This window comes from Triticum urartu, chromosome 6A (genome assembly GCF_056163025.1).
Source record: "Triticum urartu cultivar PI428250 chromosome 6A, HENAU_Tu73, whole genome shotgun sequence".
Taxonomy (NCBI): Eukaryota; Viridiplantae; Streptophyta; class Magnoliopsida; order Poales; family Poaceae; genus Triticum; species Triticum urartu.
Genome location: NC_141878.1, coordinates 77539071 through 77611159, shown reverse-complemented (window position 1 = coordinate 77611159; position 72089 = coordinate 77539071). Strand labels below are relative to the sequence as shown.

Genomic DNA, 72089 nt, shown 5'->3' with positions numbered 1-72089 from the left:
TCCATGACAGATGTGAGTTTGTTAATTAATGGTTTATCTAAGGTGGTAACTTAAATACACATCTGGGTGGATTGAGGTACCTGGGTATTCCAGGATTGCCTGCTTTTCTTTATGCACCGCCACCCAGGTCCAAAGGGATCATGAGATTTTTCATACTAGAAACTTCCGTGTGCAGCCACAAGCTATTATGGGCTCTAGCATAGTTGATTAAGTCGTGCGAACTCTTACAGGGTAGACTAGCAGATGTAGGGGAAAGTAGGTGTAACGGTCTATCCATCGTAAGGTGCTAGTGCTTCTGAAAGACTATGTCTCGGTCATCCGTCTTCTCAAACACCATGTAGTGCGAGAAACCAAACGGAGGCGATCGAGTCTTGTGGGGAAAAGTGCGCAAACCTCTGCAGAGTGTATAAACTAATCATGGTTAGCCGTGTCCCCTGTTATGGACATCTTGAGTATCTAGTACTTGGATTATCATGTGAATCTCAACATGTTACTCTAAATTAATTTTGTTGGGTTTTGTTTAATGATGATGCTTAATTGGGATTGAGAATGCTGTCAACCATTCTCAATGTTTAACAACTACCATGATAGTTAAATAAAATGTATTCCTTTGTAGTAGGGAAAAATTGGCTGTATGAAAAACTGTAACCCTAGAGCTTTCCACCAGCCAAATATGTATATAGTATAGCTGTTTCATTCCATTACTCTCTATGTGTTATTTTGCCAGCATATTCCATGTGCTGACCTGTTTTGGGCTGCAATGTTAATGTTGCATACTTTTCAGACGACGATTAAGGAGTTTTTAGGTCGTGGTTCAATACTCAGTGATGCCGTTGGAGTTGATGGACTCACTTATCTTCCAAGCCTTCCGCTGTTATCGTTATTAGATGGCCTTAAGCCATACTTATTGTAATAAGTTCTCTATGGAGACACTCGATGTAATAAGTGTGTGATTGCTACTCTGTTATAAATCCTCCAAGTACTGTGTGGTGTCAGCATTACTGATCCAGGGATGACACCTGAGCACAGAGATCAGACTGTTTGAGGTCTGGTCGCTACAAAAGGTAAGGGGTAATGATCTTTCTTAGTAGCCTTATTTAATTTGCAGAAATCAATTACCATCCTATAACCTGTAATAATTCTTTGTGGAATCAATTCATCTTTATCATTAGGAACAACAGTAATACCTCCCTTCTTAGGGACACAATGAACAGGACTTACCCACTTACTATCAGCAACTGGATAAATTATACCTGCCTCCAGAAGATTTAGTATTTCTTTTCTTACCACTTTTTTCATTTTACGATTCAGACATCATTAAGGATCACGAACTGGTTTGGCATCTGCTTCCAAATTTATTTTATGTTGACATAGAGTGAGACTAATGCCCTTAAGATCATCAAGAGTATATCCAATAGCAGCATGGTGCTTCTTCAGAGTTTTCAATAATCTTTCTTCTTCATGCTCTGAAAGGTTAGCACTAATAATAATAGGATATATCTTTTTTTCATCAAGATAAGCATATTTAAGATTATTAGGCAATGGGTTAAGCTCAAACACGGGATCACCCTTAGGTGGAGGAGGATCCCCTAGGATTTCAACAGGCAAATTGTGTTTCAGCATAGGTTCCTGTTTAAAGAATACTTCATCTATTTCCCTTCTTTCATTCATAAACATATCATTCTCATGGTCTAGCAAATATTGTTCTAAAGGATCATTAAGGAGGTATGGCAATAGAAGCAAGACCAATAATTTCATCCTTACTAGGCAATTCTTCTTCACGGTGTTGTTTACTAAATTTAGAGAAATTAAACTCATGAGTCATATCATTCAAGCCAATAGTAACAACATTCTTTTCGCAGTCTATGTTGCATTAACAGTGTTCAAGAAGGGTCTACCAAATATAATGGGACAAAATCTATCTTGTGGGGAACTAAGAAAAAGAAAATCAGCAGGATATTTAGTTTTCCTGCACAAGACTTCAACATCTCTAACAATTCCCACTGCTGAAATAGTATCTCTATTAGCAAGTTTAATTGTGACATCAATATCTTCTAACTCAGCAGGTGCAATTTCATGCTTGATTTCTTTATACAAGTCATAAGGTATAACACTAGCACTAGCACCCATATCACATAAGCCATGATAACAATGATCTCCTATTTTAACAGGAATAATAGGCACGCCTACCACAGGTCTATGTTTATCTTTAGCACAAGGCTTAGCAATTCTAGCAGTTTCACCGCAGAACTGAATAACATGCCCATCAATATTATCAGACAAGAGCTCTTTAACAATAGCAACATTAGGTTCAACTTTAACTTGTTCAGGAGGTGTATATGTTTTAATATTGCTTTTACGAACCACAGTTGAAGCTTTAGCATGATCCTTTATCCTAACAAGGAAAGGTGGTGTCTCAACATAAGAAGTAGGAACAATAGGATCATTATAAGTGATAGTCTTTTCTTCAACTTTAATAGGTGCAGTTACTTTTACTTCTATGGGAGGATGATATTTAAACCACTTCTCCTTAGGGAGATCAACATAAGTAGCAAAAGATTCACAGAAAGAAGCTACTATCTCAGAATCAAGTCCATATTTAGTGCTAAACTTACGGAAAAATCGGTATCCATAAAAGATTTAACACAATCAAACTTGAGTGTCATACCTGACTCCTTACCATTGTCGAGGTCCCAATCTTCAGAGTTGCGTTTAATTCTATCCAGTAAATCCCATTTGAATTCAATAGTCTTCATCATAAAAGAGCCAGCACAAGAAGTATCGAGCATGGTGCGATTATTTTCAGAAAGCTGAGCATAAATTTTTTGAAGAATTGTTTCTCTTGGAAGCTCATGATTGGGGCATGAATATAACATTGATTTAAGCCTCCCCCAAGCTTGGGCGATGCTTTCTCCTTCACGAGGCGAAAAATTATATATATAATTGCGATCTGATAGATATGATCCAGTAGGAGGCTACGCACGAGTCCCTCGTACCTGCACAAAACAAATAAATCCTCACAACCAACACAAATAGGGGTTGTCGATTCCTATAAGGCCACTTACGAGAGTGAGATCTGATAGATATGATAAGATAATATTTTTGGTATTTTTATGATAAAGATGCAAAGTAAATAAAGGCAAAGTAAATAGCAAAGGAAATAACTAAGTAGTAGGAGATCAATATGATAAAGATAGACCCGGGGGCCATAGGTTTCACTAGTGGCTTCTCTCGAGAGCATAAGTATTCTACAGTGGGTGAACAAATTACTGTTGAGCAATTGACAAAATTGAGCATAGTTATGAGAATATCTAGGTATGATCATGTATATAGGCATCACGTCCGAGAGAAGTAGACTGACTCCTGCCTGCATCTACTACTATTACTCCACTCATCGACCGCTATCCAGCATGCATCTAGAGTATTAAGTTAAAAACAGAGTAACGCCTTAAGCAAGATGGCATGATGTAGAGGGATAGACTCATGCAATATGAAGAAACCCCATCTTGTTATCCTCGATGGCAACAATACAATACGTGCCTTGCTGCCCTTACTATCACCGGGAAAGGACACCGCAAGATTGAACCCAAAGCTAAGCACTTCTCCTATTGCAAGAAAGATCAATCTAGTAGGCCAAACCAAACTGATAATTCGAAGAGACTTGCAAAGATAACCAATCATACATAAAAGAATTCACAGAAGATTCAAATATCATTCATAGATAGACTTGATCATAAACCCACAATTCATCGGTCTCAACAAACACACCGCAAAAAGAAGATTACATCAAATAGATCCCCACAAGAGAGGGGGAGAACATTGTATTGAGATCCAAAAGGAGAGAAGAAGCCATCTAGCTACTAACTATGGACCCGTAGGTCTGAGGTAAACTACTCACACTTCATCGGAGGGGCTATGGTGTTGATGTAGAAGCCCTCCGTGATCGATGCCCCCTCCGGCGGAGCTCCAAAACAGGCCCCAAGATGGGATCTCGTGGATACAAAAAGTTACGGCGGTGGAATTAGGGTTTTGGCTCCGTTTCTGATCGTTTGGGGGTACGTGGATATATATAGGAGGAAGGAGTACGTCGGTGGAGCAATAGGGGGCCCACGAGGGTGGAGGGCACGCCCCCCTACCTCGTGGCCTCCTGTTTTATTTCTTGACGTAGGGTCCAAGTCTCCCTGGTCTTATTCGTTGAGAAAATCACGTTCCCGAAGGTTTCATTCCGTTTGGACTCCGTTTGATATTCCTTTTCTTCGAAACCCTAAAACAGGCAAAAAACAGCAATTCTGGGCTGGGCCTCCGGTTAATAGGTTAGTCCCAAAAATAATATAGAAGTGGATAATAAAGCCCAATAATGTCCAAAACAGTAGATAATATAGCATGGAGCAATCAAAAATTATAGAAACATTGGAGACATATCAAGCATCCCAAGCATCCCCAAGCTTAATTCCTGCTCGTCCTTGAGTAGGTAAATGATAAAAACAGAATTTTTGATGTTGTCGGAGTAAATAGCCATGGGTAGCCTAGCCGGCTTCCCCTGGCACTTCTGCAAAAACTACGAGCCAGCCCGGCTCTCAAGAATCCAAGACATAGGGCCGCCTTCCCCTAGCCGGCTACGATCTAGGCCGGCTTTCGGAAGGCGGTCCAACTTTAACCCTCATGAGAGGGCCGACTCCAAGAAGCCGGCTGTGAGAAGGCCGACTCCTTCGAGCCGGCTCCCCGCAAAGCAGTCAAGACCGTACCCACAAAGTTTGCACCCACCTAACGGCGGTACGACGGGGCGTGGCTACAAAAGAGCCTGCCACCCTCGAATCCCAGGGCACGCCTGGCACAGTGCGCCGTACGGGGTAGGCATGTCCCGTCCGGCGCAGCACTGTTGCCATGTTGACCCTGGCCTTACCCACGACGGGCCGCCAGCGCGGCCCACAGGCGGTGGGCCCCTTTGCGCAGAGAGACGGCCGAAGGCGGCCACGCTTCCAGCCAGCCGGCCCACGACGGAGCAGGCTCCCCGCAGCCGGCTCGCCGCCTCCCTCGATGGAGACGCCCCATTAAGGAGACAAGACGCGGTAAGGCTACAGCGATCGTCCGGCAGGCGGCGGCACTGTAGCCGCGCTTACCACGATGAAGCTCACGTCAACAAGATGAAGCCACAGTGACCAGCCGCTGACCAGGCCCGGGGCATTGGGGCCCGCTTGCTGACCAAGGAGCTGGCAGCCGGCGGGACCCACCAGTCGGCGGGCCCCAGCAGCCGGCGCAGGAGACGGCGAGCACAGTCACAGAAGGCTAGGCCCCGCGCCCAGCCGGATTACCATTGTACCCCCGGGGGGTAGGCCTATATAAACCCCCCGGAGCACCCATGCAAAGGGTTCGACCCCCTGCTAGTTCTAGACATCATACAAGGAGAAGAAGCAGGCTAGCCGTGCCCCTTCTTCCTCCTCCCCCCAAAAACAGCTCAAGGAGCGTCGTGTAGCTACTCGATTCATCTAGTGAGCATGCGGAGACCCCGCAGAGCAGCAGTAGGGGTGTTATCTCCTCGGAGAGCCCCGAAGCTGGGTAAGATTCGCCGGCGTGCATGTCTTCGCCTCATCCCGCTTCCAGGCACCGGCGATGTCTTACTGGTTCCCACAAAGATAAGCCACCCGTTGGCATATGTCGCACCTACCACCCGACATTTGGCGCCCACCGTGGGGCCAGGCGCACCGTCGTCCGGAGACCTGTTCTGGACGGGAACCCTCTTCCTCCCCAGCGAGCGTAGCCAGCCCAGCACGCCCGATGGCGCTTGCCACGATGCGCTGCAAGGCGTCACCAGCATCTGCGCGGCAAGCGGCCTCGCCGATCTCCCCGACGAGACCTTCATCCCCGACGAGCTCGCCTCCGATGCGGGCACTGACCGCCTCACCAACCTTCTCGGCCAGCTCCATGTCTCCAGCGAGCCCGCTGCGGACCTGGAGTCGGTTGGTTCCACCGACCCGATGCCTGTCAACTCCGACACGGCCTCCTACGACGCCTTCCCCACCAACGTCGCGATCTACAAAGACCCGCTTCCTCGAGCCGACGGCCACGATGTTGTCGCCGCCGAAGTGATGGTTGTCAGCCACGGCGGCCCGGCCGACGAGAGCGCCCGCGACGCCTCGCACGCGGCGCCCACGACTTGTCCACTCCTCTCCCGGCCGACGCCGACGACGAAGCCCTGGAAGCACGCCGCCTCGCCCTCCTCGCAGAGGGCCGGAGGCTGGCCTCCGTAAGATGCCTCACTGAGGCCTACCGGCGCGAGGCTGACCGCGCCGCCTTCGGCATGCCGGCCCCGGGCGGGCCAAGCCGGGCCGGCCTTGTCATGCAACGCGGCGCCGTCATCGCCGACACACTGGGAGTCGACTGCCCGGTCTATGCCACTCCGCTCGAAAACTTGCGTGCCGCCCAGGCGGCCGTAGACGAACTGGACGGCCTGGAGGCCGAAGACCTTCCCCACATGACCCGGCGCATCCAGCAGTTGATTGACGCTGCCACGCAGCGGCACAAAGCCGACGCTCGCGCGGAAAGCCTTCCCCCGCGCCGAGAGCACGGCGCGACGTCCCGGAAGCCGGCTACGAGCGATACCCGCGCGCGACGCGAGAAGGAGCCGGCTACCAGCCGCAGCCGGACCCGGATCTCCATCGAGCGGGACGCGGACGGTCATCCCCGAGCCATGGAGTGGCGGGGCGACCCGCCTCCGCCTCCGCCCCGTGGAGAGAGATATCCCGCCTCACCGCCGGTGGCGCACCCGACTCTCAACGGCCGGCTGGGCCGCCGCGAAGGAATCGGCGAGAACGACGCCCGTCATCGAATCAACCGCCTGGCGCGATCCCTGGCATTGGAAGAAGAAGACGATGTCGGCCCGCCTTGCTTTGGCCCCCGCATCCGCGACGAGCCCTTTCCCAAAGGGTTCTCGCTCCCAAGAGACACGCCCAAGTACAACGGCTCCGTGAAACCGGAAGATTGGTTGATCGACTACTCCACCGCAGTTAGCATCGCCAATGGCAATAGGCGCGTCGCCGTGAAGTACGTGCCCCTCATGCTGCAGGGCACGGCGCGGACTTGGCTCAACAGCCTCAAGCCGCGTAGCATCAACAGCTGGCTAGACTTCACAGAAGCCTTCATCCGCAACTTCACCAGCACCTACAAGCGGGCTCCCAAGCCCAGACAGCTCTCCTTGTGTGTGCAAGGCCCTGCCGAGTCCACTCGCGATTACCTCACGTGTTGGGCCGAGCTCCCCAACTCCTGTGAAGGGGTGCACGAGGTGCAAGCCATAGAATACTTCACAGCCGGATGCCGAGAAGGCACCCTCCTCAAGCACAAACTCCTCTGCGACGAGCCGGCTACCCTCGACGAGCTTCTGGACATAGCGGACAAGTACGCCACCGCCGACTCCTCGATGAAGACCGAGCTTCGGGTAGATGCGTCTGGAAAGGTTCTCAACCCGGCGCCCAAGACGCCGGCTGGAGAACCCGGCCGACACCCCAACTCGAACGACAACAAGCGCAAGGGCCCTGCGCCGCCTCCCGCTAGCCGGCAGGTGGCCACTGTCGAAGATGTGCCGCCTGAAGAACGACCGGCGCCCAAGAAGCCCAAGGGCAGCAGGCCGGCTTGGCAGCCCGCCTTCTCCTACGAGCAAACCCTCGACGCCCCTTGCAAGTTCCACAGTGGCGCGAAGCCGTCCAACCACACGACCCGGAAGTGCAACTGGCTCACCCGAATCTCTAAAGGCGAGGGGCTCTTGCCACCTCCGCCTACCGGCCCGCCGCCTCTGCCTCCGCCGCCTCCGGCCGCTCGGCCCGCAGTCGGGGCCGTGCATGGCGAGTTCCCTGATGAGCAAGCAACCTACATCGTCTTCACCAGCCAGCCCGAAGACCGGTGCAGCAGACGCCGAGAGCACCAGGAAGTCGGCGTGGTCGCTGCCAACCCCGCTGGACACATGCATTGGTCAGAAAAGCCCATCAGCTGGAGCCGGGCCGACCATCCGGAGGTGATGCCGTCTCCCGGCTCTTACGCTCTGGTCCTGGAAGCCACCCTTGCGACGGACAGACGCGCCGCCCGCTTCTCCCGTGTGTTGATAGACGGCGGCAGCAACATCAACATCCTGTATCATGACACCCTGGAGAAGCTGAACGTCAAGACAAAACAGCTCACGCCCACTCGGACAGTGTTCCACAGCATCGTACCCGGCCTGTCCTGCGCCCCCATTGGCAAAATCAAGATTGATGTACTTTTTGGGGACAAGGAGCATTTCCGCCGGGAAGCAATCTGGTTTGAAGTGGTGGACCTGGAGAGCCCTTACCATGCATTGCTGGGCCGACCTGCCTTGGCCAAATTCATGGCGGTTCCCCACTATGCATACCTCAAGATGAAGATACCAAGCACCAAAGGCGTCATCACCATAGCCGGTGACTACAAGAAGTCCTCCGAGTGCGCAGCGGCCAGCAGCCGGCTGGCCGAGTCCCTTGTGATCGCCGAAGAGAAGAAGATGCTGGACCGAGTCGTGGCCATAGCCGGAAAGCAGTCGGCCGTGTCCCCCGACCCCAAGGAGCATGATGCTCAAGGATCTTTCCAGCCGGCCAAGGAGACGAAGAAAATACCCCTTGACCCCCAGCATCCAGAGAGGTTTGCCGTCATCGGGGCAAACCTGAACAGCAAATAGGAAGGCGAGCTCGCCGATTTCCTCCGTGAGAATCGGGACAGCTTTGCGTGGTCCCCCAAGGACATGCCGGGTGTTCCGAGGATATTCGCCGAGCACAAACTACATGTTCAAGAAGACGCAAGGTCAGTCAGACAGCCCCTCCGCCGACTGTCGGAGGAGAAACGCAGGATTGTAGGGGAGGAGATAGCCCGGCTCTTGGCGGCCGGCTTTATCATGGAAGTTTTCTTTCCTGAGTGGCTCGCCAATCCGGTCCTTGTGCTAAAGAAGAATAACAAGTGGCGCATGTGTATAGACTACACAAGTCTCAACAAGGCTTGCCCCAAAGATCCTTTTGCCCTGCCAAGGATAGACCAAGTGATAGACTCCACAGCCGGATGCGAGCTGCTGAGTTTTTTGGATGCTTACTCTGGATATCACCAGATAAAGCTAGACCCGGATGACCGCCTGAAGACCGCCTTCATCACGCCGTTCGGAGCCTTCTGCTACCTGACTATGACATTCGGCTTGAGAAATGTCGGTGCCACCTTTCAGCGTTGCATGCAGAAGTGCCTCCTCAAGCAGCTCGGCAGGAATGCCCACGTTTACGTGGACGACATCGTAGTGAAGACGGAGAAGCGTGGCACCTTGCTGGAAGACCTCAAGGAAACATTCGAGAACCTGCGCCGGTTCCAAATCAAGCTCAACCCCGAGAAATGCGTGTCCGGGGTGCCAGCCGGCCAGCTCCTAGGCTTCCTGGTCTCCGAACGCGGCATCGAATGCAACCCAGCGAAGATCAAGGCCATCGAGAGAATGGAGATCCCCACCAAGCTCCGAGACATTCAGAAGTTCACCGGGTGCTTGGCCTCCTTGAACCGCTTCATGAGCCGGCTCGGAGAAAAAGCTCTCCCCCTCTACCGCCTCATGAAGAAGAGCACTCACTTCGAGTGGAACGACCAGGCCGACCAAGCTTTCCACGAGTTAAAGAAGATGCTGGCCACGCCGCCTGTCCTCGCGGCGCCGACCGAGAAAGAGCCCATGCTCCTTTACATCGCTGCAACCAGCCGGGTGGTCAGCACCGTCATCGTAGTCCAGCGCCCGGAAGAAGGCCGAGCCCAGCCGGTCCAGAGGCCGGTGTATTATTTGAGCGAGGTGCTTTCCGCCTCAAAGCAGAACTACCCGCACTACCAAAAAATGTGTTATGGCGTGTACTTCACCACCAAGAAGCTGAAGCCCTACTTTCAAGAGCATCCCGTCACGGTCGTATGCACTGCCCCGCTAGCCGAGATCATAGGCAGCCGGGATGCATCCGGCCGGGTCACAAAATGGGCAATCGAGCTGGCCCCCTACACGATCTTCTACCAGCCCCGCACCGCCATCAAGTCCCAAGCACTGGCCGACTTCCTCGTCGACTGGGCCTAGACCCAGTACCTGCCGCCGGCTCCCGACTCCACCCATTGGCGCATGCACTTCGACGGGTCCAAGATGCGCACCGGCTTGGGAGCCGGCATCGTCCTTACCTCTCCCAAAGGCGACAAGCTCAGATACATGCTCCAGATCCACTTTGCCGCCTCCAACAATGTGGCCGAGTACGAGGCGCTCATACACGGGCTCCGGCTTGCCAAAGAGCTTGGCATTCGCCGGATCCTATGTTATGGCGACTCGGACCTGGTAGTCCAGCAGTCATCCGGCGACTGGGATGCCAAGGACGCGAATATGGCGAGCTACCGTTTCCTGGTCCAACAACTCAGCGGAAACTTTGAAGGATGCGAGTTCCTCCACGTACCACGAGCCGACAACGACTCAGCCGATGCCCTGGCTCGAGTAGGCTCCACTCGGCAAGCAATTCCAACCGGCGTCGCTCTACAACGCCTCCTCAAGCCGTCCATCAAGCCGCCTCCGGAATCCGATTCCATCTTCGTGCCGCCTGACCCCGATGCGGCCACGTCCGGCTCGAAGAATCAAGTAGCCGACCCCAAGACCCCCGTAGCCGGCTCAGGGAATGCGGTAGCCGGCTCGGGGACTGCGGTAGCCGGCCCGGGGACTGCACCAGCACTACAGCCGGTGGCTGACTCCAGCACCTCACCGCCCAGCCCGCCCACCCTGGTGGCAGTAGCCACTTTGGCAGTAGAAGAAGTCGCGGCCCCGTCATGGGCTCAGTCCATCCTCAACTTCCTAGTAAACCAAGACCTTCCGGCTGACGAAACAGAAGCAAGACAAGTCCAGCGCCGAGCTGGAGCATACACAATCGTCAACAGAGAACTACTCAAGCGCAGCGTCACCGGAGTCCTCCAGCGATGCGTCGAGCAAGAGAAGGGCATTGCAATCCTCGCAGACATTCACCAAGGAGAATGCGGCCACCATGCGGCCTCAAGATTACTTGTCGCCAAAGCCTTCCGCCATGGTTTCTTCTGGCCGACTGCTTTGGACGACGCCAAAGAATTAGTCAAGCATTGCAAGGGATGCCAGCTCTTCAGCTCCAAGAAACACATGCCGGCTTCGGCACTCAAGACCATTCCCCTCACTTGGCCCTTTGCCGTTTGGGGACTGGACATGGTGGGCCCATTCAAGACGGCGCGCGGCGGCATGACGCATTTGCTCGTCGCCGTGGACAAATTCACCAAGTGGGTTGAGGCGAAGCCGATCAAGAGGCTGAATGGGCCGACTGCCGTGACGTTCATCGCGGACATAACAACTCGGTACGGCATGCCGCACAGCATCATCACCGACAATGGCACGAATTTCGCCAAAGGAGCCTTGGCACGTTTCTGTGCAGCCCAAGGTATCCGGCTGGACTTAGCGTCCGTCGCCCACCCGCAGTCAAACGGCCAGGTCGAGCGAGCCAACGGCCTCATCCTCTCCGGCATCAAGCCCCGACTGGTTGTACCTCTGGAGCGTTCAGCCGGCTGTTGGCTCGATGAGCTACCGGCTGTCCTCTGGAGTCTGCGCACTACACCAAACAAGTCAACCGGCTTCACCCCTTTCTTCCTTGTGTATGGTGCCGAGGCGGTCATCCCAACTGACATCGAATTCGACTCGCCTCGAGTAACCATGTACATGGAAGCGGAGGCCAAGGAAGCACGAGAAGACGGCGTCGACCTGCTGGAAGAAAGCCGGCTGTTAGCTCTCAGCCGGTCTGCAATTTACCAGCAGGGTTTGCGCCGCTACCACAGCCGGAAGGTCAGGCCAAGATCTTTCCAAGAGGGCGACCTTGTGCTCCGGCTGATTCAGCAAACAGCCGGCCAGCACAAGCTCTCAGCCCCTTGGGAAGGCCCTTTTGTCATCAGCAGAGCTCTAGGCAACGACTCCTACTACCTGATCGACGCACAGAAGCCGAAGGCACGCAAGAGAGACGACTCCGGCAAGGAGTCGGAACGACCATGGAATGCCAACCTCCTTCGAAGATTTTACAGTTGAAAGGCAGTATGTATCGCGCTAACTTTTGTATTAAGTACAAGACAATAGGCTCCCCGAGGAAGGCTCGGGGACTGCCATCCCTTATTTATGAATGAAATATCATGCTTGTCGTATCATTTACTTATTCCGTCCGGCACCGAGTCCGACTAGTCGGCTCGGGGACTGGCCAACTGAAGTTATATTAGAAGTCCTACCCGCAGTCAGACAAGTAGTGTGCCGGCTCTCAAGCCTTCCCTTGCCAAAAGTCGCAGTTCGAAGAACCGGCTGTCCGGCTGGCAAGGGTTAAAGGCAGGAATGACCGCCCACACGAAAAACGGCTAGGGACTAACGGACTAATATAACAAAGTCGGTTTTTCCCGCACCACCGACCGGCTACCAGAGTAGCCGGGCGGCCGGTTTCCATTCACTTTACTTTAAATCCAAGAAAGCTCAAGTACATGCCTCCCAAAGAGGGAAGGCGGCAAAGGAAAAAGCCTAAGGATAAACAAGCATACGCGAATGGAAACCAAACATGCACATGATAATATTTACACAAAAAGACCTCCTAGAGGCCAGCATTCAACATAGTTTGGATACACCCCCAGTGGGTGGAACTGCGAAACTTAACAAAAGATTGTTCAAAGACAACAAAGCAGGAAAGATAAAGACGGCAGGTCAAGCTGGCGGAGCGGCCGACTGGTTGGCGGAGACAGTCGCGCCGGCTGAAGGAGCGGCCGGTTGACGAACTTCGGCTTGGTCACCGCCTCCCGCAGAGGGCGCGCTTCCACGCGCCTCGTTGCTGGAGGCACGGTCGGCCTGAGGTCGGCTGGTTGTTCCACCAGCCGGCTCGACGTCTCCGCCGTCGTCGTCTTCGTCTTCTTCGCCCTCATCGCTGGAGGCGATCTCCTCCGCCGAGTCCTCGCCCACCGCCGGGTTCAGCCCGAACCACTCCTCCGGCTGCGCGACACCGTCATCATCGATTTCGGGTGCGAAAACGCTGATGTCGGTGCACTCGGCGATCGTTGAAGCCCGCTGGGCGATAGCCGGCCTCACCGCCTCCAGCTCCGCATCGGCCTCCATCCGCCAAGTGCGCAGCTCGTCCAGGCTCAGCCCTGGGTACCAAGCCCAGACGAATTCCAACGCCCGCCCGGCTCCGAGGCGGGCCGCTGACGCTTTCCAAGCTTCGAAGCGACCAACTGCGACTTCCAGCCAGTCGGCAGTTCGGCTCGGAGTGCGGGGGATCGTCTCGCCGGGCCAGAGGGCGGCCAGCACTTGCGCCCCGGCACGTTGGAGCCGGCGAAGCATCCGATGAGCCGGCTGCAACCGTGCCTGGACGGCCAGAAGCTGCTCCTCAAGGGTCCGGTTTGCATCCGGCGCGATGTCGGCCCCCGCTTGCCGGCGCGCCTCGCGATGGGCCTCAATGCTTTGGGCGGCGAAGGCGGAGTAGCCTGGGAAGTAATCTGCAAGAAACAACAAGCAAGAGCTCAAGATAAGTCAAAAAACCCAAGCAGCAAGTGGCAGGAGAGGGCCGAGGAAGGCAGCTTACTGTCGATCAAGTCTTCAATCCGGCCGAAGCCTTCGTCCAGAGCTCGCCGGGTCTCAGACCAGCTCGCCGCCTCCATCTCATATTCCGCTAGCAAGGTGGCTTCACTTTCCCGCGCCACCTGCAGAGCCGCTTTGTGGTTTTCCTCTTGGTCGGCCAGCTTCTTGGCTAGGCCATCCTGTTCCTGGGCCAAGGCAGCGCACTCGGCCTCTTTGGTGTAAAGGGCGGCCTTCGCTTCGCCAAGCTCCTTCCTCAAGTCGGCGTTGGCCCCTGAAGACAAAGAAAAATCGATAAGAAAAGAGTCGTCAAGAAAGATTCGACCCGACTGCACAGCAATCGGCCCGGATCTCGGGGACTACACCCAGTGGGTGCGCTGACGCGCCCCCGCAGGAGACAGACGAAACCAAGTACTTACTTCGGCTGTCGGCCAGGTCGTCGGTCCGCCGGCTCAACTCTCGAGCCTGGGAGTCGAAGGCGGCAGCACGAAGGTTGTGGTATTCCTGAAAGTTTAGAAAGAAAGCAAAGTAAGGTGGCCGTCGAGAAAGATCCGACCCGACTGCGCAGCAGTCGGCCCGAATCTCGGGGACTACACCCAGTGGGAGCGCTGACGCGCCCCCACGGAAGAAATCAAGAAAGCAAAGCAGCCAAGAGCGAAGGACTCACCCGGATAGTGGTTCGCGTCGATATGAACTCTTGGTTGAGCTGTTGCAGTAGGGCGGCTTGAGCTTGTAGCCGGCTCCGGACCCCTTGAGCCGCCGCATCCAGCTCGCTGGTCCCCCCGCTGGGAGTCCGCTCGGACACGGCGGCGCTGGCCGCCTCCAGATCTCCAGCCGGCTGGCCTGCGCCCGCGGCTCGGCGCAACTCCGGCGGAGCAGCGCCTCCTCCAGCATGCCGGCCTGTCGCCAGCTGCACCTTGAGGCCGGCCCTGCTCTCCGGCTCACCTCCGGCCGGCTCCTCTGGCGTCGCTGACGATTGACCGCCTTGGCCCGCTCCGGTTGGCGCCGCAGGCGGCGCTCTCCTCGCCAAGGCCACGGGGTCCTCCTCCCTCTCCAACAGCGGCGGGTCTTGGATGATCTCCTCCGCCAAGGGCAACGGGGTGTCGGGGGCCACGGCTCGGAGAGGAACGGCGAGCAGCGCAGGCTGGCTGCGCGAGCTTTCCGCCTTCGTCTCTGCGGGAGCCGCCTCCCTCTGGGCCTTGGCTACCACTTCAGCCTGCCCCTTTGCCACCTGGGCGGCCGCCTTCTCCGCCGCCTCGCGCTCTTCCCGCGCTTCGCGGGCGTTCCGCTCTGTGGCCTCCCTAAGATCGGTGCGGGGGTCCACGCGGCGGGAGCTCGAAGACCCTCCAACCGGCCCCACGACGGAGCCGCCCGGGCCCCGCTCAAGAGAAAGCGGCGCCCTGTCCAGCAAGCGAAGAAAAGTTAAGAAGACATTCGAAGGAAAGAGAACAACGATGAGACTGCAGCAAAGCAATTAAAGACTTACGCCGAGACCGCCTGGGGCTGTTTCACAGCCTTGCGGAAGCGGGCCGCCTTTGCGGCCGCCTCTTCTCGCTTCGTCGCCGCGGCGGAAGGTTTGGACTTCTTCGGCCGAATGCCGAAGAGGCCTAGAGCGGCCCGACGCTTCTGCGCGCCGCCGGCAGCCGGCGCGACGGACGAGCCCGCGCCCTGTTGGTCAGCCGCCGGCTGGCGACGCGGAGCGACTTCGGCTTCAAAGTCGTCCGGCCAGTCCTCGAAGCTCGCGGTGAACCTTGAGCCTCCGGGCTCGGCACTGTCCCCCACGACGGCGTCTTCCATGGCAGCCGCCCCCAAGTCCGGGTCGTCAACATCATCCACCGTGCGGTCGGGGGCGTACTGGCGTTCGATCCCTGCCAACCCGGCCGGCGGCGCAAGAAGAGGGTTCTGCACAGAGAACCGGCTGGTCAGAAGCCGGCCGTCACGAAGCCGGCTGACTACGAAGAAGAAGATAAAGAGAGAAACTTACCACGGGTGGAGGATTTGCGCAAGAATACGGCGCCTTGCCGTACTGCCAGTCCCCGCTGAGCTTGCAATTGGCAATATAGTTGACCATAAGCGCCACCTCCGCGTGGGGCATCTCCCATGTGCTCAGCCGGCTTGGGTCGAAGCGGCCGCTCATCTGACACATCATATGGGGCCGGCTCTGGAGAGGAAGGATCCGGCGCTCCACGAAGGCGGCCACCAAGTCGGCCCCGCGCAAGCCTTCCGACTGAATCAGCACCCGAAGCCGGGAGATGGCGGCGTTCCCGGCCGGAGACAACGACCGGGATCAGAAGCTCCACGAGGGCTGCCTCCCAGCCGGCGGGCCGGCTACGTAAGCCGGCAAGTTGATGTAGTCTTCTGCTCGGCGACGTTCTTCACATAGAAATAAGATCTCTGCCAGACCTTTACCGACTGGATCAGGGGGATAGGCGGGAACGGATTGTTCTCGCTCGCCCTCCTCATGGCGATGAAGGCTCCGCAGGGGGCGGGCACGCCGGCGACGACTGTGCCGAGCTTGCTCTGGAAGAACTCTCCCCAGAGCTCCAGCGTGGGGAGCAGCCCTAAGAAGCCTTCGCAGAGGAAGACGAAGGCCGACAGCAGCATCACCGCATTGGGCGTGAGGTGATGCGGCTAGAGGTTGTAGAAGTCGAGGAAGGAACGCAGAAACCCGCTCGCCGGGAGGCCGAAGCTGCGCAGGCAGTGCGAGCGGAAGACGACCAGCTCGCCCTCCACCGGCGCCGGCGAGATCTCCCTCTCGGGCGCCAGGCGGACCTGTACGCAGTCAGCGCCGGGCAGGCGCCGGGTCTGGCGAAGGAACTCCACGTGATCCTCATGGACGTTAGAGCCGTCCCAGGAGCTGGACAATGCCATGGGAGCGAGGTGGCGTGGAGACGCGACGGCGCTGAGACGGGAGGCTGCGGCGGCAGTGAGAGGAAGAAGACGAGAGTTAGGAGGGACGGAGTGGGAGGGAGCGCGCGAACCTCTATCGCTCCCCCTCCTCCCCCTACTTATAGGCTCACGTGGCGGAGCCGAGGAGGCATGGCGTGGGGAAGCGTGGGGGTCGATCGCGCCCACTTCCCACGCCCCGCGATTACCGATCCTTAATGGCGAGACGAAAACTGCCTTGAGAAGGCGAGCGGCCCTGTGGGCCACGGGAGATCCGCGCCCGGACCGAGGCTCGTGAGTGGTGGGCGCGGGCCTGCGGCGGCGTCCCATCGCACGCGTGCGCTCGCAGGATCCTGCCGCCACGTGGCCGCGAGAGGGCCCGTGGTCAGCATGCAGGCCCCCTCTCCTCCCGCCTACGCGGGGTTATCTGAAGTCGGCGTACGCCCGTGAAGCCGGCTCTTCAGCATAGGAAGCTGACCAAGCTTCTCGTCCCCTTGTTCGCCTCGGAGCTCGATCAGCTTCGGGGACTACTGTCGGAGTAAATAGCCATGGGTAGCCTAGCCGGCTTCCCCTGGCACTTCTGCAAAAACTACGAGCCAGCCCGGCTCTCAAGAATCCAAGACATAGGGCCGCCTTCCCCTAGCCGGCTACGATCTAGGCCGGCTTTCGGAAGGCGGTCCAACTTTAACCCTCATGAGAGGGCCGACTCCAAGAAGCCGGCTGTGAGAAGGCCGACTCCTTCGAGCCGGTTCCCCGCAAAGCAGTCAAGACCGTACCCACAAAGTTTGCACCCACCTAACGGCGGTACGACGGGGCGTGGCTACAGAAGAGCCTTCCACCCTCGAATCCCAGGGCACGCCTAGCACAGTGCGCCGTACGGGGTAGGCATGTCCCGTCCGGCGCAGCACTGTTGCCATGTTGACCCTGGCCTCACCCACGACGGGCCGCCAGCGCGGCCCACAGGCGGTGGGCCCCTTTGCGCAGAGAGACGGCCGAAGGCGGCCACGCTTCCAACCATCCGGCCCAAGACGGAGCAGGCTCCCCGCAGCCGGCTCGCCGCCTCCCTCGATGGAGACGCCCCATTAAGGAGACAAGACGCGGTAAGGCTACAGCGATCGTCCGGCAGGCGGCGGCACTGTAGCCGCGCTTACCACGATGAAGCTCACGTCAACAAGATGAAGCCACAGTGACCAGCCGCTGACCAGGCCCGGGGCATTGGGGCCCGCTTGCTGACCAAGGAGCTGGCAGCCGACGGGACCCACCAGTCGGCGGGCCCCAGCAGCCGGCGCAGGAGCCGGTGAGCACAGTCACAGAAGGCTAGGCCCCGCGCCCAACCGGATTACCATTGTACCCCTGGGGGGTAGGCCTATATAAACCCCCCGGAGCACCCATGCAAAGGGTTCGACCCCCTGCTAGTTCTAGACATCATACAAGGAGAAGAAGCAGGCTAGCCGTGCCCCTTCTTCCTCCTCCCCCCAAAAACAGCTCAAGGAGCGTCGTGTAGCTACTCGATTCATCTAGTGAGCATGCGGAGACCCCGCAGAGCAGCAATAGGGGTGTTATCTCCTCGGAGAGCCCCGAAGCTGGGTAAGATTCGCCGGCGTGCATGTCTTCGCCTCATCCCGCTTCCAGGCACCGGCGATGTCTTACTGGTTCCCACAAAGATAAGCCACCCGTTGGCATATGTCGCACCTACCACCCGACAGATGTGGAGTGGTACTTGGAATAATTTTAATGTAATTCTTCTTAATTGTGGTATGAATATTCAGATCTGAAAGATTCAGGACAAAAGTTCATATTGACATAAAAATAATAATACTTCAAGCATACTAACTAAGCAATTATGTCTTCACAAAATAACATGGCCAATGAAAGTTCATCCCTACAAAATCATGTAGTTTAGTGATGTTTCATTTTTCATCACACCAGAATGCTCTCATCATGCACAACCCCGATGACAAGCCAAGCAATTGTTTCATACTTTAGTAATCTCAAACCTATAAACTTTCACGCAATATATGAGCGCGAGCCATGGACATAGCACTATGGGTGGAATAGAATATAATGAGGGGGGTTATGTGGAGAAGACAAAAAGGAGAAAGTCTCACATCAACGAGGCTAATCAATGGGCTATGGAAATGCCCACCGATTGATGTTAATGCAAGGAGTAGGGATTGCCATGCAACGGATGCACTAGAGCTATAAATGTATGAAAGCTCAACAAAAGAAACTAGTGGGTGTGCATCCAACTTGCTTGCTCACGAAGACCTAGGGCACTTGAGGAGGCCCATTGTTGGAATATACAAGCCAAGTTCTATAATGAAAAATTCCCACTAGTATATGAAAGTGACAACACAAGAGACTCTCTAAGATGAAGATTATGGTGCTACTTTGAAGCACAAGTGTGGCAAAGGATAGTAACATTGTCCCTTCTCTCTTTTTCTCTCTTTTTTTTCTTTGGCCCTTTTCTTTTTCTTTTTTTATTTGTCCTTTCTCTTTTTTGGGGGGGCTTCTCTTTTTTTTATGGCCTTTGTCTTTTTTTTATTCCTCACTTGGGACAATGCTCTAGAAAATAATGATCATCACACTTCTATTTATTTACAATTGAATGATTACAACTCGATACTAGAACAAAAGATGACTCTATATGAATGCCTCCGGCGGTGAACCGGGATATGCAATGGACCAAGAGTGACATGTATGAAAGAATTATGAATGGTGGCTTTGCCACAAATACTATGTCAACTACATGATCATGCTAAGCAATATGACAATGATGAATGTGTCATGATGAACGGAATGATGGAAAGTTGCATGGCAATATATCTCGGAATGGCTATGGAAATGCCATAATAGGTAGGTATGGTGGCTGTTTTGAGGAAGATATAAGGAGGTTTATGTGTGAAAGAGCGTATCATATCACGGGGTTTGGATGCACCGGCGAAGTTTGCGCCAACTCTCAATGTGAGAAAGGGCAATGCACAGTACCGAAGAGGCTAACAAGGATGGAAGGGTGAGAGTGCGTATAATCCATGGACTCAACATTAGTCATAAAGAACTCACATACTTATTGAAAAACTCTACAAGTCATCAAAAACCTCGGTACTACGTGCATGCTCCTAGGGGATAGATTGGTAGGAAAAGACCATCGCTCGTCCCCAACCGCCACTCATAAGGAAGACAATCAAATAACACCTCATGTTTCAAATTTTTCACATAATGTTTACCATGCGTGCATGCTACGGGACTTGCAAACTTTAACACAAGTATTTCTCAATTTCACAACTACTCAACTAGCACGACTTTGATATTATTACCTCCATATCTCAAAACAATCATCAAGCGTCAAACTTCTCTTAGTATTCAAAACACTCTTAAGATAATTTTACTTACTTTGAATACCTAGCATATTAGGATTTTAAGCAAATTACCATGATATTAAGACTCTCAAAATAATCTAAGTGAAGCATGAGAGATAAATAGTTTCTATAAAACAAATCCACCACCGTGCTCTAAAACATATAAGTGAAGTACTAGAGCAAAACTATATAACTCAAAAGATATAAGCAAAGCACATAGAGTATTCTAACAAATTCCAAATCATGTATGGCTCTCTCAAAAGGTGTTTACAGCAAGTATGATTGTGTTAAACTAATAAGCAAAGACTCAAATAATACAAGACGCTCCAAGCAAAACACATATCATGTGGCGAATAAAAATATAGCTCCAAGTAAAGTTACTGATAGATGTAGACGAAAGAGGGGATGCCTTCCGGGGCATCCCCAAGCTTTGGATTTTAGTTGTCCTTATATTATCTTGGGGGTTCCATGGGCATCCCCAAGCTTAGGATCTTGCCACTCCTTGTTCCATAATCCATCAAATCTTTACCCAAAACCTGAAAACTTCACAACACAAAACTTAAAGTAGAAAATCTCGTGAGCTCCGTTAGCGAAAGAAAGTAAAAGACCACTTCAAGGTACTGTAATGAACTCATTCTTCATTTATATTGGTGTTATACCTACTGTATTCCAACTTCTCTATGGTTTATAAACTATTTTACCAGCCATAGATTCATCAAAATAAGCAAACAACACACGAAAAACAGAATCTGTCAAAAACAGAACAGTCTGTAGTAATCTGTAGCTAGCACAAGATCTGGAACCCCAAAAATTCTAAAATAAATTTATGGACATGATTAATTTATCTATTAATCATCTGCAAAAATAATTAACTAAATATCACTTCTAAGTAAAAATTACAGCAGTTCTCGTGAGCGCTAAAGTTTCTGTTTTTTACAGCAAGTTCAACAAGACTTTCCCCAAGTCTTCCCAACGGTTCTACTTGGCACAAACACTAATTAAACACAAAAAACACAAAAAAAACAGAGGCTAGATAAATTATTTATTACCAAACAGGAGAAAAAAGTCAAGGAATAAAAATAAAATTGGGTTGTCTCCCAACAAGCGCTATCGTTTAACGCCCCTAGCTAGGCATAACAAGCAAGAATAGATCTAGGTATTGCCATCTTTGATAGGCAATCCATAAGTGTATCTCATAATAGATTCATAAGGTAATTTAATTTTATTTCTAGGAAAGTGTTCCATGCCTTTCCTTAATGGAAATTGGAATCTAATATTTCCTCCTTCATATCAATAATTGCACCAATCGTTCTAAGGAAAGGTCTACCAAGAATAATAGGACATGAAGGATCGCAATCTATGTCAAGAACAATAAAATCTATGGGCACATAATTCCTATTTGCAACAATAATAACATCATTAATTATTCCCATAGGTTTCTTAGTAGTGGAATCCGCAAGGTGCAAGTTTAGAGAGCAATCATCAAAATCACGGAAACCTAACAAATCACACAAAGTCTTTGGAATCGTGGAAACACTAGAACCCAAATCACATAAAGCATAGCATTCATGATCTTTAATTTTAATTTTTATAGTTGGTTCCCACTCATCATAAAGTTTTATAGGGATAGAAACTTCCAATTCAAGTTTTTCTTCATAAGATTGCATCAAGGAATCAACGATATGTTTAGTAAACGCTTTATTTTGACTACAAGTGTGAGGAGAATTTAGCACGGATTGCAACAAGGAAATACAATCAATCAAAGAGCAATTTTCATAGTTGAATTCCTTGAAATCCATAATAGTGGGTTTAGCAACATCTAGGGTTTTAACTTCTTCAATCCCACTTTTATCAAATTTAGCATCAAGATCAACAAATTCTGAATTCTTGGAGCGCCTTCTAGGTAAAGGTGGAACATATTCAGTCCCATCATTATCAAGATTCATATTGCAAAACAAATATTTAATAGGGGACACATCAATAACTTTTAGATCTTCATCTTTATTTTCATAGGAACTAGAAGAACGCGCTCTTATAAAGGCATCTTTCTTAGCACGCATCCTAGCGGTTCTTTCTTTGCACTCATCAATGGAAATTCTCATGGCTTTGAGAGACTCATTGATATCATGCTTAGGTGGAATAGATCTAAGTTTCAAAGAATCAACATCAAGAGCAATTCTATCAACATTCCTAGCCAAATCATCAATCTTAAGCAATTTTTCTTCAATCATAGCATTAAAATTCTTTTGCGAAGTAATAAATTCTTTAATATTAGATTCAAAATCAGAGGGCATCTTATTATAATTTCCATAAGAATTGTTGTAGGAATTACCATAACTATTAGAGGGATTACTACGATAAGGCCTAGGATTAAAATTTCCTCTATACGCGTTGTTACCAAAATTGTTCCTACCAACAAAATTCACATCCATAGATTCATTATTATTCTAAATCAAAGTAGACAAGGGCATATCATTAGGATCAGAAGAAACACTCTTATTAGCAAATAATTTCATAAGTTCATCCATCTTTCCACTCAAACATTAATTTCTTCTATCGCATACACCTTTTTATTAGTAGATCTTTCAGTATGCCATTGAGAATAATTAACCATAATATTATCTAGGAGTTTAGTAGCTTCTCCTAAAGTGATTTCCATAAAAGTGCCTCCCGCGGCCGAATCTAAAAGATTTCTAGAAGCAAAATTCAATCCGACATAAAAATTCTGAACAATCATCCACGAATTCAAACCATGAGTAGGGAAATTACATATCATTAATTTCATTATCTCCCAAGCTTGTGCAACATGTTCATGATCAAGTTGCTTAAAATTCATAATATAGTTTCTAAGAGAGATGATCTTAGCGCCAGGAAAATACTTAGAGATAAAAGCATCTTTGCACTTATTCCATGAATCAATACTATTTTTAGGCAAAGACGAAAACCAAGCTTTAGCACGATCTCTAAGCGAAAAAGGAAATAGCTTTAATTTAACAATATCATTATCCGCATCTTTCTTTATTGCATGTCACACAAATCAACGAAGCTATTTAGATGGGAAGCGGCATCTTCACTAGGAAGGCCGGAAAACAGATCTTTCATGACAAGATTCAGCAAAGCAGCATTAATTTCACAAGATTCAGCATCGGTAAGAGGAGCAATCGGAGTGCTAATAAAATCATTATTGTTGGTATTGGTGAAGTCACACAATTTAGTATTATCTTGAGCCATCATGACAAGCAAGCAAACTAACACACAAGCAAATAAAAAGCAAGTGGGCAAAAAGAGGCAAACGGGAAAGAGAGGGAGGATAGAGGGAGAGGGCGAATAAAACGGCAAGGCTGAAGTGGGGGAGAGGAAAACGAGAGGCAAATGGCAAATAATGTAATGTGGGAGATAAGGGTATGTGATGGGTACTTGGTATGTTGACTTTTGCGTAGACCTCCCCGGCAACGGCGCCAGAAATCCTTCTTGCTACCTCTGAGCACTGGGTTGGTTTTCCCCAAAGAGGAAGGGATGATGCAGCAAAGTAGCGTTAGTATTTCCCTCAGTTTTTGAGAACCAAGGTATCAATCCAGTAGGAGGCTGCGCGTGAGTCCCTCGTACCTGCACAAAACAAATAAATCCTCACAACCAACGCAAATAGGGGTTGTCAATCCCTATAAGGCCAGTTACGAGAGTGAGATCTGATAGATATGATAAGATATTTTTTTGGTATTTTTGTGATAAAGATGCAAAGTAAAATAAAGGCAAAGTAAATAGCAAAGGAAATAACTAAGTAGTAGGAGATTAATATGATGAAGATAGACCCGGGAGCCATAGGTTTCACTAGTGGCTTCTCTCGAGAGCATAAGTATTCTACGGTGGGTGAACAAATTACTGTTGAGCAATTAACAGGATTGAGCATAGTTATGAGAATATCTAGGTATGATCATGTATATAGGCATCACGTCCGAGACAAGTAGACCGACTCCTGCCTGCATCTACTACTATTACTCCACTCATCGACCGCTATCCAGAATGCATCTAGAGTATCAAGTTAAAAACAGAGTAATGCCTTAAGCAAGATGACATGATGTAGAGGGATAGGATCATGCAATATGAAGAAAATCCCATCTTGTTATCCTCGATGGCAACAATACAATACGTGCCTTGCTGCCCTTACTATCACCGGGAAAGGACACCGTAAGATTGAACCCAAAGCTAAGCACTTCTCCCATTGCAAGAAAGATCAATCTAGTAGGCCAAACCAAACTGATAATTCAAAGAAACTTGCAAAGATAACCAATCATACATAAAAGAATTCAGAGAAGATTCAAATATTATTCATAGATTGACTTGATCATAAACCCACAATTCATCGGTCTCAACAAACACACCGCAAAAAGAAGATTACATCGAATAGATCTCCACAAGAGAGGGGGAGAACATTGTATTGAGATCCAAAAAGAGAGAAGAAGCCATCTAGCTCCTAACTATGGACCCGTAGGTCTGAAGTGAACTACTCACACTTCATCGGAGGGGCTATGGTGTTGATGTAGAAGCCCTCCATGATCGATGCCCCCTCCGGCGGAGCTCCCGAACAGGCCCCAAGATGGGATCTCGTGGATACAGAAAGTTACGGCGGTGGAATTAGGGTTTTGGCTCCGTTTCTGATCGTTTGGGGGTACGTGGATATATATAGGAGGAAGGAGTACGTCGGTGGAGCAACAGGGGGCCCACGAGGGTGGAGGGCGTGCCTTGTGGGGGTGGGTGCGCCCCCCTACCTCGTGGCCTCCTGTTTTATTTCTTGACGTAGGGTCCAAGTCTCTCGGGTCTTGTTCGTTGAGAAAATCACGTTCCCGAAGGTTTCATTCCGTTTGGACTCCGTTTGATATTCCTTTTCTTCGAAACCCTAAAACAGGCAAAAAACATCAATTCTGGGTCGGGCCTCCGGTTAATATGTTAGTCCCAAAAATAATATAAAAGTGGATAATAAAGCCCAATAATGTCCAAAACAGTAGATAATATAGCATGGAGCAATCAAAAATTATAGATACGTTGGAGACGTATCAAACCTGTAATAATTCTTTGAGGAATCAATTCATCTTTATCATTAGGAACAACAGTAATACCTCCCTTCTTAGGGACACAATGGACATGGCTTACCCACTGACTATAAGCAACGGGATAAACTATACCTGCCTCAAGGAGCTTTAGTATCTCCTTTCTTACCACTTCTTTCATTTTAGGATTCAGCCGGCGTTGATGATCACGAACTGGTTTAACATCTTCTTCCAAATTAATTTTATGTTGACATAGAGTGGGATTAATGCCCTTAAGATCATCAAGAGTATACCCAATAGCAGCACGGTGCTTCTTCAGAGTTTTCAATAATCTCTCTTCTTCATGTTCTGAAAGGTTAGCACTAATAATAACATGATATATATTTTTCTCATCAAGATAAGCATATTTAAGTGTATCAGGTAACGGTTTAAGCTCAAACACGGGATCACCCTTGGGTGGAGGAGGATCCCCTAGGATTTCAACAGGTAAGTTGTTTTTCAGAATAGGTTCATGTTTAAATAATACTTCATCTAATTCCCTTCTTTCATTCATAAACATGTCATTTTCATGGTCTAGCAAATATTGTTCTAAAGGATCACTAGGAGGTACGGCAATAGAAGCAAGACCAATAATTTCATCCTTACTAGGTAATTCTTCTTCACGGTGTTGTCTACTAAATTTAGAAAAATTAAATTCATGAGTCATATCATCTAAACCGATAGTAACAACATCTCTTTTGCAATCTATGGTAGCATTAATAGTATTTAAGAAGGGTCTACCAAATATAATGGGACAAAAGCTATCTTGTGGGGAACCAAGAACAAGAAAATCAACAGGATATTTAGTTTTCCCACACAAGACATCAACGTCTCTAACAATTCCCATTGGTGAAATAGTATCTCTATTGCAAGTTTAATTGTAACATCAATATCTTCTAACTCAACAGGTGCAATATCATGCATAATTTCTCTATAAAGGCTAATAGGTATTGCACTAGCACTGGCACCTATATCACATAAGCCATGATAACAATGATCACCTATTTTAACAGAAATAACAGGCATGCCTACCACATGTCTAGGTTTATCTTTATCACGGGGTTTAGCAATTCTAGCAGTTTCATCACAGAAATAAATAACATGCCCATCTATATTATCAGACAAGAGATCTTTAACAATAGCAATATTAGGCTCAACTTTAACTTGCTCAGGAGGTGTATATGTTTTAATATTGCTTTTACGAACCACAGTTGAAGCTTTAGCATGATCCTTTATCCTAACAGGGAAAGGTGGTTTCTCAACATAAGAAGTAGGAACAATAGAATCATTATAAGTGATAGTCTTTTCTTCAACTTTAATAGGTGCGGCTACGTTTACTTCTATGGGAGGATGATATTTAAACCACTTCTCCTTGGGGAGATCAACATAAGTAGCAAAAGATTCACAGAAAGAAGCTACAATCTCAGAGTCAAGTCCATATTTAGTGCTAAAATTACGAAAAATATCGGTATCCATAAAAGATTTAACACAATCAAAACTAGGTGTCATACCTGACTCCTTACCATTGTCGAGGTCCCAATCTTCAGAGTTGCGTTTAATTCTTTCCAATAAATCCCATTTGAATTCAATAGTCTTCATCATAAAAGAGCCAGCACAAGAAGTATCAAGCATGGTGCGATTGTTACCAGAAAGCCGAGCATAGAAATTTGGAATAATCATTTCTCTTGAGAGATCATGATTGGGGCATGAATATAACATTGATTTAAGCCTCCCCCAAGCTTGGGCGATGCTTTCTCCTTCGCGAGGCCAAAAATTATATATATAATTGCGATCATGATGAACAGGATGCATAGGATAAAACTTCTGATAAAAATCCAATTTCAATCGTTTGTAATTCCAAGACCTCATATCATCACATAGCCTATACCATGTTGCTGCATCTCCCCTCAAAGATAAGGGGAAGACCTTCTTCTTAACAACATCTCCGGGTACACCTGCAAGCTTAAATAATCCACAAACTTGATCCACATATATCAGATGTACATCAGGATGTTTTGTTCCATCTCCTAGAAAAGGATTAGCTAGCAGTTTTTCTATCATACCCGAAGGAACTTCAAAGCAAGCATTTTAATTTTAATTTTTAGTAGGTTCAGTAGGTTGAGGAGCAACTCTTTGCTCTACTGGTCGGGCTAAAGATACCCCGAACAAGCCCCTCAGAGGATTACCTTCCATGGTAATAAGTGACAGTAAATTTCAGCACACTATATAAATTTTTCCTTACAAAATTCCACCTACCAAAGGCGCTTCACTCCCCGGCAACGGTGCCAGAAAAGAGTCTTGATGACCCACAAATATAGGGGATCTATCGTAGTCCTTTTGATAAGTAAGAGTGTCGAACCAAATGAGGAGCAGAAGGAAATGATAAGCGGTTTCCAGCAAGGTATTCTCTGCAAGTACTGAAATAAGTGGTAACAGATAGTTTTGTGATAAGATAATTTGTAACGAGCAACAAGTAACAAAAGTAAATAAAGTGCAGCAAGGTGGCCCAATCCTTTTTGTAGCAAAGGACAAGCCTGTACAAACTCTTATGTGATGTAAAGCGCTCCTGAGGACACATGGGAATATCGTCAAGCTAGGTTTCATCATGTTCATATCATTCGCGTTCGGTACTTTGATAATTTGGTATGTGGGTGGACCGGTGCTTGGGTACTGTCCTTACTTGGAAAAGCATCCCACTTATGATTAACCTCTATTGCAAGCATCCGCAACTACAACAAAAGTATTAAGGTAAACCTAACCATAGCATGAAACATATGGATCCAAATCAGCCCCTTACGAAGCAACGCATAAACTAGGGTTTAAGCTTCTGTCACTCTAGCAACTCATCATCTACTTATTACTTCCCAATTCCTTCCTCTAGGCCCAAATAATGGTGAAGTGTCATGTAGCCGACATTCACATAACACCACTAGAGGAGAGACAACATACATCTCATCAAAATATAGAACGGATACCAAATTCACATGACTACTAATAGCAAGACTTCTCCCATGTCCTCAGGAACAGAAGTAACTACTCACAAAGCATAAACATGTTCATAATCAGAGGGGTATTAATATGCATATAGGATCTGAACATATGATCTTCCACCAATTGAACCAACTAGCATCAACTACAAGGAGTAATTAACACTACTAGCAACCTACTAGCACCAATCCCGGACTTGGAGACAAGAATTGGATACAAGAGATGAACTAGGGTTTTGAGATGAGATGGTGCTGATGAAGATGTTGATGGAGATTGCCCTCTCCCGATGAGAGGAGTGTTGGTGATGACGATGGAAATGATTTCCCCCTCCGGGAGGGAAGTTTCCCCGGCAGAACAGCTCCGCCAGAGCCCTAGATTGGTTCCGCCAAGGTTCCGCTTCATGGCGGCGGAGTTTCGTCCGAGAAGATGGCTTATGATTTTTTTTCCCATAGAAAGACTCCATATAGCAGAAGATGGCCACCAGAGGGCCACCAGAGAGCCCACGAGGTAGGGGGCGCGCCCCCACCCTCATGGGCAGGGTGTGGCCCCCCTGGTGAAGTTCTTGCTCTCAGTATTTTTCATATCTTTGGAAAACATCTTCTGTGAAGTTTCGGGACTTTTAGAGCTGTGCAGAATAGGTCTCTAAGATTTGCTCCTTTTCCAGCCCAGAATCCCAGCTGCCGGCATTCTCCCTCTTATGTAAACCTTGTAAAATAAGAGAGAATAGGCATAAGTATTGTGACATAATGTGTAATAACAGCCCATAATGCAATAAATATTGATATAAAAGCATGATGCAAAATGGACGTATCACAGTACACTCGTACTGCCAAAACCCACACCGATGTGATGGAGTACCAAATTAACAGTCCAAGTACAACTAGAGAAGAACTATGGTTATCTAAAGTAGCTAAAGGGAACTAAAAAAGAACTGTGATGAAACAAGTCCTGAGCACAGCACATGGCCGCTGGCCTGTGCCACACCAAACGGCCGCTCGACGGCTTCTCTCAGATCTCGTCAACTCGAGGAGAGGGGACGGAGTGAGCGAGGGAGCGTACCATGCGAGCGGTCAAGCAGGGGATCAAGCGGGGAGGCGCCGGCGATTTGGCTAGGCAGAGGCCTAGCCAACGCCCTTGACCCCACGCGTGCGAGTGCGCTGGGTGTCATCCACCCGATGAGGCAGAAGAGCACCAACGCTCGATGCATCTTGGCGAGGGTGGCGCTTGATGCAGGGGGACTTGATGCATTCGAGGAGCGGCTGGATGCAGTGGAGGAACACAACCAGGGAGGTCCGACGGGCGGCGGGATGGCGGACTTGGGCAGTGGAGCTCGACGCGACGACGGCTTGGTGCGCGCTTGGCGAGGCATGGAGGAACAAGGGCCGATGGAGGTTGAAGACATTTCGAGCAGCGCGGACTTGGAACTCCAGCGACAGCTCGACGAGGAAGCCCAGTGCTAGTTTCTGTTTTTACCCAGTTTTAGGGTTTCGAAGAAAAGGAAACCCAAACGGAGTCCAATTGACCTGAAACTTCACGGAACTCATTTTTGGAAGGAAAGAAGCCTAGAAGACTTGGAGTGCACATCGGGGGATCTGCGAGGAGGTCATGAGGCAGGGGGGCGCGCCCACCCCCCTGGGCGCGCCCTCCACCCTCGTGAGCCCCTCGTGGCCCCCCTGACGTACTTCTTCCGCCTATATATCTCCATATACCCTAAAAACGCCCGTGGACACAATAGATCGGGAGTTCCGCCGCCAGAAGCCTCCGTAGCCACCGAAAGCCAATCTAGGCCCATTCCGGCACCCTGCCGGAGGGGGAATCCTTCTCCGGTAGCCATCTTCATCATCCCGGTGCTCTCCATGACGAGCAGGGAGTAGTTCTCCCTCGGGGCTGAGGCTATGTACCAGTAGTTATATGTTTGATCTCTCTCTCTCGTGTTCTTGAGGTGATACGATCTTGATGTATCGCGAGCTTTGCTATTATATTTGGATCCTATGATGTTTCTTCCCCCCTCTACTCTCTTGTAATGAATTGAGTTTCCCCTTTGAAGTTATCTTATCGCATTTAGTCTTTAAAGATTTGAGAACACTTGATGTATGTCTTGCCGTGGATATCTGTGGTGACAATGGGATATCACGTGATACACTTGATGTATGTTTTGGTGATCAACTTGCGAGTTCCGCCCATGAACCTATGCATAGGGGTTGGCACACGTTTTCGTCGTGATTCTCCGGTAGAACTTTGGGGCACTCTTTGAGGTCCTTTGTGTTGGTTGAATAGATGAATCTAAGATTGTGTGATTCATATCGTATAATCATACCCACGGATACTTGAGGTGACATTGGAGTATCTAGGTGACATTAGGGTTTTGATTGATTTGTGTCTTAAGGTGTTATTCTAGTACGAACTCTAGGGCTGTTTGTGACACTTATAGGAATAGCCCAACGGATTGATTGGAAAGAATAACTTTGAGGTGGTTTCATACCCTACCATAATCTCTTCGTTCGTTCTCCGCTATTAGTGACTTTGGAGTGACTCTTTGTTGCATGTTGAGGGATAGTTATGTGATCCAATTATGTTATCATTGTTGAGGGAACTTACACTAGCAGAAGTATGAACCCTAGGCCTTGTTTCCTAGAATTGCAATACCATTTACGCTCACTTTTATCATTAGTTACCTTGCTGTTTTTATAATTTCAGATTACAAATACCTTTATCTACTATCCATATTGCACTTGTATCACCATCTCTTCGCCGAACTAGTGCACCTATACAATTTACCATTGTATTGGGTGTGTTGGGGACACAAGAGACTCTTGTTATTTGGTTGCAGGGTTGCTTGAGAGAGACCATCTTCATCCTACGCCTCCTACGGATTGATAAACCTTAGGTCATCCACTTGAGGGAAATTTGCTACTGTCCTACAAACCTCTGCACTTGGAGGCCCAACAACGTCTACAAGAAGAAGGTTGTGTAGTAGACATCAGGCTCTTATCTAGCGCCGTTGCCGGGGAGGTGAGTGCTTGAAGGAATATCTTTAGATCTTGCAATCGAGTCTTTTAGTTTCTTGTTTTATCCCTAGTTTAGTTTATAAAAGAAAATTACAAAAAAATGGAATTGAGTTTGTCTCATACGCTTCATCTTTTTAATATCTTTCGTGAGTATGATGGAAAGGAAGATTGTGCTCAAGTGCTAGAAGAAGAATGCATTAGAATGTTTGGAACTAAATATTTGAATGATGAGCATGATTACAATGTTGTTAGTATGAATTCTTTGAATATCCATGACACTAATGATGATTGCACTAGTTATGATGAAAATGTCTCCTATAAACATGTCAATTTTTGTGGAGTGCATTGGGTTTGTAAGTACACACCAAATAGAGAAGATAGATATTGCAAGAAGCATAAGTACTTAGAAACTAAATTTTTGCAAGAAGTGCTAGATGATTGTGCTGAAAATTTAAATTTTCTTGGCCATACTTGTGAGCTTTGTAATGAACGTGGTCATTTAATTACCTATGCAAATTGTTTCATGATCTAATCATGTCCAAAAATTGTGATGACTTGATTTCCCTTGCACATTATAATGAACTTAGTTTGCTTATGGGCTACGAAGAAATGAAACGTATAACTAAGGATATTCCAAAATTTGCCCTTGATAGAGTTCTTGATTTTGATCTAGAGAAAATTTATATGTATTGTGTGGTGAATTGTATTGAAAATCCTTATATTGCCAACTACATAAAGAAAAGAAAAGAAATAGAAGAGGAAGAGAATACTAATGAAAGGGAAGAGACTTCCCAATATCCTCCTATTATTTCTTATGATGAATCAGGTAACGAGGAGGAGCCTCCTATTCAACCAATCTCATTAATAAGGAGCTCCAAAAAGAGGATTGAACCCACACATGATGTGGTGAAGAAGAAGAAAAGAAAAAGGAAGAGAGGTAAAAAGATATCTCTCCCAAATAATGCTGCTCCTATTACTATTGTGCCTCATGAAAATATAATTGTGGAAGATAATGATACTTCTTATGATCTTGAAAATCTTTTTGGCACTTGCTTGGAAGAATATGATAATTGCTATACTATTGGTGCTATCCATACTATTGATGATGAAAGTGATTATGCTTATTATATGAAAAGGCCCAAGCTTGGGGATGCTATGTTTGATGAAGATGATGTTTTTGAGAATATATTTGTTGCAATTAATGTTTGTTCCAAGCTTGGGGAAGCTATGATTAATGAAGATGATATTTTTAGTCTCCCAAGTTTTGATATGCAAGTTTATAATGATGATAGCATGCCTCCTACTTATGATGATTATTGTGGTGATACTTATGCTATAAAAAGTAGTGGTTATATTTATAAAACTTTTCATGGTTATGATTACCCCTTCTCTGAACATTACTCTTTTAATGTGGAAACAATTTATAGTATCCAAGTCTCTTATGATACTCCCACTATCCCGAATGAGAAGAATTTTGCTTATGTGGAGAATAATAAAAATTCTATGCTTGTAGATCATGAAAAGAATGCTTTAGGTGCTGGTTATATTGTTGAATTCATTCATGATGCTAATGGAAATTATTATGAGGGAGGAATATATGCTTGTAGGAATTGCAATAATATCAAGTTACCTCTCTATGTGCTTAAAGTTTTGAAGTTATGCTTGTTTTTCCCTCCTATGCTAGTTGATTATTGTTCCCACAAGTTATTTGCTCACAAAGTCCCTATGCATAGGAAGTGGGTTAGACTTAAATGTGCTAGTTATATTCTTCATGATGCTCTCTTTATGTTACAATTCTTATCCTTTATGTGAGCATCGTTGAAATTATTATGCCTAGCAAGGGGCGTTAAACGATAGCGCTTGTTGGGAGGCAACCAATTTTATTCTAGTTACTTTTTTCCTGTTTAGTAATAAATAATTCATCTAGCCTCTGTCTAGATGTGGTTTTATTCTTTTAATTAGTGTTTGTGCCAAGTAGAACCTTTGGGAAGACTTGGGGAAAGTCTTGTTGATCATGCTGTAAAAAACAGAAACTTTAGTGCTCATGAGAATTTCTGCCATTTTTATTTCGAAAGTGCTATTTAGTTAATTATTTTTGAAGATGATTAATAGAGAAATTCATCAGGTCCAGAAATTTATTTGAGAATTTTATGAGTTCCATAAGTATACGTTTGATCCAGATTACTACAGACTGTTCTGTTTTTGACAGATTCTATTTTTTCATGTGTTGTTTACTTATTTTGATGAATCTATGGCTAGTAAAATAGTTTATAAACCATAGAGAAGTTGGAATACAGTAGGTTTAACACCAATATAAATAAAGAATGAGTTCATTACAGTACCTGGAAGTGGTGATTTATTTTCTTATACTAACGGAGCTTACGAGTTTTCTGTTAAGTTTTGTGTTGTGAAGTTTTCAAGTTTTGGGTAAAGATTCGATGGACTATGGAATAAGGAGTGGCAAGAGCCTCAGCTTGGGGATGACCAAGGCACCCCAAGGTAATATTCAAGGATAGCCAAGAGCCTAAGCTTGGGGATGCCCCGGAAGGCATCCCCTCTTTCGTCTTCGTTCATCGGTAACTTTACTTGGAGCTATATTTTTATTCGCCACATGATATGTGTTTTTCTTGGAGCGTCATTTTATTTCATTATGTTTTGCTTGCTGTTTGAATAAAATACCAAGATCTGAAAATCTTAAATGTTAGAGAGTCTTCACATAGTTGCATAATTATTCGACTACTCATTGATCTTCACTTATATCTTTCGGAGTAGTTTGTCGTTTGCTCTAGTGCTTCACTTATATCTTTTTAGAGCACGGTGGTGGTATTATAGAAATAGATGAACTCTCATGCTTCACTTATATAATTTTGAGAGTTTTAAATAGCATGGTAATTTGCTTAGATAATCCTAATATGCTAGGCATCCAAGAATAGTAAAAACTTTCATATAGAGTATTGAATACTAAGAGAAGTTTGATGCTTGATGATTGTTTTGAGATATGGAGATGGTGATATTAGAGTCATGCTAGTTGAGTAGTTGTGAATTTGAGGAATACTTGTGTTGAAGTTTGTGATTCTCGTAGCATGCACGTATGGTGAACCGTTATGTGATGAAGTCGGAGCATGATTAATTTATTGATTGTCCTCCTTATGAGTGGCGGTTGGGGACGAGCGATGGTCTTTTCCTACCAATCTATCCCCCTAGGAGCATGCGGGTAGTACTTTGTTTCGATAACTAATAGACTTTTGCAATAATTGTGTGATTTCTTTATGACTAATGTTGAGTCCATGGATTATACGCACTTTCCTTCCTTCCACCATTGCTAGCCTCTCTAATACCGCGCACTTTTCGCCGGTATCATACACCCACCAAATATCATCCTCAAAACAGCCACCAAACCTACCTATTATGGCATTTCCATAGCCAGTCCGAGATATATTGCCATGCAATATTCCACCCTTCCATTATTATGACACGCTTCATCATTGTCATATTGCTTTGCATGATCATGTAGTTGACATCGTATTTGTGGCAAGGCCACCGTGCATAATTCTTTCATACATGTCACTCATGCATCATTGCACATCCCAGTACACCGCCGGAGGCATTCATATAGAGTCATATTTTGTTCTAAGTATCGAGTTGTAATTCTTGAGTTGTAAGAAAAATAAAAAGTGTGATGATCATCATTATTAGAGCATTGTCCCAGTGATGAAAGGATGATGGAGACTATGATTCCCCCACAAGTCGGGATGAGACTCCGGACGAAAATAAATAAATAAAAGAGGCCAAAGAAGCCCAAATAAAAAAAGAGAAAGGAGGCCATAAAAAAGAGAAGTCCCAAAAAATAAAAAATAAAATAAAAAATGAGAGAAAAAGAGAGAAGGGGCAATGCTACTATCCTTTTACCACACTTGTGCTTCAAAGTAGCACCATGATCTTCATGATAGAGAGTCTCCTATGTTGTCACTTTCATATACTAGTGGGAATATTTCATTATAGAACTTGGCTTGTATATTCCAATGATGGGCTTCCTCAAATTGCCCTAGGTCTTCGTGAGCAAGCGAGTTGGATGCACACCCACTAGTTTATTTTGTTGAGCTTTCATACATTTATAGCTCTAGTGCATCCGTTGCATGGCAATCCCTAGTCACTCACATTGATATCTATTGATGGGCATCTCCATAGCCCATTGATACGCCTAGTTGATATGAGACTATCTTCTCCCTTTTTGTCTTCTCCACAACCACCACTCTATTCCACCTATAGTGCTATATCCATGGCTCACGCTCATGTATTGCGTGAAGATTGAAAAAGTTTGAGAATATGAAATGTATGAAACAATTGCTTGGCTTGTCATCGGGGTTGTGCATGATTTAAATATTTTTTGTGGTGAAGATAGAGCATAGCTAGACTATATGATTTTGTAGGGATAGCTTTCTTTGGCCATGTTATTTTGAGAAGACATGATTGCTTAGTTAGTATGCTTGAAGTATTATTGTTTTTATGTCAATATTAAACTTTTGTCTTGAATCTTTCGAATCTGAATATTCATACCACAATTAAGAAGAATCACATTGAAATTTTGCCAAGTAGCACTCTGCATCAAAAATTCTGTTTTTATCATTTACCTACTAGAGGACGAGCAGGAATTAAGCTTGGGGATGCTGATACGTCTCCAACGTATCTATAATTTTTGATTGCTCCATGCTATATTATTTACTGTTTTGAATGTTTATGGGCTTTATTATACACTTTTATATCATTTTTGGGACTAACCTATTAACCCAGAGCCCAGTGCCAGTTTTTGTTTTTACCCTGTTTTAGGGTTTCGAAGATAAGGAAAACCAAGCGGAGTCCAATTGACCTGAAACTTCACGGAACTCATTTTTGGAAGGAAAGAAGCCCAGAAGACTTGGAGTGCACGTCGGGGGATCTGCGAGGTCACGAGGCAGGGGGCGCGCCCACCCACCCTGGGCACGCCCTCCATCCTCGTGAGCCCCTCGTGGCCCCCCTGACATACTTCTTCCGCCTATATATCTCCATATACCCTAAAAACACCCGAGGACACAATAGATCGGGAGTTCCGCCGCCAGAAGCCTCCGTAGCCACCGAAAGCCAATCTAGGCCCGTTCCGGCATCCTGCCAGAGGGGGAATCCTTCTCTGGTAGCCATCTTCATCATCCCGGTGCTCTCCATGACGAGTAGGGAGTAATTCTCCCTCGGGGCTGAGGCTATGTACCAGTAGCTATGTGTTTGATCTCTCTCTCTCTCGTGTTCTTGAGGTGATACGATCTTGATGTATCACGAGCTTTGCTATTATATTTGGATCATATGATGTTTCTTCCCCCCTCTACTCTCTTGTAATGAATTGAGTTTCCCCTTTGAAGTTATCTTATCGCATTGAGTCTTTAAAGATTTGAGAACACTTGATGTATGTCTTGCCGTGGATATCTGTGGTGACAATGGGATATCACGTGATACACTTGATGTATATTTTGGTGATCAACTTGCGGGTTTTGCCCATGAACCTATGCATATGGGTTGGCACACGTTTTCGTCGTGATTCTCCGGTAGAACTTTGGTTCACTCTTTGAGGTCCTTTGTGTTGGTTGAATAGATGAATCTGAGATTATGTGATGCATATCGTATAATCATACCCACGGATACTTGAGTTGACATTGGAGTATCTAGGTGACGTTAGGGTTTTGATTGATTTGTGTCTTAAGGTGTTATTCTAGTACCAACTCTAGGGATGTTTGTGACACTTATAGGAATAGCCCAACGGATTGATTGGAAAGAATAACTTTGAGGTGGTTTCGTACCCTACCATAATCTCTTTGTTCGTTCTCCGCTATTAGTGAATTTGGAGTGACTCTTTATTGCATGTTGAGGGAGTTATGTGATCCAATTATGTTATCATTGTTGAGGGAACTTACACTAGCGGAAGTATGAACCCTAGGCCTTGTTTCCTAGCATTGCAATACCATTTACGCTCACTTTTATCATTAGTTACCTTGCTGTTTTTATAATGTCAGATTACAAATACCTTTATCTACTATCCATATTGCACTTCTATCACCATCTCTTCGCCGAACTAGTGCACCTATACAATTTATCATTGTATTGGGTGTGTTGGGGACACAAGAGACTCTTTGTTATTTGGTTGCAGGGTTGCTTGAGAGAGACCATCTTCATCCTACGCCTCCTACGGATTGATAAACCTTAGGTCATCCACTTGAGGAAAATTTGCTACTGTCCTACAAACCTCTGCACTTGGAGGCCCAACAACGTCTACAAGAAGGTTGTGTAGTAGACATCAGGGGGTTGAGACTTGAGAGAAAAAAGGAAGAGATAAATAGAGGGAGGAAGAGGAGCGGGGGAACACGGCGACCTGCGGGACTTTGGTCGATGGCAGAGCTGCTCCGGCGAGGCGCGCAGCGGAGGCCGAGGCTGGATCGCGTTGGATCTCCCTCCCTCGAGTTCTTCTCTCCCTTCTGGTGAGGGAAGATGAGGGGTGAGAAGAGGAGGGCGTGGAGGAGTCCATGGACGGCGGCGAGCTCCGTCGGAGGGAGGTGGCGGCGGCGATCTGGAAGGGAGGAGGCGAGCTCTTGCTCTGTCTCGATCTGGAAGGGTTTGAGCGATTAGGTTGGATCGATGGATGGGTGTGGGGAAGAAAGGAGATGGGGGTGGATGGAAAATGATCAGGCTAGGGTTGGTGTGGAAGGGTTCAGCACTGCCGTTGGATCCGCGAGCATCCAACGGTGTTTGATGCATGATCCGCGTGAGACGTCCAGAGACCAATCAGAATGTAGTAGGACGTTATGACCATCTAAATTGGTCGTAGTTGACTAAAAGAATGTGTTAAAATCATGTCAGCTATTTTATGACCTGAGAAATAAAAAAAGAATATATTTGCATAAGTTTGCATCCTGGAATAGTACAAATGAGATCATATGGTTCACAAGGGTACATCTAGGAATGAGAAAGAATGTTGACAAAGGAATTTTCATTTTCTTTGCACGGAAATTTCATTTTCTATTTTCCGAGTGTCCAAAATGAATTTCTTTTATGAAGGACCTACCATATATTTGTTGCAAAATTGGACCAAATCAATTTTCTAAAATACTAGGCCATATTTAATGCATAATTGACCAAATGGTTGGGGGTCAAAATATTTGATCCACCTCTCATGAAAAAGACAAATTTTCGCCGATTCAGTAGGAAGCGGGTCAAATTTGAACAGCAACTGCCTCAAAGTTTGCTCTTTATTTTTTTCCAAAAATCATTTCTAAGTACATAAGTATCCATTTAATCAGAGAAACATCAAAAGTTTTCCAAGATTCAATCACTAGCTAGGAACGGTCAAGCCCGTCGTTTTGACCGCATTTTGAAACGGGCATAAAAATTCAAAAAAAATTGAAAACCTTCGCATTGTAACATTATATGTGACCAAGTTTCCAGAAAAAATAATAAACTTGTAATACGACAATTATTTTAAAAAATTATTCTTAGAAATGAGCTATAATGCGTGAAGATTCATGGCTTTCAAGCCAAATGATCAATCTTATGGTCACATTCATGGCATTGTTTGTTCAAATAATGTCATATCATGCACAAAGGTGCATCTTGGAATTCCAAACAATGTTTCCTAAGGAAGTTTTCATTTTCTTTGCATGGAAAATTCATTTTCTATTTTTCGAGATCCCGAAATGAGTTTTTTTATGAAGGACCTACCATATATTTTTTGCAAAATTGGACCAAATCAATTTTCTAAAGTAATAGGCCATATTTAATGCACAATTGACCAAATTGTTGGGTGTCAAAAGAATTGATCCACCTCTCGTGAAAAAAGACAAATTCCCGCCGATTTAGTAGGAAGCGGGTCAAATTTGAACTGCAGCTGCCTCATAGTTTGCTCTTTATTTTTTTCAAAAATCATCTCTAGGTACATAAGTATCCATTTAATCACAGAAACATCAAAAGTTCTCCAGGATTCAATCACTAGCTAGGAACGGTTAAGCCCGCCGTTTTGACCGCATTTTGAAACGTACATAAAAATTTCAAAAAATTGAAAAATTGGAAAACCTTCGCATTGTGTCATTATATGTGACCAAGTTTTCAGGAAAAATAATAAACTTGTAATACGGCAATTATTTTAAAAAAAGTGTTCTCAGAAATGAGCTATCATGCGTGAAGATTCATGGCTTTCAAGCCAAATGATCAATCTTATGGCCACATTCATGGCATAGTTTGTTCAAATGATCTCATATCATGCAGAAAGGTGCATCTTGGAATTCCAAACAATGTTTCCTAAGGAAGTTTTCATTTTCTTTGCACGAAAAATTCATTTTCCATTTTCCGAGTTCCTGAAATGAGTTTTTTTATTGAAGGACCTACCATATATTTGTTGCAAAATTGGACCAAATCAATTTTATAAAATACTAGGACATATTTAATTAACAATTAATCAAATGGTTGGGTGTCAAAAGTTTTGATCCACCTCTGGTGAAAAAGACAAATTTCCGTCAATTTAGTAGGAAGCGGGTCAAATTTGAATTGCAGCTGCCTCATAGTTTGCTCATTATTTTTTCCAAAAATCATTTCTAGGTACAAAAGTATCCATTTAATCACAGAAATATCAAAAGTTTTCCAAGATTCAACCACTAGCTAGGAATGGTCAAGCCCGTCGTTTTGACCGCATTTTGAAATGGGCATAAAAAATTGAAAAAAATCACAAAAATTGGAAAATCTTTGCATTGTGTCATTATATGTGACCAAGTTTCCAGGAAAAATAATAAACTTGTAATACAACAATTATTTTTAAAAAGTGTTCTCAGAAATGAGCTGTCATGTGTGAAGATTCATGGCTTTCAAGCCAAATGATCAACCTTATGGCCACATTCATGGCATAGTTTGTCCAAATGATCTCATATTGTGCACAAGGTGCATATTTGAATGACAAACAATGTTGCCTAAGGGATTTTTCATTTTCTTTGGACGAAAAATCAATTTCCCATTTTTCGGGTGCCCAAAATGAGTTTTTTTGTGAAGGACTTACCATATATTTGTTGCAAAATTGGACCAAATCAATTTTATAAAATACTAGGACATATTTAATGCACAATTGCCAAAATGGTTGGGTGTGAAAAGTTTTGATCCACCTCTGTTGAAAAAGACAAATTTCCGCCGATTCAGTAGGAAGTGAGTCAAATTTGAACTGCAGCTGCCTTATAGTTTGCTCTTTATTTTTTACAAAAATCATTTATAGATACATAAGTATCTATTTAAGCATAAATACATAGTTTGGTGGTGATATGTCGAGGTTTGGACGGTAGCCCAGGGCCCCAACTCTAGAGCGCGTAGACTCGCATGCCTGCCGCGTGGTCACCGCGTGACCGTGGCGTTGCCATTTGTTCTGGGCAGCCTAGGCATGTCTAGTAGGCTGGGCACTCCCTAGTTAGATGCTAGGAAGAAAATAACAACAGAAGAATCTCATGAGGAGACCGAACTATGCTCAAACATGAATTAGTAGCCAAGTGTTTGATTAGCGGTACGGGAAATTCACAAGGCCAATGGGCCTGAGTTTTAGCTGAGGATGATCATATACTAGGGAGACTGTGTTGACAAATTTTACCAGAAAATTACCCTAACTTTTTGTCTATCTAACAATACATGTGAGTTCACAAACTAAAAATATTACCAGAAACAAAGATTCGATGGTGAACTCACATGTATTGTTAGATAGAGCTAAAATTTTGTGTAGAGCTATTAATTTGGCATATAGAATATGTGGCAAAAATTCAACTCATTACGATATTCCTATCTTGTACTTCCTTCACAATGCTTCTAGGTGGACAAAAACTTTGGAAATTTCCTGAGGAAGATTTACTTGGCAAATGGAGCTGAATTTTGTCATGAGGCAATGATTTGGATAGGAAAGAGTGCCCAAAAATTTTGAGGGCAATCAAGAATATATAAATAGTACTTCCTTCACAAAGTGATGTTCTGAATAGAATAGGAAAATGAATATTGTTGAATTATTTTTGGACTAGGCAAGGAAGTATTTTTACATATTTGACGAATATATGACCCAAAGAATTTATGAGATTTTTTTGGGAATTTTGGGAATGACAGAAATATAGGTTGCTTCACAACCTAGGGCAAAAATTGACACATGGACATGACATATAGGCAAAACTGATGAGGTGGCGCCTAGTCATAACAATCCACGACAATTTACAAGGTTATGACCATCTATATTGGTCGTGATCAGCTAGAAATAAGGTAGCGGACCAGTGTTGCCTGCTTCATGACCATTTCGTGTAAGGAAATTACGACCTTTCTGACCAAAATGGTCGATATAGTTTAGGGTTTGGAGCCCCCAGAACAGCTTTTGACCAATTGGTCTCAAATGGTCATAGATTTATGACCAATTCTTCCAGGGTCACTGACAGAAGGTCACACGTTGACATATTTCTTGTAGTGTTGTTTTGTGCATGACTATAGAAATTTGGTTGGGAAATTAGATCCCCGTGCTCTAAAATGTGTGTTTATGGGTTATTCCCCTCAAAAAGGGCTATAGATGTTGGTGTCCTTTAGAGCATCTTTTTTGTGAGCATGGATGTAACTTTCCATGAAAATGAACCGTATTATGGGTCAAATGTTGGGTCCGGTATTTCCTTGTCACCTCCTGATGAGGAGCAAGAAAGGGGAAGTGAAGGGCTTGTCCTTGTTCTTGCTCGCACTTTAGGTGATTCTTTGTCTACTAATAACACTCAAAATCAGGGGGAGGAGAATGATGGTGTTAGTGATGATAACTCTTGTCATGTAGACGAGGGTGATGTCACTGGACACTTATCACTTCCATCTCAAGGTGAGGAGTCTCAAATGCGTGAGGGCCCATGTACCAATACTATGCCTTCTAATTCTGTAGCTCCTACTAGCACATCAGGGCAACGTGATAATCAACTTTCTACTCTTGTAGACAATTTACCTATTGCCTTACGAAGACCAACTAGAACACTAAACACACCAGGATATCTTAAAGACTACAAACATGATATAGCCAATTACATCTCCTACAAATATTGTAGTCCATCCCTCCAAAGTTTTATTGCTTCTCTAGATCTTGTTTCTATACCAAATAACTGGAAAGTAGCCTTGGAAGACCCAAAATGGAAGGAAGCAATGCTGGATGAGATGAGAGCATTGGAGAAAAACAAAACTTGGGAGCTCGTGAATCTACCTCCAGGTAAGCAACCGGTGGGATGCAAATGGGTTTTTACTATTAAGCACACCCCAGAGGGTAAGATAAATAGATACAAAGCACGCCTTGTAGCCAAGGGGTACACTCAGACTTATGGTATAGACTATGATGAAACCTTTGCACCTGTGGCAAAGATGAGCTCTGTGAGGACTCTCATATCTTGTGTATTTAATTTTGATTGGAGCATCTACCAGATGGATGTAAAAAATGCATTTCTTCATGGCGATCTTCATGAAGAGGTGTATATGCAAATTCCACCAGGTTTTGAGTCCAGTCGTAATACAGGAAAAGTAGTACACCTACATCGTTCCTTGTATGGGTTGAAACAATCACCAAGGGAATGGTTTGATCATTTTACACAAGCTATGTTGAAAAGAGGCTATTGACATAGAAACGCTGACCACACATTGTTCTATAAACATTCTAATAACAAGGTAGCAATCTTGATAGTTTACGTCGATGATATTGTGATGGCAGACAATGATACCGAGGAAATTGCTGGCCTGAAGCATCATCTTGCACAAGAGTTTGAAGTGAAGGATCTAGGACACTTGAGGTACTTCCTTGACATAGAAGTATTGCGTGGCAAAAAAGGTATATTTCTAACACAAAGGAGGTACATCTTAGACCTGCTCAAAGAAACTGGCATGTACGGTTCAAAACCGGCTGCTACTCCCATTGAACAGGATCACAGATTAAGTAGTGATGTAGGGAGTCTGGTTAATAGAGAGCGCTACCAGAGACTTGTGGGTAAATTAATTTATCTCTCCCACACTGGTAGCGTTGTGAGTCAATTCATGCATAACCCAAGAACGACTCACCTGGATGCTATTAATAGAACCCTACGGTACCTTAAAGGGTGCCCAGGGAAAGGTCTTATGTATACAAAGCAAGGGAATTTACAAGTTGAGTGTTATACAGATGCGGACTAGGCTGGTTCCCTAGATGATCGACGATCCACTTCCAGTTATTGTGTATTTGTTGGCGGAAATTTAGTCTCTTGGCGAAGTAAAAAACAAAATGTTGTAGCTAGGTCAATTGCCGAGGCTGAGTTTAGATCCATGGCACATGGCCTATGTGAGCTATTATGGCTGCAGATTCTTCTAACAGAGCTGAGGTTATGTCATAGTAAGCCTTTGATGCTTTACTGTGATAACAAAGCAACAATTGATATTGCAAATAATCCGGTGCAACACGATCGTACTAAACATGTTGAAGTTGATCATCATTTCATCAAAGAGAAGTTGGATCGAGGAGTGATTTGTGTACCATATGTGACTTCAGCAAGTCAGGTAGCAGATGTTCTAACAAAAGGTCTACCAGAAAAGTTGTTCTCCATCTTTTGTAGCAAGATGGGTTTATCTGATGTGTTTGCCCCATCTTGAGGGGGAGTGTTGGTGTGAGTTGAAATTTATAATATAGGATAGAGAATAGAGAGATGGATTGGATGAGATCCAGAAAATTCCCCATTCATCGCCTCTGCCCTCTCTCCCTGTTTCTTCAACCCAGATCACTCAAATCTTCCTGATTTTCGTATGAAAATCAATAGAAGTCAACTAGTTAGCTCTACTTGTGTTGGCAAAATTCCTATGAGCTAACTGACTCTGAACAGAGAAGAAAAAGTACCATTGAAAAGTACAAGGGACTTACTGAATGGTACGGTACCAAGTAGAGTTGGATCTTCGTCCTCTTCCAAGTTAATACTTTTGCATATATTAAAAGCAAATCCTAACCAAGGCAGAGTGGATGAAAGTTAATCCAGACCATAGCATGTTGAAGAGCCATGACTGTGGAGGTTGAGGAGCGATTCTCAGTGACCAGCATGGAGTATTTCTTGCAGGGACGTGCCATTTTTTCTCCTCTAGTACGGATCCCGAGCTAGCGAAGCTCATGGTGTTTCGTCGTGCAATCCATCTTGACGCCGGTGCACATTCATGTGTCTGTGCAGCGCAGGCGCTTCAACGAAGCCGCACTGACAGATGTTGCACAAGTATCTCTCTGTCGAGAGGCCTCCTCCCTCTATTGAATCTCGCTAGATGGAAGCGATTGTATGTGAGTACTAAGAAACATCGTAAAAGATCACCATACATAAGGTGAGGGCAGGGGGGGCAAGGCCCCCCTACCCTGGTCATTCATGGTTGGTGGACTAAGGTATCCATTAGAAAAAAAAATTATTAGTCTTAGTGTTTTGCAAAACATATTTCAGTAACTTATTTTTGTATATCATTCTATACATGTATCCATTGTAGATATGTATTGTGCCCTTGAGATGTGCCCTAGCGCATCACACTCTTAGGTGTATTTATATTTGAGACGTTTCCTCGGGTTGTTATTGTCGACAATCAAATTTTCTAGCCCGACTTATACGGTTTTAGGCGCTAAAGGGATCTCATCGTACTTAAGGAACTTTACGAGAGTAGGATCATATCAAAGAAAATCTTTATGGAGGTAAAATATACTGGACCGAAATGGCTGCTACGTAGCACGTGTGATATGTCGGAGAGCTTGTGGCTACACTTTCTCATGGAACTTTGGAGAGTTTGATTTATTAAAAATGAGATAGTCTGTTTTAAACCTACTCCTCCAGTTGATGTCTCAAGGCGATTTCTGGTGAGTTATATACAGTCATTTCTTGCTATCCACTGCGACCAGAATTATGATCCTATAAAAGGCAAACCAACCATGCATTACATGGAAGAAGAAAACCTCATGACAATGTGACTCCTGCATGGTGTCCACTTAAAATAGGATGGGCGAAACTTAATACTGATGGTTCATACATCAGTGCTATTGGAGATGCCGGGAGTGGGATGATTCTCAGAGATCAAGGCGGAGCTATTATCTTCTCATCTTGTCGTAAAATTATGCATTGCAATGACGCCTTAGAAGCTGAGCTCTCTGCTCTCACCGAAGGTATTTCTTTGTCGCTGCAATGGAGCCAACTCCCCATCCACATTGAAACGGGCTGCCTAGAAGCTATAAACCTTTTGAAGAAGGAAGGAATGGATGGATCGCGGTTATATTACTCACGTTCAATGATATAGCAATCTTGTTAGTCATTCGTTGGCTAGTTATGGTAGAACTAGTGCCCGAACCGTTGTGTGGCTGGGTTCTGGACTTCATATCATTGTCGACCAATGTAATTGAAGGGTAGCTTGGCTATTTGAGTAATGCAAAGTATACCCAGAAAAAAATTCAAAAGAAAACCAAAATCATGTACCTGTAACAAAAGAGGGGATGCATATCTATCTATCTTCTATTATATTATTAACATGATAGAAAACGAACGATAGAGATTTTCCATTCAAAAAACTAGGATGTATTAATGGTGGAGATTTATAACCAATTAAGAACGTGTCCTATAAAGCACACATGTATGTAGCAACCCTGTTCTGAAAAACAAATCTAAGCAGCACAAACACGAAACTATTAAAAACATATTCAAAGAAGGGATACTTCATTATTTACATGGCGCACACGTATTATGAGGATCATCCTGAAATGCATGGATACATGTTATCCTTGGAAATAAAAGACAATTTGGCATAATTTAGTATCCAATGATAGAACTTCTATGATTTTCTATATGTGTTTGGCATATTTAGATGAAAGTTTAATGACAGGAAACATGGACGCCTTACGATTGATTTTCGGCAACAACACATATACAAGCTGGATGGATGCGGACTCCGATAACAGCTAGGCTAATATAATGTCCACAAGAGAAGCATACATGTACAGACACCGAGCATACTCACAAGAGTGAAAATATATGTTTGGAGGCCCATCGAATCAAAACCATTGTGGGCGAATCAAAACCGATGGTGATCAGTAAATTCAAATAACACAATACTTGGATCCATCTCTTTTTTACGAATGTAACATAAGGTATGCAACATGGGGACCCGGAGGTCACAATCCTACTGCTAGACTCGTCCAAACATGCTTAATTAAGTTTGAAGTCCTGATAAGATCTGGTGCCTTAGTACGTATAGATATATTCACATCCAATACACGGATCTACCTTTACCTCAAGAAAAACTATCTATTAATCCACATAAACTGTTATCCATGTTATACTTCGCTCAGACAAGTTATCATGGCAATCTCAGTGTTGGAAATATCAATTAGAGGAAATAATAAAATGTTTTTTATATCAATAACAAAATGTTAGTATTATGTTATCCCCAACGGAGTAATGCTACATTTACAAAAGATTACTTTTTTTCAAACAAGCTGATGCAAGTGAATAATTATGATTGGTAATAACTAATAAGGAAAGAGTAAGGGAATGGAGGAGCCCACCCCAGTTAGATTCAGAGAAAGAGAGGATTAGTTTGGAGAGTTTAAGTAAAATATTTATAGATTTTTTAGGTCTAGCATTATTTGGTGTCCGATCCTCCTGATTTCTCTCGCTTCCACCTCGCCCCTCCCGATCTGCGGTTGGTCCAGGACACCAACAGCTCGCCAGTTTGTTTCCGTTGGGGAAAGATGTTGTGGAGGCTGAGGGTGTGTGGTGCGCCCCCGTACTCGACCATCCACGGCGAGCGCCGCCCAGGGAGCTACAGTACCGCTGCGCGCCGCCCTCACAGGTGATCCCGTCCACGAGCACCCACCCCTCCTCTGAAATCGGCACCCAGCGGCCGAGCCACGAGCAGACGAGGAGGTGGACTGACGCGGTTGCCGATGTGCTCTTCGTGTCGTTCAACTAGGCGCGCCTCCTCGGCAGACCGGTGAGGAAGCTTCGCCACCCCTTTCTTGCTAAGTGCCGGACGCCGGTCGCCCGGCTAACTCCGTCCTTGCTGTCTCTGTCATGGAGGTGCACGCAGACCATGGCGGTGGCCATGCACGTGACGGTGGCGGGCGGGCACGTACGACTACCGCCGAGTGTCTTCATATGCACTCATGACAGCTGCAGTAGGAGGGCGGACGGCCTGAGCAGCCAGACGGCGCTGCACGCTCCGCCGCCATTGTAATTCTACCTTCATCATGTTGCCTTGAACGTGTTTGCTGAAATGTTTCCCCCCCTCAATTTTCTGTTTCCTCTCAGGAACATACATGGCCGCGTGTGGCCTTCGCTGCCGCCAGCCTGCTCGTGTTGAGTCCATGCCATAAACCTCCTGTCTTCACCCCACCGAGGTCGGCACTTGTACTGCACACAGGCGGCGTCTCGTAGGTACGCACGCAACCTCTGTTTCTCTATGCGATGGTCTGCGGTGGTGGATGTTGGCGATGGTGTGGTGTCCCCAGTGAGATACTGTTGGCGGCCTACTCTACTCTCCTGAGAAGATACTCGATGGAGGACTGCAGCAGCAAATGAACAAAGTCGACCGGTAATGTATATTTCATCTAAGTCATGTATCTACCAGGTTTTAAATTCTTGTGTGTTCACAATAGTTGCTATCTTGCCTTGCACTTGACTTAATCATACGAGGTTGCATATTCTTTTAAGTTTTTATTCCATTATTTGGATGCATTATGATTTGAATCCAATATACGTTGTAGATTTTGTTTTGTCCATTAAGACTGAAAAAACACCCATATGGACGATCTCTACATATTTTAGTCTGGCAGGACAGTATGGGAGAGTAATCACAAACAAGTTGTCATTGCGAAGGTTGATATTTTGAGATGTTTAGGTTCTCTTTCGTTGGAAATCACATCAAGATAAATATCAGTGTATATTATCTTCAGTTTGATGTGTATAGATTGCTGCTTCCCGCTGATTATCAATAAACGAACATCTAATTTAGAGACAGATTTGGACCTTCCTCTGGCCTGATGGTGAACTACACCAAGAGTGTTGCTGCCGTGCTAAATGGCGCCGCCACTACGGCATCTGCTGCACCATCTCGCTAAAGCTTGGGCCGAGTGTGGCATCCTGCTTTCTTCTACCCCATCGCGTGCAAAAGTAACAACAACCATAGCTGTCCCATAACCATACCCTTTACCGCCCCATCAACTCACTGGTTGTGTCCCTCTTCACCAGACCAACGTCGATGAGTAGGTGTTTATGTTGTGGCCCATGCAGCACATGAAAGTCAACGTCACACTTACCCTACATTGTTACAACTGGGAGCTGGGGAGACTTTGGTCCCGTAAAATCTAGCAACGACAGGGCTCCGACGAGCTAGCGACGGCAATGTAGGTGCTCCCAAACTTTTGGTTGTAATGGTTTTTTTTGGATTTTCAATGTTGCATATGTTGTGTTTAAAAAGTTGCGAGTTCGTGTATGTTTGATTGCAAGACACCTGTAACATGTCACAATGATTTTGGCGGCATCTGCTGCATTTTTTGTGTTTATGTTGAAATTTTTTATTTCACATTTTTTTAACTTGATTTCATATTGTTGCAGATTTTGGCTTCTATGCGGAAAATGTCGGGGTGATTTCTTTTACTTATTTGTTGCAACCAATGGAGATCTATTGCATATAATATTTCTGCATGGATGTGTCTGAGATGTCGCAACTTTTTTCATACACAAGAAGAATGTTGCAACGTTGCTGCATACGTAGAAATAAAATATTGCAGATGGATCTTTGCTCTCATAGCGATGAATGTACACACACGAGAAGCAACATTTTAAGTTGAATTGGAGGGTGGGGAGCAGCCGATCAGGCACACCCCCTGCCTGACCGACGCTTAGCGTCTCCCTCATAAGTGTTAACCTCCTTGATATCCCATCTTAGGAATTTTATGAGATACAGTAAGTTAAATGCAATCCCACGGTTTGTTACATTACCGTTTCAACCAATGCTGCCTCCACAAATCACGAACAGGCATTTTCCACCTCCTGCTGCAAAGAAAAAGTCGGAAAAGAAGATTAAGGGTTCGATAGAGGCGACAACTTCAAAAGAAGAGGTGTTCAGCTACTGTAAAGAAGACAGCTTCAAAAGAAGAGTCTTTCACCCCAGAAAGCACGTTGACAAGTTCAAAGTCAAGTGGAAACCACAAAGAGGCGTTCAGCCTAGAACAGGGTCCACTCGTCAATGACTTGATCGCTGCATTTGTTTCGTCGTGTACCCCGGCTCGATCGGGTGTTGACGCATGGCGCCGTGCAAGTTGTAAACTTATTAAGTATGACGACGTGGTGCTGCTCATTAGCCAGCTAATGTGAGAACTAATGAATTACCACTTTCATAATTAAGTACTCATTCAATGTTGATTGTTAATTTGTTTTATTTAAGATGGCTAACCGCTCATGCCGAGAGGTTTAATTACTTGTTCAATGTCAATGCGTACTAATGATGTGTTGTACTCCTACATATAGGCATGGAACCGCACCTAGCGTTAAAACATACTCATCGTGGAACCGCATTAGCTTCTTGCATGTCGAGGGCGAGAACAATGGCGGCAATGCGGTGGTTGCCATTTCTCTGCCTCGCCGTTGCTGCCGCTGGCAGCATGCTACAGCAAGCTCGTGCCCAGGCTGACAGGAAAGGTATGCTCAATACTTGTAGTTGGTTTCGCATGCGCGTGCAAGATACAATTTTATAGTCTCATCGAGAAATTGCCTGTTCTCTATCATTGTTGCAGGCCTGGTCTGTGTTTTACAGGAACATTTCATTCTTGCTTTTTCTCGTGGAAAACATTAATCTGTTTCTTTCTTGTCAAGGTTCCTTTTTGAGGGTATATGCTAGATTTTCTTGACATATGTTTTGGGTATTTGCTTTCTCTATTATTATTTTGAAAAAACTCTATCTATGTATGACCCACACATGAGAGATTTTAATGTGTACTTCTGCATCGCACTGTAGGTTTTGTAAACATAGACTGCGGCCACCCAGGGGAGACGTACGTAGAAACCGACACCATAGCCAAGCTGCAGTTCGCCCCGGATGCCGGTTTCATAGACAGCGGCTCGAACCATGACATCTCCGTCGAGTACATGAGCAGCCGGGCTCCCAAGTTTATGCAGAACGTGCGCAGCTTCCCCGATGGTAAGCGCAACTGCTACAAGATTCGGTCCCTGGTGCGCGGGCTCAAGTACATCATCCGAGCGTGGTTCTTGTACGGCAACTACGACGGCCTTAACACATCGCCCATGTTTGACCTCTACATCGGCGCAAACTTTTGGACGACGGTGAACATGTCAGGGGGGCCATCGGACACTTATTTAACTGTAGAGGCCATGGTGGTCGTGCCGGACGACTACGTGCATGTCTGCCTGGTGAACACCGGCGATGGGACGCCGTTCATCTCGGCCCTGGAGCTGAGGCCGCTTAAGAGCATGCTCTATCCACAGGTGAGCCCGAAGCAGGGCCTGAACCTGCACCGCAGGTTAGACCTCGGCACGGGGAGTAAAACGCGCGTAATAAGGTGAGTGTGTGGGTCGTGTTTGGTGTAGCTTCTCCTTCGCTGACGTTGAGTACTAACCACATAGACAATCTATGGATGGATCAGGTACCCTGATGACCCACATGACCGAATATGGAGACCAGTGGATACCACCGCAGAATACCCCAGCATCACAACGTTTAGAAGGGTGCAGAACCCAAACGATGACCTTTTCCAGGTGCCGACGGAGGTGATGGAGACAGCGATGACTGCCCGGAACGCCTCCGCGCTCATAGAGATCACCATGCACCCTCAGCCTCAGCGCAACAACCCGTCGCCCGGGTACATTGCTGTCCTGCACATCGCGGAGCTAGGCATTCTCAGAGGCAACGCCGTGCGCCAGTTCTACGTCAACGTCAACGGCAAGCGATGGTACCCAGATGCTCTCACACCGAAATACCTCTCCAGTGGTGCCATCTACGGTGCCATTGTTCCCGATCAACAAGGCACCATCACCATTTCCATCGAAGCCACTGCCGGCTCGACACTGCCGCCGATTGTCAATGCTTTCGAGAGTTTCTCCGTCATGCCCACCACTAAAGTCGACACCGAGTCCGAGGAGGGTACGCCCTCGCCCACTCCCACCACTAATGCCGGGTCCAAGGATGGTAACTTCGGCTCCAACAAGTCCGAGGATGGTATGCTCACTGCACGCATATATCTGATCCAAAATACATACTCCTATACTCGGTATAGATCATGATAATTTTCTCTGTAAAATTGGTCAAAGTTTGTGAAGCTTGACTTAGGAAAAAAAACAATATGCATTATTTACAGTACTCTGAAAATGCTTGTTCCACTTATGGAGCAACATTTTAATAGTCTCGTACACGGTATCCAACATGCAACTTTGATTGATATTTTTCTACTACCAAACACGTATGTTAACATTTTCGAACAACATATGTTTTGAAACTATTTGTGACTGAAAATATAGTTACACGAATATCTATCTAATAAATCTAAATCATTTTAAAAGAGTTAAATTTGATTATGATTACCGTGTTTTCTAAAACATCATGTACTTTTGGGAAGGGGTAATAGGTTATAACACATTGTTCATCGTTTTCAGACGTTTGCATCGGTGGCAGTTCATGCAAGAAGAGTAATAAGCTTGTCCTCTACATAGCCGTCCCTATAGCCGGGCTTGTGGTGATAGGATCGGCGGCACTACTAATCTTTTGCTTGCTAAGACGGAAGAAGCAAGGTGAGCACAACAATCTGTTTCGTTCCATTTCTGCTTATGTGAATGCTAATGCTAGCTTTGCTGCTCATCGCCTGTGCAGGATCAAGATGAACAACTCTGTAAAACTGCAAAGTCAAATGAGCAGCACTACGGTTGGGATGAGAAGGATTTCAAGAGGATTCCAACAATGACCGCCTGTCCTAGCTACTGTACGACGAACACTTATTCGTTCCAAGTGATACTGTCATTTCTTCGCCTTTGTACTGATGTGTGTTGTTGAGTATTTCAAGTATTGTAAGTTTTCTAAGGAAATACGTACCTCTCCTCCAACCAGGTTATTGAAGAATTTTAAGTGCAAAATGTACAGTCATTCATACTTTTAAACCGTGTTGTTTAAATATTGAGATGTTTATTTTCTTTACTTGTCTAAAATTTTCACTTGTCTATGCATGAAACCCATTGCAGCAGGTAGCAAGTTAGATTTTCTATGGCATTGGTGCCTCAGGTAGCATCGGGCCATGTCTCATAGCATGAAAAGAAACAAGCAAAATATTATTTCCTGGCTGTATTAGTCTATTAATATTTAGCCATATTAATGTCCCCAAAAACAATGTGTAATGTCTCCTTTTGATTTTGAGAGAGGTAGTACACATTGCAATATTAATCTTTGCTAAAGTAGACATGATGTGGAGTGTCAATCTTTGGCACCCAGTTGGTGCCACACATAGCTCATGCTCAGTGGCATTCCAATTGCGTTGCGCTCCGTGAAACCAATGAAAGTCAATTATTGTGTTGGCTGCTTAAGAAAATGGTAACCCTGCAGGGGACTACACGAAAATGCTTTATTGTGTAATCTGTGACGGAAACGACCTTGGCCCAACACTATTGGGTGGTCTTTTTTTCAAAAGGACAATATATACATTAATATTAAGTTGGTATCATGTACCTCCGGTCTATGCAAACATAATGTCAAGAGTTGGTCAAAATATTGAGGATGCACATAGTTAAATTATTACAAAGAAAAAACATGACCTCCAAAGTCACGATGAAGCTATTAACGACATGCAACAACAAAAACTCAAAACACCCATACTATGAGAAATGCTCTTCAAAAGTGAAGCTTCCATGAAGGGAACAATGCACGAGCGTCGTCGTCATCAGAACCAACCAGTAAGACATGATCATGAGTTTTCCCTCTAAAGAGCAAGTTTGTGTAATCTCCATGAAATTCCATCACCAATGGAACATTGCACAGCCATTGCCATTGGTGGGGATCAAAACTGGAGTTTTCACCATGGAGCTCAAGAGTGGTACTCAATGAATATGACCAAACCGAGTCATCTTGTGTTGTCGTGCCCACATGCTGAGCTAGCACACCATATCTCACAACCTTGACACGCTGAACACGAACCGAACACCCACACCACTAGTAGAAAAAAACCCTTTAGTCTCGGTTCCCAACCTCCTTTAGTCGGTTTTCCCAACCGGGACTATGGATTCGGGACTATAAAGGCATGATCCTTTATTCTCGGTTGTCACAACTGGGAGTAAAAGGCTAAACTGGAGTTTTCACCATGGAGCTCAAGAGTGGTACTCAATGAATATGACCAAACCGAGTCATCTTGTGTTGTCGTACCCACATGCTGAGCTAGCACGCCATATCTCACAACCTTGACACGCGGAACACGAACCTAACACCCACACCACTAGTAGAAAAAAACCTTTAGCCCCGGTTCCCAACCCCCTTTAGTTCCAGTTTTCCCAACCGAGACTATGGATTCAGGACTAAAGGCATGATCCTTTAGTCCCGGTTGTCACAATCGGGGCTGAAAGGCTAAAATAAATAATGCCTCCCACTAGTGCAGAACTAGGCAATAGCACCGGTTCGTAAGGCCCTTTAGTGTCGGTTCGGTAACCGGCACTAAAGTGTGGGCACTAAAGGCCCCCCCCTTTAGTACCGGTTCAGCACGAACCGGTGCTAAAGGGCAACCACGTGGCACGAGGCGCGCCATGGTCTGGGGGACCTTTAGTCCCGGTTGGTAAGGATTTTTTTATTTTTATTTTTGAAATAAAGCAAAAACAGCCCGCCTACTGGGCCGACACGGCCTGCATATGACTAGAAACCCAATCTCTAGTTGGGCCAGGATGCTGGCCCGTACGGCCCAGTAGGCCCCACAGGGAAGAAGACTTGCAATAGGCCCACAAAGGCCTGCTTAGAGAGGAGCTCGACACGGTAGCCGCGGAGGGGCTTATAAACCGGTGCGAGCTCCTCTCAACTAGCGAGGTGGGACTAAACATTGTGCACTGCGGGTGGCAGCGCACCACCTTTGGTACCGGTTGGTGGGGGGGGTCTTTAGTACCGGTTGGAGCCACCAACCCGTACTAAAGGCCACCACCTTTAGTACCGGTTGGTGGCTCCAACCGGTACTAAAGACCCCCCCCCTTTAGTACCGGTTGGAGCCACCAACCCGTACTAAAGGCCACCACCTTTTTAGTACCGGTTCGTGGCACGAACCGGTACTAAAGGTTTGCCACGAACCGGTACTAATGAGCGCCGCCCGCCTGGCCGTTGGAACCGGCACTAATGGTCACATTAGTGCCGGTTCAATTACAAACCGGGACTAATGAGTTTCCCATTAGACCCTTTTTCTACTAGTGTCCCACCAATGCATTGCATGGGATTCAAACTCAAGACCTCATGTATTGCCTTGCATGCAGCTTACCATTCCACCTACACAGCACATGTGACTTTGGATGGAATGCTTTCCTTTTGAACTAGCCTATGGAGGACCTTTAGTCTGGGTTGGTAATACCAACCGGGACTAAAGGTAGACCCTTTAGTCTGGGTTAGTGTTATCAACCGGGACTAAAGGGTCAAGGACTTTAGTCCCGGTTGGTAACACCAACCGGGACTAAATATAGGACATTTGTCCGGGTTGGTGTTATGAATCAGGACTAAATAAAGGTCCTCTGACGCCCATGAAACTTGGAACCGGGACTAATGCTCATATTACTCCCAGTTCCAACTCTAGCCGAGACTAATGTGATGAACGAGGTCCTTTTTCTACTAGTGACACCTTGTTATGCGCCTTCCGAGATGTAACACCCCGGATGTAACCTACCTTATTTGTATTCCAACTCTTGCCGTTTCCGGCACTAAGTTATTTTATTTCCTCGTTGTCGGGTTTTTGTCTCTGTGTGTTTTGTCTTTGTCATGCATCTCATATCATGTCATCATGTGCATTGCATTTGCATACATGTTCGTCTCATGCATCCGAGCATTTTCCCCGTTGTCCGTTTTGCATTCCGGGGCTCCTATGTCCTCCGGTGGTCCTTTCTACCTATTTTCGTGTGTGGGGGTTAAACGTTTTCGGATTGGACAGATACTTGTCATGCGGCATTGGTTTACTACTGGTAGACCGCCTGTCAAGTTTTGTACCATTTGGACTTCGTTTGATACTCCAACGGTCAACTGAGGGACCGAAAAGGCCTCGTGTGTGTTGCAGCCCAACACCCCTCCAAAGTGGCCCAAAACCCACCTAAACCTCTTCCATCATCTAGAGCGTTCGATCATGATCGCGTGGCCGCAAACCGCACCTCATTTGGAGCTTCTAACTCCCTCTGCCTCTATAAATAGACCCCATTTCCAATTCCCGGATCTTCTTTCCCTAACCCTAGAAAAAACCCTCGCGCCGCCACCGGACATGTCCCTCCCTGGATGGACACGTCGCGCCACCGCGCCCAGCCATTAGCCGCGCGCCACGTGTCCTCCTGCCGAACCGCCGCCGCCCGAGGCTCGCGAAGCCCGCTCGGGGCCCCCGCGAGCCCATCGCCCGCCGCCGCCGATCCTCGCACGCGTCCGTGCCGCTTCCTCCGCGCCTCCGCCACCCATCCACCGCACCGACGCGCCGCCAGCGAGCCTCGCCACCACCGGACGCCGCTCCGCTCGGCTCCTCCCGCCTCGACGCCGGCCTCCATCGCAGCCCCCGACGACTACCTCCTCCGCCGCGCCGGATCTGGACCTCCCCGCCTCTCCTTCGACTCCGGGAGCCAAGTCCGGTGACGCCCCGCTTCCCTCCGGCGGCTACAGTACACTCCGGTGATCTCCTCGGTTCACGTGCAACCGGATCTGGATCTGGACGAGACGGTTGACTTTCCCCCGAAACCCTAATCCCCGATAATTTTTGGCATACTTTCGCGCATCATAACTCCCTCATCGTAGCTCCGATTCGTGCGTGTAGCATATCAAAATGTTCGTCTCGACGAGTACATCGTTTCATCTCATTGCATCATTTTCATTTGAGCTCATCTTGATGCCCGTAATGCTGTTGGAAGAGGGCTATGTGATGATTATGTCAGATCTGTTTCAGCAAATGCCCTTTTGTCATTTTTGCCATGATTAATGTGTGCATGCTATGATCCTGAGCTCTACATGTGTTTTGAAAAATGCCATGCCATCTTTACGGGGGTGTATGCCATGTATTTTTGTGATCTTTGTGGTGACTAGCACAAGCATGCAAAGTAGCTTACTCAATGATGCTGATTTCAGGGACTTAGAAGTTCACTAAGTCCTTGCCCTGTCTTTATTTTATGCCATATGTTCATGTTGTTTCCTAGTGATTCGTGCCTCTTTTGAGGATGATCAGTAAGGATGTTTTGTAGATAATGGTGTGCTCTATCCATACATGTCTTTGTTTGCAATTATGGAGCACCCTAGCTTGAGTCAATCGAGCTCTACTTTTGCTATAAAATGTTCCTGGCAGATTGTTAACATGTTTTGCAATTTTGCCATGCCTTGCTTTGCCATGATATGTCCCTGTAGCATGTAGTTATCATGCTCTAAACATTGCTTCCTGGTGATAAATTCTTGACTTGTGTTAATTTCACTAAGTCTGCAACCTGTTATCTTTTGAATTTTGCCATGCTTGTTTGAACCTATTAATGAGTGAACTAGTCGTAGCTCAGTGTTCATCTTTTGTCAAGCATCATGAGTGGATCCCTGCCATGTATTTTGTTGTCATGTTTGAGTGCATTAGCTTATCTATCTTGATGCATTTAGAAGGCTACTTTGATGTTTATCGCAGACCGGTGCCATATTTGTTTTGCTTGCCATTTCCAAACCATGCATCCGATTCCGGTGATCTTTATATCGATTTCGACCGAAATCAACTCCCCTTTCCAGTGGCACTATTGGATTTCCAAGTTGAGGCCAGGTTTAATTTTTCCTTTCCAAATCTTGCATATGCATCACATACCGCATCCCGCATATCATACCATGTTTGCATCATGTTGCTTGAGAATTTACGTGGTTGATTGTGTTCCTTTTTGCTTGTTGTTATTGCTGGGGTGGAGCCGGGAGACGAGTTCATGATCGAGGAGCCTGTTGAGTTCGCTTACGAGGATCAAGGAAACTCTAAGAACTTTGCAGGCAAGATGACCATACCCTCGAAATCACTTCTATCTTTGCTTGCTAGATGCTCGCTCTTTTGCTATGCCTATGCTACGATACCTACCACTTGCTTATCATGCCTCCCACATTGCCATGTCAGACCTCTAACCCACGTTGTCCTAGCAAACCGTTGTTTGGCTATGTTACCGCTTTGCTCAGACCCTCTTATAGCGTTGCTAGTTGCAGGTGAAGATTGGAGTTCATTCCTTGTTGGAACTTGTTTATTGTTGGGATATCACCAGATTATCTTGTTTATCTTAATGCACCTATATACTTGGTAAAGGGTGGAAGGCTCGGCCTTATGCCTGGTGTTTTGTTCCACTCTTGCCGCCCTAGTTTCCGTCATATCGGTGTTATGTTCCCGGATTTTGCGTTCCTTACACGGTTGGGTTATAATGGGAACCCCTTGATAGTTCGCCTTGAATAAAACTCTTCCAGCATGGCCCAACATTGGTTTTACCATTCGCCACCTAGCCTTTTTCCCTTGGGTTTCGCGGACTCAAGGGTCATCTTTATTTTAACCCCCCCCCCCCCCGGGCCAGTGCTTCTCTAAGTGTTGGTCCAACTGAGCGATGTCCGGGGCTACCAGGGGCAACTCTGGGCAGGCCTACCCGATGTCTGGCTCATCTGAGTGTGCCCTGAGAATGAGATATGTGCAGCTCCTATCGGGATTTGTCGGCACATTCGGGCGGCTTTGATGGTTTAGTTTTACCATTGTCGAGGATGTCTTGTAACCGGGATGCCGAGTCTAATCGGATTGTCTTGGGAGAAGGAATATCCTTCGTTGACCGTGAGAGCTTGTGATGGGCTAAGTTGGGACTCCCCTGCAGGGATTTGAACTTTCGAAAGCCGTTCCCGCGGTTATGGGCAGATGGTAATTTGTTAATGTCCGGTTGTAGATAACCTGAAACTTTACTTAATTAAAATGCACCAACCGCGTGTGTAACCGTGATGGTCTCTTCTCGGCGGACTCCGGGAAGTGAACACGGTGTTGGAGTAATGCTTGACGTAGGTGGTTCTAGGATCACTTCTTGATCATAGTTGTTTGACCGTGCCTTTGCCTTCTCTTCTCGCTCTCTTTTGCGAATATGTTAGCCACCATATATGCTAGTCGCTTGCTGCAGCTCCACAACATACCTTTACCTTGCCTATAAGCTTAAATAGTCTTGATCGCGAGGGTGTGAGATTGCTGAGTCCCCGTGACTCACAGTTTACTTCCAAAACCAGATGCAGGGACCGATGATACCGCTCTAGATGATATGACCGAGCTCAAGTGGGAGTTCGATGAAGACTCTCGTCGTTACTACGTGTCTTTCCCAGATGATCAGTAGTGGTGCCCAGTTGGGGCGATCAGGGACTTTGTCACATTTGAGGGTTGATCTTTATTTTGGTTCCGTAGTCGGACCTTGAGTGTATTGGATGATTGTAATGACTTATTTATGCAATTGTGTGACGTGGCGAGTGTAAGCCAACTATGTACCTTTCCCCTTTATTTATGTACATGGGTTGTTTGCGAAGATTACCTCACTTGCGACATTGCTTTCAATGCGGTTATGCCTCTAAGTCGTGCTTCGACACGTGGGAGATATAGCCGCATCAAGGGCATTACAAGTTGGTAATCAGAGCCTTCCCCGACCTTAGGAGCCCCCTGCTTGATCGAATCGTTGGCGTTGTTGAGTCTAGAAAAAATGTTTTGAGTCATTTAGGATTATATATATCGGAGAGTTAGGAATTCTTTTTACTCAGTCCCTTCATCGCTCTTGTGAGGCCTCCTGACGTAGAGTTTTGACTCTTCTCTTCTCAAATTTCACTAAAAAAATTAGGATCACGCGGGTATCTTGGAATCGTTCCGATGGTTTTGTGATGAGAACATTGTTCTTGGTGCCTCCTGACATTTAGGGGTTGTGGCAATGTCCCGGGGAGTTGAGCTCCAAGGTGTTGTCGTCACAATTTTATCGTTGAGATTCTGGAATACCTGAGTTTCGCCAACATCGAAAATCTCTTTTATGCAGTTGTTGGTGAGATAACCTCGACGCCACCCAGTACTTGGGCGGGAGTTCGGGAGTATTGCCATAACTTGTATAACGGATGCTTTTCGAAGGTTGAGGTAAATGATTTCCGAAGGTTTCTTGGTTATGTGTTGAAGGATGGATACAGCTGGATGTAGGATTTGCTAGCTTTGGGTGAGATATTATGCTTCCCCTGTATCCCCAACACCTGATTGCATAACCGGAAAGGTTCGGGAATTTCATAGGTGGGAATTCTTGTAGCTTTAGTTCTTCTTCCGCGGATATTTGGTTTGGGATTGGGTAATCCCCACCAAGTATTTGTTCATGTCCGTACCTTGCTGTTTTATTCTTCTACCTCTATCTAAGTGGCTTCTCAATTTATGGAAATATGACCATTTCAATTGGAATGCATTCGTTCATTTTGTCCGGATGTGAACACTTTATGTTGCAAATTTCATTCCGTTTGATTTAGCTTGAATATTTGTTTGTCAAGATGCTAACGGATGTCACCCTCTTCAGGATGGCTCCTGCTAAGGGTCAGAATCAGAATCAGGATCCGCCACTACCACCTCCACCTCCGAAGGCATGGCAAGCTGTGATGGCCGCTACCAATGCAAACACGCAGCTGATCATGCAAATTCTGCAAGAGCGCAACCAAGGGAATCATGGCCAGGGCAACAATCAGAATCAGTTTGCTACACTCAACCAGTTCCTTGCTAACCAGCCAAAGACCTTCAGCAACTGTGTCAAGGCCTCAGACGCTGATGATTGGCTCGTGGATATATGCAAGCATTTCGAGTGCAGCAACGTCAGGCCTAAGGACTTTGTCAAGTTTGCCTCCTTCCAACTCAAAGACCAAGCTGCAGAATGGTTTCAGCAATACAAAGATTCCAGAGGAGGCCATGTGATTACCTGGGATGAATTCCGTCAAGACTTCAGAGCTCATCACATTCCTCAGAGTGTTGTTGAAAGCAAGCGTGAGGAATTCCGCAACTTGAAGCAAGGCAGCTTGTCTGTTTACCAGTATAACATTCTGTTCTAGAGGCTCGCTCGTTTCGCCAAGCAGGACGTCCCTGACGAGAAGAGCATGATTTATCAGTTCAGGGGTGGCCTCAGAGAAGATCTTCAACTTGCTCTTGTCCTTTTTTATCCTAAGAAGTACGATTAGTTTTACAACATGGCACTGAAACAAGAGACTGCTCAACTCAAGTGCGATGCTTCCAAGAAGCGAGTCAGAGATGCAACTCCTTATTCCTCAACTCAAGTGGCTAAGAAGCAAAAGTATTGGCTGCCTCCTCCTCCGTTCCGTTAGCCTTATCAGCAGAAGAGCAAAGGTGGCAATGGATCTTCCCACCCACCCAACCCTGGCTTTCAGAACAAGACTTCGTCTCAAGCTCCAAGATCAAGTGCTCCGTATCACCGTCCACTCTCAGAGGTCACGTGCAACAAGTGCCAACAGAAGGGTCACTATGCCAACAAATGCTTCAATCAAAGGCGTCTTCCTCCTCCTCCTCCTCCGGTGAGATCTGCCAGCACTGCAGTGGTCAAGCATGGCCCCAAGTCTGCTAAGGTCAACTTGATGAATGCAGCTCAGGCAGAGGACTCGTCAGATGTCATCATGGGTAACCTTCCTGTTAATGATATTCTTGAAAAAGTTCTTTTTGACACTGGTGCATCGCATTGTTTCATCTCGAGACCATTTGTTTCTAAGCATGAGTTGTCTTTACAAGAATTTCCTAGGCAGTTATCAGTTGTTTCTCCGGGTAAATTCATGAATGCAAGCGCTATGATCCCGGATGTTACTATCACGTTGGGCGACTATAAGTTTCTATCCTCTCTAGTGGTCCTTGGTAACTCGGATATTGATCTTATTCTTGGAATGGACTGGCTTTCTAAGCACAAGGCTCACCTTGATTGTGCTGCCAGGCAGATTCAATTGAATCATTCGTCTGAGGATGTAATTGTCTTTGCCGCAAGGGATGATACCATCCGACTGTTTTCTCTCAATGAGAAGAGTGAGCTGGATGCCATCTCTCAAATTCCGGTCGTTTGCGAATATCAAGACGTCTTTCTAGAAGAGCTTCCAGGAATGCCTCCGCACTGGCTAGTTGAATTCGTCATCGATCTTGAGCCTGGCACGGAACCTGTTTGCAAACGTCCTTACAAGCTTGGACCTGAAGAGTTGAAAGAGCTGAAGAAGCAACTCGATATTCAAGAGCGAATGGGTCTCATCCGACCTAGTTCTTCTCCATGGGGTTGTGGAGTTCTTTTTGTGAAGAAGAAGGATGGAACAGACCGACTCTGTGTTGACTACCGTCCATTGAACAAGAAGACCATAAAGAACAAGTACCCACTTCCCAACATCAGTGAGCTGTTTGAACAACTCAAAGGTGCTCAAGTATTCTCTAAGCTTGATCTCCGTATGGGCTATCACCAGATTCGCATTCGTGAGCAAGATATCCCCAAGACAGCTTTCAGAACAAGCTATGGTTCATATGAATACACTGTCATGCCTTTCGGCCTCGTCAATGCTCCGCCAACTTTCTCTCGCATGATGAACTTCATCTTCAACCCCTACACAAATGACTTCGTCTTGGTTACCTCGATGACATTTTGGTCTTTTCCAAGAACAAGGAGGATCATGCCAAGCACTTGCGTTTGGTGCTCGATAAGCTCAGAGAACATCAGTTCTATGCCAAGTTTTCAAAGTGCGAGTTTTGGCTCGATGAGGTTCTCTACCTTGGGCATATCATTTCTGCCAAGGGCATAGCAGTCAATCCTGAGAAGGTGTCTGCAATTGTGAATTGGGAACCACCTCAGAACGTGAAGCAACTCCGCAGCTTCCTTGGGCTCGCAAGCTATTGTCGAAGGTTCGTTGAGAACTTCTCTAAGATCGCGAAGCCTCTTTCCAACCTTCTCCAGAAGCATGTGAAGTACATCTGGTCTCCTGAATGTGACATCGCTTTCAACACCCTGAAAGAGAAGTTAGTCACTGCTCCAGTTCTGACTCCTCCGGATGAATCCAAACCGTTCGAGGTCTTCTGTGATGCCTCTCTTCAAGGTCTTGGTGCAGTGTTGATGCAAGAGAAGAAAGTTGTGGCCTATACCTCTCGCCAGCTGAAGCCCAATGAAAAGAACTACCCCACTCATGACCTCGAGTTGGCGGCAGTTGTGCATGCTCTTTTAACTTGGAGACATCTCTTGTTGGGAAGAAAAGTGGACATATTCACTGACCACAAGAGTCTCAAGTACATCTTCACTCGGCCTAATCTCAACCTCAGGCAGACTCGTTGGGTCGAAATGATTCAAGAGTATAATCCAAGTATTGAATATACTCCAGGAAAGGCCAATGTAATTGCTGACGCGTTGAGCAGGAAGGCTTACTGCAACAGTTTGATTCTCAAGCCTTACCAACCCGAGCTTTGTGAAGCTTTCCTCAAACTCAATCTGCAAGTTGTTCCTCAAGGTTTTCTCGCCAACCTTCAAGTCTCTCCTACTTTGGAAGATCAGATTCGCGATTCCCAACTTCTTGATGCTATGGTGAAGTAGGTGAAGATTGGGATTACCAAGAGTCAACCCAAGTACAAGTGCTATCGTTTGGATGACAAGGATACTCTATTCTTCGAGGATCGCATTGTTGTGCCTAAAGGTGATCTTCGTAAAGTCATTATGAACGAGGCTCACAATTCACTCCTCTCTATCCACCCTGGAAGTACAAAGATGTACCATGACCTCAAGCAGTCGTATTGGTGGACTCGAATGAAGCGCGAGATTGCTCAGTTCGTGAATGAATGTGATGTCTGCAGAAGAGTGAAGGCAGAACTGTTGGAAATATGCCCTAGATGCAATAATAAAATGGTTGTTACTATATTTCTTTGTTCATGATAATTGTCTATTATTCATGCTATAATTGTGTTATCCGGAAATCGTAATACATGTGTGAATACATAGACCACGACACGTCCCTAGTGAGCCTCTAGTTGACTAGCTCGTTGATCAAAAGATAGTCATGGTTTCCTGACTATGGACATTGGATGTCGTTGATAACGGGATCACATCATTAGGAGAATGATGTGATGGACAAGACCCAATCCTAAGCATAGCTTAAAGATCGTGTAGTTCGTTTGCTGTAGCTTTTCCGAATGTCAAGTATCATTTCCTTAGACCATGAGATTGTGCAACTCCCGGATACCGTAAGAGTGCCTTGGGTGTGCCAAACGTCACAACGTAACTGGGTGACTATAAAGGTACACTACAGGTATCTCCGAAAGTGTCTGTTGGGTTGGCATGAATCGAGACTGGGATTTGTCACTCCGTATGACGGAGAGGTATCTCTGGGCCCACTCGGTAATGCATCATCATAATGAGCTCAATGTGACCAAGTGGTTGATCACGGGATCATGCATTACGGTACGAGTAAAGTGACTTGCCGGTAACGAGATTGAACGAGGTATTGGGATATCGACGATCGAGTCTTGGGCAAGTAACGTACCGATTGACAAAGGGAATTGTATACGGATTGATTGAATCCTCGACATCGTGGTTCATCTGATGAGATCATCGAGGAGCATGTGGGAGCCAACATGGGTATCCAGATCCCGCTGTTGGTTATTGACTGGAGAGGCATCTCGGTCATGACTGCATGTCTCCCGAACCCGTAGGGTCTTCACACTTAAGGTTCGGTGACGCTAGGGTTGTAGAGATATTAGTATGCAGTAACCCGAAAGTTGTTCGCGGTCCCGGATGAGATCCCGGACGTCACGAGGAGTTCCGGAATGCTCCAGAGGTAAAGATTTATATATAGGAAGTCCAGTTTCGGCCATCAGGAAGGTTTCAGGGGTCGCCGTATTGTACCGGGACCACCGGAAGGGTCCCGGGGGTCCACCGGGTGGGGCCACCTATCCCGGAGGGCCCCATGGGCTGAAGTGGGAGGGGAACCAGCCCCTGGTGTGCTGGTGCGCCCCCCTTGGGCCTCCCCTGCGCCTAGGGTTGGGAAACCCTAGGGGTGGGGGCGCCACCCACTTGGCTTGGGGGGGGGGAAGCCACCCCTTGGCCGCTGCTCCCTTGGAGATTGCATCTCCTAGGGCCGGCGCCCCCCCAAGGCCCCTATATAAAGAGGGAGGGAGGGCAGCTGCACCCTTGCACTTGGCGCCTCCCTCTCCCTCCGTAACACCTCTCTTCCCCGCTTGCGCTTGGCGAAGCCCTGCCGGGATCCTGCTGCATCCACCACCACACCGTCGTGCTGCTGGATCTTCATCAACCTCTCCTTCCCCCTTGCTGGATCAAGTTGGAGGAGACGTCTTCCCAACCATACGTGTGTTGAACGCGGAGGTTCCGTCCGTTCGGCACTTGGTCATCGGTGATTTGGATCACGACGAGTATGACTCCATCAACCCCGTTCTCTTGAACGCTTCCGCGCGCGATCTACAAGGGTATGTAGATGCACTGCTCTCTCCCTCGTTGCTAGATGACTCCATAGATTGATCTTGGTGATGCTTAGAAAATTTTAAAATTCTGCTACGTTCCCCAACAGTGGCATCATGAGCTAGGTCTATGCGTAGTTTCTATGCACGAGTAGAACACAAAGCAGTTGTGGGCGTGGATATTGTCAATTTACTTGCCGTTACTAGTCTTGTCTTGATTCGGCGGCATCATGGGATTAAGCGTCCCGGACGGACCTTACACGTACGCTTACGTGAGACTGGTTCCACCGATTGACATGCACTAGTTGCATAAGGTGGCTGGCGGGTGTCTGCCTCTCCCACTTTACGGATCGGATTTGATGAAAAGGGTCCTTATGAAGGGTAAATAGAAATTGGCATATCACGTGGTGGTTTTGGCGTAGGTAAGAAACGTTCTTGCTAGAAACCTATAGCAGCCACGTAAAAACTTGCAACAACAATTAGAGGACGTCTAACTTGTTTTTGCAGCATGTGCCGTGTGATGTGATATGGCCAAAAGGATGTGATGAATGATATATGTGATGTATGAGATTGATCATGTTCTTGTAATAGGAATCACGACTTGCATGTCGATGAGTATGACAACCGGCAGGAGCCATAGGAGTTGTCTTTATTTATTTATGACCTGCGTGTCAACATAAATGTCATGTAATTACTTTACATTATTGCTAAAGCATTATCCATAGTAGTAGAAGTAATAGATGATGAGACAACTTCAAGAAGACACGATGATGGAGATCATGGTGTCATGCCGGTGACAACGATGATCATGGAACCCCGAAGATGGAGATCAAAAGGAGCAAATGATATTGGCCATATCATGTCACTATTTGATTGCATGTGATGCTTATCATGTTTTACATCTTATTTTCTTAGAACGACGATAGCTTAAATGAGATGATCCCTCGTAATAATTTTAAGAAAGTGTTCCCCCTAACTGTGCACTGTTGCGAAGGTTCGTTGTTTCGAAGCACCACGTGATGATCGGGTGTGATAGATTCTAACGTTCGAATACAACGGGTGTAAGCCAGATTTACACACGCAATACACTTAGGTTGACTTGACGAGCCTAGCATGTACAGACATGGCCTCGGAGCATGGAAGACCGAAAGGTCGAGCATGAGTCGTATAGAAGATACGATCAACATGAAGATGTTCACCGATGTTGACTAGTCCGTCTCACGTGATGATCGGACACGGCCTAGTTAACTCGGATCATGTTTCACTTAGATGACTGGAGGGATGTCTATCTGAGTGGGAGTTCATTGAGTAATTTGATTAGATGAACTTAATTATCATGAACTTAGTCTAAAATCTTTACAATATGTCTTGTAGATCAAATGGCCCACATTGTCCTCAACTTCGACGCGAAAACCAAGCTGAAAGATGATGGCAGCAACTATACGGACCGGGTCCGGAACCTGAGGATCATCCTCATAGCTGCCAAGAAAGATTATGTCCTAGAAGCACCGCTAGGTGACGCACCTGTCCCAGAGAACCAAGACGTTATGAACGCTTGGCAGTCACGTGCTGATGATTACTCCCTCGTTCAGTGTGGCATGCTTTACAGCTTAGAACCGGGGCTCCAAAAGCGTTTTGAGAGACACGGAGCATATGAGATGTTCGAAGAGCTGAAAATGGTTTTCCAAGCTCATGCCCGGGTCGAGAGATATGAAGTCTCCGACAAGTTCTTCAGTTGTAAGATGGAGGAAAATAGTTCTGTCAGTGAGCACATACTCAAAATGTCTGGGTTGCATAACCGCTTGACTCAGCTGGGAGTTAATCTCCCGGATGACGCGGTCATTGACAGAATCCTTTAGTCGCTTCCACCGAGCTACAAGAGCTTTGTGATGAACTTCAATATGCAGGGGATGGAAAAGACCATTCCCGAGGTATATTCAATGCTGAAATCAGCAGAGGTGGAAATAAAAAAGGAACATCAAGTGTTGATGGTGAATAAAACCACTAAGTTCAAGAAAGGCAAGGGTAAGAAGAACTTCAAGAAGGACGGCAAGGGAGTTGCCGCGCCCGGTAAGCAAGCTGCCGGGAAGAAGCCAAAGAATGGACCCAAGCCCGAGACTGGGTGTTTTTATTGCAAGGGAAGTGGTCACTTGAAGCGGAACTGCCCCAAATACTTAGCGGACAAGAAGGCCGGCAACACTAAAGGTATATGTGATATACATGTAATTGATGTGTACCTTACCAGTACTCGTAGTATCTCCTGGTAATTTGATACCGGTGCGGTTGCTCACATTTGTAACTCAAAGTAGGAGCTGCGGAATAAGCGGAGACTGGCGAAGGACGAGGTGACGATGCGCGTCGGGAATGGTTCCAAGGTCGATGTGGTCGCCGTCGGCACGCTGCCTCTACATTTACCTACGGGATTAGTTTTAAACCTCAATAATTGTTATTTAGTGCCAGCTTTGAGCATGAACATTGTATCAGGATATCGTTTAATTCGAGATGGCTACTCATTTAAATCCGAGAATAATGGTTGTTCTATTTATATGAGAGATATGTTTTATGGTCATGCTCCACTGGTGAATGGTTTATTCTTAATGAATCTTGAGCGTAATATTACACATATTCATAGTGTGAATACCAAAAGATGTAAGGTTGATAATGATAGTCCCACATACTTGTGGCACTGCCGCCTTGGTCACATAGGTGTCAAACGCATGAAGAAGCTCCATGCCGATGGACTTTTGGAGTCTCTTGATTACGAATCATTTGACACGTGCGAACCATGCCTCATGGGTAAAATGACCAAGACTCCATTCTCAGGAACAATGGAGCGAGCAACCAACTTATTGGAAATCATACATACTTATGTGTGTGGTCCAATGAGTGTTGAGGCTCGTGGTGGCTATCGTTATGTTCTCACCCTCACTGACGACTTGAGTAGATATGGGTATGTCTACTTAATGAAACACAAGTCTGAGACCTTTGAAAAGTTCAAGGAATTTCAGAGTGAGGTTGAGAATCAACGTGACAAGAAAATCAAGTTCTTGCGATCAGATCGTGGGGGTGAATACTTGAGTCGCGAATTTGGCACACACTTAAGAAAATGTGGAATAGTTTCACAACTCACGCCGCCCGGAACACCTCAGCGTAATGGTGTGTCCGAACGTCGTAATCGCACTCTATTGGATATGGTGCGATCTATGATGTCTCTTACCGATCTATCGCTGTCATTTTGGGGCTATGCTTTAGAGACTGCCGCATTCACTTTAAATAGGGCTCCGTCGAAATCCGTTGAGATGACACCGTACGAATTATGGTTTGGGAAGAAACCTAAGTTGTCGTTTCTAAAAGTTTGGGGATGCGATGCTTATGTCAAGAAACTTCAACCTGAAAAGCTCGAACCCAAATCGGAAATATGCGTCTTCATAGGATACCCTAAAGAAACTATTGGGTATACCTTCTACCTCAGATCCGAAGGCAAGATCTTTGTTGCCAAGAATGGATCCTTTCTAGAGAAAGAGTTTCTCTCGAAAGAAATAAGTGGGAGGAAAGTAGAACTTGATGAAGTATTACCTCTTGAACCGGTAAGTGGCGCGGCTCAAGAAAATGTTCCTGAGGTGCCTGCACCAACTAGAGAGGAAGTTGATGATGATGATCATGAAACTTCAGATCAAGTTGCTACTGAACTTCATAGGTCCACTAGGACACGTTCCGCACCAAAGTGGTACGGCAACCCTGTCTTGGAAATCATGTTGTTAGACAACGGTGAACCTTCGAACTATGAAGAAGCGATGGCGGGCCCGGATTCCGACAAATGGCTGGAAGCCATGAAATCCGAGATAGGATCCATGTATGAAAACGAAGTATGGACTTTGACTGACTTGCCCGATGATCGGCGAGCCATAGAAAATAAATGGATCTTTAAGAAGAAGACAGACGCGGATGGTAATGTGACCATCTATAAAGCTCGGCTTGTCGCTAAGGGTTATCGACAAGTTCAAGGGGTTGACTACGATGAGACTTTCTCACCCGTAGCGAAGCTGAAGTCCGTCCGAATCATGTTAGCAATTGCCGCAGTCTATGATTATGAGATATGGCAAATGGACGTCAAAACGGCATTCCTTAATGGTTTCCTTAAGGAAGAATTGTATATGATGCAGCCGGAAGGTTTTGTCGATCCTAAGAATGCTGACAAGGTGTGCAAGCTCCAACGCTCGATTTATGGGCTGGTGCAAGCATCTCGGAGTTGGAACATTCGCTTTGATGAGATGATCAAAGCGTTTGGATTTATGCAGACTTATGGAGAAGCCTGCATTTACAAGAAAGTGAGTGGGAGCTCTGTAGCATTTCTCATATTGTATGTGGATGACATACTATTGATGGGAAATGATATAGAATTCTTGGAAAGCATAAAGGCCTACTTGAACAAGTGTTTTTCAATGAAGGATCTTGGAGAAGCTGCTTATATATTAGGCATCAAGATCTATAGAGATAGATCGAGACGCCTCATTGGTCTTTCACAGAGTACGTACCTTGACAAGATATTGAATAATTTCAAAATGGATTAGTCAAAGAAGGGATTCTTGCCTGTATTGCAAGGTACAAGATTGAGCACGGCTCAATGCCCGACCACGGCAGAAGATAGAGAAAAGATGAGTGTCGTCCCCTATGCCTCGGCCATAGGGTCTATCATGTATGCTATGTTGTGTACCAGACCTGATGTAAACCTTGCCGTAAGTTTGGTAGGAAGGTACCAAAGTAATCCCGGCATGGAACACTGGACATCGGTCAAGAATATCCTGAAGTACCTGAAAAGGACTAAGGATATGTTTCTCGTTTATGGAGGTGACGAAGAGCTCGTCGTAAAGGGTTACGTCGATGCTAGCTTCAACACAGATCTGGATGACTCTAAGTCTCAAACCGGATATGTGTATAATTTGAATGGTGGGGCAGTAAGCTGGTGCAGTTGCAAGCAAAGCGTTGTGGCGGGATCTACATGTGAAGCGGAGTACATGGCGGCCTCGGAGGCAGCACAAGAAGCAGTCTGGGTGAAGGAGTTCATTACCGACCTAGGAGTCATACCCAATGCGTCGGGCCCGATGACTCTCTTCTGTGACAACACTGGAGCTATTGCCCTTGCCAAGGAGCCCGGGTTTCACAGGAAGACCAGGCATATCAAGCGTCGCTTCAACTCCATTCGTGAAAGTGTTCAAAATGGAGACATAGAAATTTGTGAAGTACATACGGACCTGAATGTGGCAGAACCATTGACTAAACCTCTCCCTAGAGCAAAACATGATCAACACCAGAACTGCATGGGTGTTCAATTCATCACAATATAACTAGACTATTGACTCTAGTGCAAGTGGGAGACTGTTGGAAATATGCCCTAGAGGCAATAATAAAATGGTTGTTATTATATTTCTTTGTTCATGATAATTGTCTATTATTCATGCTATAATTGTGTTATCCGGAAATCGTAATACATGTGTGAATACATAGACCACGACACGTCCCTAGTGAGCCTCTAGTTGACTAGCTCGTTGATCAAAAGATAGTCATGGTTTCCTGACTATGGACATTGGATGTCGTTGATAATGGGATCACATCATTAGGAGAATGATGTGATGGACAAGACCCAATCCTAAGCATAGCTTAAAGATCGTGTAGTTCGTTTGCTGTAGCTTTTCCGAATGTCAAGTATCATTTCCTTAGACCATGAGATTGTGCAACTCCCGGATACCGTAAGAGTGCCTTGGGTGTGCCAAACGTCACAACGTAACTGGGTGACTATAAAGGTACACTACAGGTATCTCCGAAAGTGTCTGTTGGGTTGGCATGAATCGAGACTGGGATTTGTCACTCCGTATGACGGAGAGGTATCTCTGGGCCCACTCGGTAATGCATCATCATAATGAGCTCAATGTGACCAAGTGGTTGATCACGGGATCATGCATTACGGTACGAGTAAAGTGACTTGCCGGTAACGAGATTGAACGAGGTATTGGGATATCGACGATCGAGTCTTGGGCAAGTAACGTACCGATTGACAAAGGGAATTGTATACGGATTGATTGAATCCTCGACATCGTGGTTCATCTGATGAGATCATCGAGGAGCATGTGGGAGCCAACATGGGTATCCAGATCCCGCTGTTGGTTATTGACTGGAGAGGCATCTCGGTCATGACTGCATGTCTCCCGAACCCGTAGGGTCTTCACACTTAAGGTTCGGTGACGCTAGGGTTGTAGAGATATTAGTATGCAGTAACCCGAAAGTTGTTCGCGGTCCCGGATGAGATCCCGGATGTCACGAGGAGTTCCGGAATGCTCCAGAGGTAAAGATTTATATATAGGAAGTCCAGTTTCGGCCATCGGGAAGGTTTCAGGGGTCGCCGTATTGTACCGGGACCACCGGAAGGGTCCCGGGGGTCCACCGGGTGGGGCCACCTATCCCGGAGGGCCCCATGGGCTGAAGTGGGAGGGGAACCAGCCCCTGGTGGGCTGGTGCGCCCCCCTTGGGCCTCCCCTGTGCCTAGGGTTGGGAAACCCTAGGGGTGGGGGCGCCCCCCACTTGGCTTGGGGGGGAAGCCACCCCTTGGCCGCCGCCCCCTTGGAGATTGCATCTCCTAGGGCCGGCACCCCCCCAAGGCCCCTATATAAAGAGGGAGGGAGGGCAGCCGCACCCTTGCTCTTGGCGCCTCCCTCTCCCTCCGTAACACCTCTCCTCCCTGCTTGCGCTTGGCGAAGCCCTGCCGGGATCCTGCTGCATCCACCACCACACCGTCATGCTGCTGGATCTTCATCAACCTCTCCTTCCCCCTTGCTGGATCAAGTTGGAGGAGACGTCTTCCCAACCATACGTGTGTTGAACGCGGAGGTTCCGTCCGTTCGGCACTTGGTCATCGGTGATTTGGATCACGACGAGTACGACTCCATCAACCCCGTTCTCTTGAACGCTTCCGCGCGCGATCTACAAGGGTATGTAGATGCACTCCTCTCTCCCTCATTGCTAGATGACTCCATAGATTGATCTTGGTGATGCATAGAAAATTTTAAAATTCTGCTACGTTCCCCAACAAGAACACCAACGACCAGCTGGTCTCCTCCAACCTCTGGCCATTCCAGAATGGAAGTTTGACCGTATTGAGATGGACTTCGTGACTGGATTTCCAAAGTCCAAGCGTGGCAATGATGCTATCTTCGTTGTCATCGACAAACTCACTAAAGTGGCTCATTTCCTTCCTATCAAAGAATCTATCTCCGCAGTTCAATTGACAGAGCTAGATACCTCCCGGATTGTCTCGCTGCACGGCATTCCGCAGTTGATTTCTTCAGATCGTGGCAGCATCTTCACCTCCAAGTTTTGGGATTCTTTTCAGAAGGCCATGGGCACCAACATCCGTTTCAGCACAGCTTTTCATCGTCAAACTAGTGGCCAAGTCGAGCGTGTCAATCAGATTCTTGAAGATATGCTCATGGCTTACGTCATCTCTTTTGG

The 72089-nt window shown here is 46.3% G+C and overlaps 1 protein-coding gene, 1 long non-coding RNA gene and 1 pseudogene across 5 annotated transcripts; all 3 read left to right on the top strand.

The window, feature by feature from the left end:
• The first annotated feature begins 29080 nt into the window (after positions 1-29080).
• Positions 29081-43127, top strand: LOC147964053 (uncharacterized; annotated as a pseudogene).
• Positions 43128-46637: 3510 nt separating this feature from the next.
• LOC125533869 (uncharacterized) lies at positions 46638-49339 on the top strand. Of its 4 annotated transcripts, none has more exons than XR_015608714.1 (4): positions 46638-46915; positions 47002-47154; positions 47233-48093; positions 48172-48498. It is a non-coding gene; the product is annotated as an uncharacterized LOC125533869 (long non-coding RNA). The 4 variants fall into 4 exon arrangements; XR_015608713.1 differs by having other exon boundaries at positions 47012-47154; positions 48172-48497; XR_015608712.1 differs by lacking the exon at positions 48172-48498 and adding an exon at positions 48538-49339 and having other exon boundaries at positions 46638-47154; positions 47233-47515.
• Positions 49340-49458: 119 nt separating this feature from the next.
• On the top strand, positions 49459-51977 carry LOC125517459 (putative leucine-rich repeat receptor-like protein kinase At2g19210). The gene is made up of 5 exons (XM_087528595.1): positions 49459-49623; positions 49940-50501; positions 50586-51157; positions 51592-51726; positions 51806-51977. The coding sequence occupies exons 1-5, from the start codon at positions 49512-49514 to the stop codon at positions 51814-51816; spliced, it is 1392 nt and encodes a 463-aa protein (XP_087384721.1). The 5' UTR covers positions 49459-49511; the 3' UTR covers positions 51817-51977.
• The last annotated feature ends 20112 nt before the right edge of the window (positions 51978-72089 follow it).

Excerpts from the sequence above, each read along its gene's own strand:
- LOC125517459 (XM_087528595.1), top strand. The coding sequence starts at position 49,512 with ATGTCGAGGGCGAGAACAATGGCGGCAATGCGGTGGTTGCCATTTCTC. Across the intron at positions 49,624-49,939 it reads TGCCCAGGCTGACAGGAAAG|GTTTTGTAAACATAGACTGC; the intron begins GTATGCTCAATA and ends ATCGCACTGTAG. Across the intron at positions 50,502-50,585 it reads AGTAAAACGCGCGTAATAAG|GTACCCTGATGACCCACATG; the intron begins GTGAGTGTGTGG and ends TGGATGGATCAG.